At 37.7% G+C, this 72,089-nt stretch overlaps 4 protein-coding genes across 5 annotated transcripts in view; 1 reads left to right on the top strand and 3 right to left on the bottom strand.

Moving 5' to 3' along the window:
* Positions 1–16,120: 16,120 nt before the first annotated feature.
* Positions 16,121–19,856, bottom strand: LOC139738267 (potassium voltage-gated channel subfamily A member 1-like). The gene has a single exon (XM_071648916.1). The coding sequence runs from the start codon at positions 18,802–18,804 to the stop codon at positions 17,125–17,127; it is 1,680 nt and encodes a 559-aa protein (XP_071505017.1). The 5' UTR covers positions 18,805–19,856; the 3' UTR covers positions 16,121–17,124.
* A 10,053-nt stretch (positions 19,857–29,909) lies between these two features.
* Positions 29,910–43,241, top strand: LOC139738256 (uncharacterized). Of its 2 annotated transcripts, none has more exons than XM_071648908.1 (6): positions 29,910–30,039; positions 33,144–33,275; positions 34,184–34,309; positions 35,043–35,180; positions 35,998–36,126; positions 37,616–43,241. In XM_071648908.1, exons 1-6 carry the CDS (start codon positions 29,949–29,951, stop codon positions 38,149–38,151), a joined length of 1,152 nt encoding a protein of 383 aa, XP_071505009.1. In that variant the 5' UTR covers positions 29,910–29,948; the 3' UTR covers positions 38,152–43,241. The 2 variants fall into 2 exon arrangements, with proteins under 2 accessions (XP_071505009.1, XP_071505008.1); XM_071648907.1 differs by having other exon boundaries at positions 34,181–34,309.
* Positions 43,242–51,952: 8,711 nt separating this feature from the next.
* On the bottom strand, positions 51,953–62,278 carry LOC139738255 (NEDD8-conjugating enzyme Ubc12-like). The gene is made up of 6 exons (XM_071648906.1): positions 62,013–62,278; positions 60,003–60,097; positions 59,135–59,173; positions 57,912–58,015; positions 56,450–56,513; positions 51,953–54,300 (listed from the first exon to the last, which is right to left on the bottom strand). Exons 1-6 carry the CDS (start codon positions 62,119–62,121, stop codon positions 54,157–54,159), a joined length of 555 nt encoding a protein of 184 aa, XP_071505007.1. The 5' UTR covers positions 62,122–62,278; the 3' UTR covers positions 51,953–54,156.
* Positions 62,279–69,316: 7,038 nt separating this feature from the next.
* The window catches only part of LOC139738287 (UDP-glucuronosyltransferase 2C1-like), a 9,845-nt gene continuing 7,072 nt past the window's right edge, over positions 69,317–72,089 (bottom strand). Inside the window, 1 exon segment of the mRNA XM_071648931.1 lies at positions 69,317–69,593. Within this exon segment, the coding sequence (XP_071505032.1) occupies positions 69,317–69,593 (277 nt within the window).

Here is a 72,089-nt window from a genome sequence, read left to right as displayed (position 1 = left end):
GATCAAACGAAAAGGGGCGGGGCAAACAAAACGGGACAACGGCAGTGAAGAATCGCTACAAACTCTCTTTCATGATTTCCAGGCCTGTTTTCTCCTCTCGCTGTTGTGCTCGTTCCATACCATCTTCACAGGCTGACAGGTCAAAGGTCATTTCCTCCCAACACTCCACATGTGCCAACAATTGCAACAGAGCTGGAGTGAACTTTCTCATGTCTTTTGTAGATGTGGATATGTTAGATCAAAACAGCAATTACACATGGAGTGTGTAAGACGATGATTATAAAAAGCTGATGCTTTCAATGATTTCAGTCAGTAGCAAAGAAAACAATGCTGGATTTCGATAAGAAAGATGCAATGGTACCACACCTGTGGTCTTTAGAAGCTCATAACATGAGTGGTAACATCCTGTAGTGTTACTTGAACTTTATCTTTATTTCTTTTTGTTGTCTTTATAGAAGCTCATAACATGAGTGGTAATCTCCAGATGCATTACTGGAGCATCATTTCTTTATTTTGTTTTCCTTTGACTTTGATGTTTCAGATAGATGATTAAGAAGTAATCTCAGTGAGGACAATAAAAACTTTTGATATATACCTACAACGTAGGTGATGGGAAATATAGAAGGGCAATGCAGGCCATATTTTAGGAGCATTTGTATTTAAAATGCATTATATCAATCCATGCAAGGTCCCAGAGAATTCATTGACTTTGATAGTTTTCTGTTTGGGTCACAATCTAATACAAAATTTCCCACCCCTAAAATCTGTTTGCTAGCTAACCCCTCAGTCAGTGGATTCATTGCTATCTCGGGTGGATTTCTAATCTGTCACCTCTCTCGCCAGCTCTGATTGAAGGTTTCTATCAGTTCGGAATTCGCCATTTGCGGAGATCGGAAGAGGTAAGCTTCAACATTTACACCAAATGCTACACACTCGTATGAAATACCTAACAGATTGATTTGAATAGTCACGACAGTGCAAGCACATGGAACAGAGGAGATAACGGTCCCATGCCATCGGAAATAAGATAAGACAAAATACATTGGGTGATCTACAAAGTGTTTTATGGTAGCAGACCTTGCTTTTAACAACAATTCATACTACTGTGCACGTTTGTGATTGAAGGAAGGGATGGTACTACATATTGTATGTAAGGTCGATTCTATAAGAGCAGGGTGACTGCACTATTTTGGATAGTTCTCATGGATAATATCAATTGTTTTGAAATCCATGAGTGGAGACCTTGCTATAGTGTTCAATGAAGGGCCATTGACTTTCACTTCATCGTCTGTGAGGATTTCAAAGTGCTCAATGAAATAAAGGAAAAAAAGAAAAAGTAATCACCATCTGCTAAGTGTGGAATGAATATTCCTCCATCATAAATTACATATATTTCTAGAGAAATGAAATTGGACAGAACTTCCACTAATTCTCATTGTCTTACAATATACTCAAATGAAAAGTCTTCATACTGAGCAATGCCTACATTTTCCCCCATAAAGAAGTTAAAATACATTATCCTCATGTGCGTGTTTATGTCATATCAATAAAAGAATGAAATTAATAGTATGATTTATTTGTTTGTTTACATATGAATACCTGAATAAAATCAATAGCCATCTTTAGTTTGTTTGTGTGATATTAAGTAATAGAATGTATGAGTCATTCTTGTGTTCTTGTTTTTGAGTAACAGAATAAAATCAATGGTCATCCGTATTTGTTTGTTTGTTTACATGATATCAACAATAGAGGGCAATAATTTCAGGGGCCCTCTCTCTCTTTCACTCCTCTCTTCATTGTTTACTCTGCATTCTCTGACCTGTTGTAAGATATTCTATTTTTGTTAACTACGAGCAATGTGCTTTTTTTACATCAAACACAGTTTCCCATCACAACAAACCACAGTTAATCAAATAAACAATCTGCCACATTTTCCAGTATTAGTCATGCCATAGTACAGTCTCTAAGTGTAAAAAATTCACTACTTGTCTGTTTTCCCTCTCTTTCAACTAAAATGCACAATGGTATGTGAACTGGGTAATGATACTACATTAGGCAGTGAGTCATTAGTGAAATATACCTGACTATCCTTAAAATCGAATGCTTACAATGTGTGTTTAAAAATTTTTTGTATATGTCTGTGTGTGGGTGTGCATGTATAACCCTATATAATGTGTGCACACTGTATTTAGATATAAACTTCATGTATTTTCTACCAATCACCAAGTAATCCTGTAAAGATTGTCTAATGCTTATTTTTTACTTTCATTGTATAGCATTTCCTAATTCCTCTCACCCTAAGCTTGCAAATGTATTAATGTTTTTATACTTTCTTTCCAAGAACCTTGAAAAGAGGCAGTATAGGAGAGTATCAAACCCCTGAATATTCTAAGCTTGAGTATAATTAAACTTTCAAATCACTAAGTGTCAAATATTTCAATTCAATCAGTTTCACTCTAATGCCACTATTTTGCATTTTTCTTGCTGTAGGATATACAATAATATGCAAGTTTATCATGGTGCTGGGCTATTACATTATGTGTGTCCATATGATTATACATCAGTACATGTGTGTACGATATTCTTTCAAGGGGAAATTTCAAGCAACAATATACACTTTAACCCTCATTTCTATTGCATTTTGGCAGGAGGACAAAATACAAGTATTTACTATGTGCAGAGAGAAAGAGAAGGTGGAGAGAGCAAGAGAAAGTAAAGAGAGAGAAAGAAAAAAAAAAACAAGCATCAAATTACGACAGAAATTTTAGTTTATTTTCTCCGTTAAAAATAGTCAGGGAGTAAGTCACCATATTGGTTTATGATAACCAAAGATAAATATAATTGAAAAGACGTATTTCCCTACAGAATTCCTTCAACAATAGTTCTAGAACAATTAAATGTTATTTTTATCCACGCACATTCTCTAAAATATCCTTTTTCAATGACATGAATTGATGAAACTTACGTTACCAAAACTAGAAACTTACATTACTACATTAATGCAGAGACCTGGTCCACTAGTTTTGAAGTAGAGATCTGTGTAATCTCTAATTTTATTAGCTATTCATTGAATTTTCTTAAACAATGTTAAATTCATTGCTTATACCTGAAATGTGACATCATTAAAGCCAAGTTGAACATCAACGCCCATCAAACGATTTTTTTTTAAAAGATACTATGATTATGTCCCCTTTTACTGCATCCTCCAAACAAACAAGAACATACAGCTGTAAATGAATTTGATATGTTTTGACGTAGAAATTCATCAACATCATAACTGCAACAATTAAATTGTCTCAGATTAAATGGGCTTTTCTTTTGGGGGGGGGGATTTTAGTTTTGACAAGATTGGTCTTAAGGGTTGGACCCAGTTAAGCACACAGAAGATTAGGTGTAAAAATGAAAAGATGATAAAAAATAATAATCAAATATGTACTTCACAAAAATGGAGAGTATCAAACCCCTGAATATTCTAAGCTTGAGTATAATTAAACTTTCAAATCACTAAGTGTCAAATATTTCAATTCAATCAGTTTCACTCTAATGCCACTATTTTGCATTTTTCTTGCTGTAGGATATACAATAATATGCAAGTTTATCATGGTGCTGGGCTATCACATTATGTGTGTCCATATGATTATACATCAGTACATGTGTGTACGATATTCTTTCAAGGGGAAATTTCAAGCAACAATATACACTTTAACCCTCATTTCTATTGCATTTTGGCAGGAGGACGAAATACAAGTATTTTTAGTTAATACTATGTGCAGAGAGAAAGAGAAGGTGGAGAGAGCAAAAGAAGGTAAAGAGTGAGAAAGAAAAAAAAAAACAAGCGTCATATTACTAGAAGGGAATGATGCGCAATACCCTGTAGAGAGGCAAAACATCTAATGCAGGATTAGAGACACCCTTTGGTGGCGATATGACCAAAGCTCACTATTGGATGACGCCTAGTTTGATTATATTGACACTGATACAGCACAGTTCGCATAATCACCTTTTCTGCGGCCTACCACAAGGTTGAGGTTTTCACTCAATACCCACTGTTGATGCTGCTCTAATAGACTATGCATATCAACAAGTGCAAAATATGAATATTTTGGCTATAGTACATACCTGCTAACCATACAATTCAGTAAATAGGAATAACTGGAGGAAAATAATTTAAAAAAAAATAGTTTTCACTATTACCTGATGTTGACAAAACAGGACCACAAGGTTCAATACAGTGTCCTCTTTCCAAAGAGGAATTTCCTATCTAATGGGGACAGTTGGAGAGTATGTATGTATTTGGTACTGAAAAATAATAAAGTGCTTTCATCATCTGAGCTAGAAATCATTTACATGATTATCTCAAGTTTAAGCACTGTATTCAAAATGCATTCTATATCTTGTGCAGTTTAGACCTTTTGATCTAAAATCCTCAGCCATTCTTTCAGGGTTTTTTTTTTTCCTCTTTTTTTTAATTGATGCGAGAAAGTATGCCGTTTTACAATGCAGCGGGAAACATCACGGCCTGATGATAAAGGATGAGGAACCGACATCCCGTTGCCATGGAAACCGTGTCCGAAATAATCACTTTGACAAACATCAGGACCCAAAGAGGAGGATGATAATCCAGTGCTCTGTGAATTAGCTTGCTGGTGGGAAAAGTGAGGGAAAGTGATGTACACTCATAGTCTCCATCATCCAGACCCCCATTTTATTGTTTCTATACAGCACGATATACCTAGAATATTCACAGCCATGACTTGCAATCCTATACATTTAAATACTTTAATCATTATTATTATTATTATTATTATTATTATTATTATTATTATTATTATTATTATTATTATTATTATTATTATTATTATTATTATCATTATTATTATTATTATTATTATTATTATTGTTATTATTATCATTATTATTATTATTATTATCATAATTATTATCATCATCATCATCATTATTATTACTACTACTACATGTACTGCCACTACTGTCGAAAGTGTCAATATTAGCACTACAAATACTACTACTACTACTACTATCATTACTATTATCATTATTATTATCAATATTATTATCACTATTATGTCATTATCATGGGGCGGGGGGAGTGGGGGCGGAGAGATGGGGAGGAGAAACATTCAATTTCCCCTTAAACTAGGCTATAATGCCAATGAGATCACAAATGTACATTTGTGTATCCACTATGGCACTAGAAAATGTGGCAGTCCTTAATCAGGCTCCTTTTGGAAGCAGACAAGATTGGATGCATCTCTACATGTATAATCACTAGCAGATTTAGGAAACCCATGCCATATGGTGAACAAAGCAGAGAAACAGTTCAACCCCTCCCTATCATCCCTCTCCATTTCACAACACATCTTGAGTTGAGTAATATAACACAAAAAAGGTCTGTGAAAACCAGTACAGAATATTTTTCCATATCATCTAGTTTTTTTTATTAACCCCCCCCCCATTCACTCTATCTAGAGAGGCTAGGACTCTCTATTGTTATCTTTTAAATGAAAATAACTAAAAACGATGGAGCAAGAAGAGCCCACAACCCTATCAAAACTGACAGATTGAAAAACAGCAGATCAATTTGTTCATTATAGCAGAAAATACATGTTTTTTTTTACGCATCTCTGAAAGAAACTATAAGCTATGCAGCAAAGATTAGTTACTGACAACAAAACCATATCTCCCTATGCCCCCATCTCTCTCTTCTCCATCTATCTACCTATCTATCTATCTCTCTATCTCTCTATCTATATCTCTAGAGTGCGTAGTATTCAAATGTGTGCGTACATTATCCTTTTCCCAGGTTTCTTCTTTCCAATTTCTTCTTCTACTATGTCTACTTTTAAATCTCTTGTTCGCTCAACTTGTCTGAATTGATTACCTATGGACCTATTCATGCTATGAAAAAGAAAATATTAAAAGGGGGGGGGGGGACACATCACTGCCATTCATGAGTCACCGTTGACGTCAATCGAGTGTCGGTAAAGCTTCCAGGCAAGTCGAGTATTACATAATTTTCTCCCTCCTTTCTTAAAGACATAATGGCATGTCTCCCCTTGGAAAGGTGTATTTAAGCTTGAAAGCCCTGGACATTTAATAGATCTTTAATGCACAGAAAAAAATGCTCTTAACAGTGCAACGTGACTCGAACATGGATCACAGACATATAATGCAAAGGCATCATACGGTACGGCAAATTTAAGCAGTATTTGATTTGTATGACATTATTACATGAGCTCACACCACTAAACCAACACAATGTCACTGGATAGGATTGTTTCAAGCATATACTACTCATATTTTTGCCACTCCTTACAATCATTTTTTACCTTCTTTTATTTTTTTTAAGAATCATATTTCCCATTTGCTAACTCCAGCATCTTGGAGCTACACAGTATTACGACACCATTTTGTTGTCTGCATGCTACAGTGATTGAATAAGCAAACTGACTATGGCCATGTTTTTAGTAATTATATAATATCTTAAAAGGGGCTTCTGTAGTCTTGTTACCCTACATGATTTGATGTGCGAGGGAAAATTATGAACTGTATAATGTAATATCTATTGCAAGAATCTGTGAGACAAAAAAATACATAGAGTTAAACACCAATAATCAAAATTTTATGGAGAATCTTTGTCCAGGGTATGTGATAGCAAAGGAGTGATATGGGAAAAGTCTGAAGCACAGACTAGTCAATTCCCTAATGGCTGCGGTGGACAGGCGTTCATTTAGGCGCACTTAGTGACATGCAAGATTCTTATCACTAGAATGGTACAGCAGCTGACAAAGCGCTGCTGGCCAAAAACACATTATGAATATATGCTCTTTAGAGTGTAACTGGGAAAGAGTGTGCTGGCTTATCCATGCTGTTTGTTCCTTGAGCAAAAATATTATATTAAAATAGAGATGAAAGAAATAAGAACAAAAATACCAAAATGGGCCTTTTTGATCTGTTAATCACTTTACAGTAAATGGCTAAAAATGCAAAAAAAAAGAAGAATTATCTATGTCCTTTTGACAGGGGAAACAGGAGAAAAGACGATATTCAAAAAGTTATTGAAACACATTAAAATTTGAGGCTGTTTGCAAATCTAAAGAGATTAAGTTTAATATGGCCATATATTTCTTAAGTTTAGTAAATAAAGGCCACTATCTACTGAAGATTTATCTGCCCCTTACCATTTATTTTCAATTCAGTATTTTTTGCTCAAGGGTAACCCCATCATTGGTTTATAGACTGTTCTGTTAAATACCTGATAAAATCCCTTCATACCATGTACATTTTTTTTTTGTTTAGTTTGTTTGTTGTTGTTGGGGTTTTTTTTGGAGGGGGGGGGTAATTTTATTTTTATTTTTCCTCTGAGAACTGCAGCAGTGCTAGGACAACATTTCATAGGACTGTCAGATGATTTTTTTTTTTCCAAAATCTGAAATAGGGCAAGGAAAATGTAATGCTGCAATTTAGAGGAGTTAATTGGCACACTTTATCATCAACTCATTGAAGACTAGTCCAGAGTAAAACTTAGGCAGGTGTCTATGGTTGTACTGTAGGAAATGTGTCAAATGTAGATAAAAAATCTGCTCATTCTCAATGGTATGGTATGGTGATATGGAGGGAGATGAAACTACATTCTGATCGTCAGAATAAGACTGATTTGTACAGCCAGCATGTTAAAAATGGTCAAAATAATACTACAGTGCACCCCTATTATAATGAACACGGTTGCAACGAAGTTAAAATTCAGGCCGCAGCATTATCCACTCTTTGTATTTTTATTGTTTATATGTTCGGTTATAACGAAATTTCGATATAACAAAAGCAAACTGTCGCTCCCAAGGACTTCGTTATAATGGGAGTCCACTGTACAAATCTCAATTGGTCTCTTGACTCAGATGTGAACGTATATGAGTGAATCATAAACGAATATTGAAATTATGTAAGAATGAAAGCACACGCAATACCCATCATGGGCTATCCGACAATATACATTGCCCTCTTGAATCCCAGGCTTGTGTCCCTTTAAGGGTGCAGATGGCACTCCAATGCGAATACCCCCTAGTCCCCTTTCAATATCAATATTCTGTGGCTGAATAGGGAACATATTACTTGCATTTATATTGCGACAAGTGCTCTCTCTCTCTCTCTATCTATCTGTATTTTCAGCATATACTTTAAACATACAGAGAGTGACAGAGATATATTTCCTCTCTCTTCCTTTCCCCTCCTATCTCTCCCATCCGTCTCAATTGTGCTCCTGTATGGTATTTCTGGCTGCAGTGTCTCCCTTTAGTCAACAAGGGAAGATGACAAATCATCTGGAAGCCATGGCCCTTAATTTTCACAAGAATTTTGTTATGGTCAAAGTACTCCAGTGCTTAATTATAGAACAATTATATTTCATAGCAGAAACAGACATCCCACGAATGAACAGGAATATTATGACACATAAGTCGAGCAATTACAGGATTCATGAACCAACCCATTTTTCAACACTGCTGTGAGGCACCTGCTAAAGCAAGCATGTACAGTACTTTTGGGCAAACGGCCATTAGTTCTGGCACAGAGTAAACTCAAATTTAAAGAGCAAACAGCGATAAAACCCCAATCAACTCACTCTCCCTATCACCCTAAATGCTAATAACACATGTCTTGTTTTATGCACATTGCAGATTAAACGATTCCCGGTTTCCACGGGAAATCTCTCTTTAATTAACGCCTTCTTCTCTCTACCCCTGCCATTGGACAAGCAGAACTGTTCCCTTGGGGGTGCGTTCTCTCCCCGTCTTAGTCTGATCACTCTCAATCAGATTTAGATCTTATCCTTCTAATTTAGTCATTTAATGCTCTGCATTAATATCAATTAACTGCATACATAAAACTTTCAAATATATTCACTTTAGAGCATACTGTACAATGTGTGCAGATGACACAAATCACTTTACAGTTTTCAACAACCTAGCCTACCATAATGTTTGTTTGTTTATGTTTTGATAGGGATGGAGGGGAGAAGAGAATATCTTATTATATATTTCATCTTTTAATTTTATGATATATTCATTCCCTATTTAAAAAAAGCTTACAAAAAGATATCAACTTTATAGCAAAAGTTGTTTTAAATGCAGGAAAAAACATACAAAAATGTTAGTACATTTTGAAGAAACAAAAACTTGGAGCAAAAAGCTGGCATACACTGTATGATTAGGAAATTGTGACTGTCAATTTGGCTATCTGTGTTAGTTACAGTAGCATGTTGTCTTTTTGACATTTCAAAATACCTATATTGGACACATCTTGTCCTAGGATTGATCTTGTTTCATACTCTGTTTCCTTTGCACATGTGAAATAACGAAATTAATTTTTGAACTGTTTGAGATCAGTTTCCTTTGCATTGGCTAGTTTCCAGACAGTACAATTGTAGGTCTACTTTCTGGATGTGCCTATTTTGGGAGGAGCGAAACTGGGAGTGTTTTCAGCGGAACACTGCATGATTATTGATATCAGCAACATTTACAGGTAAAAGTTGATGCTGACATCTTATACGATATTTTATACTTTATTTATCTCTTCATCATTATGTAATGGGTGTGCTTGTGTACAACACGTTCTATTGTGGTTGTAGTTGAAATTTCATGTTTACAGCAGCATGCAAGTGCGCAATTGACGAGTGTGTGAAGGCATGCATGACCGCATGCATAGCACAAATTTCAAAGTCCTTCTCTTCTCCATCCCCCCTCCCCCCCCCCCCCCCCCCCCCCCGTCCGTATCTGCACGAGACATTAACGTGTACCACTTAACACAGTAACACGTCATTAACTAATGGTCCCATTGAATATCATTAACATACAACGCTCATTAGTCCTGTCCTCCACTGCCGCGCGTTAGAACAGAATCGTTCAACGCTGGAAGCAGAATTTGACCCCTCCCCCCCCCCCCCCCCCCCCCCCGATGGTAATCAGTGCTAATGAGGGTATATCGCGCACTGAAAAATTCAATACTGCAAGCAGAATTAGGCTCTTGCTTGTACCTGATTGTTTCAGCATACCAGCCAGTTGCAGATACACGTTCACGCATTAGCGAACTGGATATTAGAGAAAAACGATTACTCTGCCCTTAAACTTGCCACATATTTCTACAATTAAGCTTACTGAAAGCAGTAGAATAGTTCTGCTAATATGTGGCCAAATAAATTATCTAAATATATGCCATATATTTCATACTAATTTATTTACAATCTTTTTTTTTTCCAGATTAAATTGTACTTGGATACACCCACAGAAAAAAAAACACACTTATAAACCAAGAGTCCACCACTGTTATCATCTGTCAATCATCCCTACAGTGATAATACGATTAACAAAAGACACTGGAATACACGCTTTCCTAGATTGAGCATAGCTTACATGTTTCGATTTCACTAATATGATTTAAAAAAAACACAGACATTGCAGGGGAACATGTGAGTTAAGCTAAGTCTAGGGGAGGCATCCCATTTTCTTTTTGTTAATCATATTAAATGCTTCAGCAATGATTGACAGATTATATCACTGGCAAAACTTTGGCTTGACAGTTGTTGTTTGTTGGTGGGTGCATGCAAGCAATCTGAAGAAAAATGATAGAAAATTATTGTAAAATATATGGCAGATAAGGAGATATTGTTCTGGCCACATACACTGTAAGTGATGATCAGTATATTAAATGGTGTATCAATCAGTGCAAGTCAACATGCATTTGCACTGCTTGTACGTATAGTCCCTCTAATATTTGCTGCAGGAACAATATCATTTTGGGGGATATCATAAGTTTTGCATGCAAGGGATGTGTTGTTGGAATATAATTTCACTGTCTACACCCCACCTCAAAACAGAAATTTCTTCTCCCACTCTCTTGCACACACAAAAAAAAAGATAATCCAATCTAGTTTTATCTTCAGGGTGTTGAAGGTGTTTGTCAGCATTTAAATGGAAGAAATTATCAAAATCAAATGATTTATGGTTTTTTTAAGACACCAAAGCCAGAGCAGACACAAACATGATTTTGAATTTGAATTCCCTCGCTTTGAAAAGTCGTTCTGAGACTTGAGAATTGAATTGCGTCCGTTAGATTGAGAGGACATGTAATTTGAGCATACATCTGGGCCATTATTGCTATGAATTGGCGCGCTGCATCTCTCACGCCACACGCCCCGGGCACAGTGCGTGATCACTACACATTCAAATCCTAGCATGGTTCGTGTAACTCATTCCATTACAATTGCAGGCACACTGCGCAGCACGATCTGGGTCAATTCTCAGCTCTGGAATCGGTTGCCACAGCTGAAATCAACTCCACTTATCGCATTAGATTTGTCAAAATTTGCAGTCCCCTCATTGTGCACTCGTGTGGCTTGGCTCTTGTGCATAAATTATTTATTGGCTTGTCCTGATGCCCCTGCCGCACTTCACTCATTCTATGTTCTGAAATCTAAAATCCCCCTAGACTTATCACTGGTAATATACTGACCACCAGCTGGCCAAAGGGAACAGGTTAGCATATTGATACTCTAACCACTGGTAGCCATCAAGCCACTGTATACAAAAACGCTTTACAAGTAGTGTTCCATGGAAAATACCTGAAAATTTTCAGCAGTTGTGTTCACATTAAACTTATTTCTTCATAAGAATGTGGCTAATATTTGTGGCAGTATGATAGGTAGAAAAGATATCGAATGACCTGGAATTCCTGGCTTGGTATATCTCAGCATGGATGCCAGTTAGAAGGAAATAAAGGACCAGAAAATCATTCACAAGAAGCCAATTTGTACATGACAGGGCCTGAAATCCAGTACAACCAGGGTCTATATTCAGGCATTTGCCTCAAAAGAGTAATCCCCGTATGAAACTTAAAAAAAAAAAATAATGTTGGATGTACATCCAGGTACTTTATTAACATTTATGCTTGACCTATGAATTTGCCATTTGACCTTCACCAGGGTTTTGCTCCAGATATTAGAAGAGTTTCATCTTTCTAGTAAACATGTCATACATAATGAAGAATAGCTTCAGCTAGGTTCTCAGCAACACTGTACCGAGTAGGGAGAGACGCATCCAACTCAACCATAGGCTCATCTAACTCATCTAACCGCAAACACCAATGGAAACCTGAAGAGCCATGTGGTAATTCAGTGGAGATTCTAGAATCTTGCAAAGAACAAATTACCGAGTAAGAGAAACCAAAGCCCACATTACATAAATTTGGAAGGAGTGAAAGCAACAATATAAGTAGAACACATCAGTGTATGTTTGGGGAAGATTGGACAATTGGTCCAAAAGTTGTGAATTTTTCAGTTTTAGTGACTTCATCAATGAATAAGGAGACTACATGTACTACAATTTTTACACAGTCATTATGGACAACAATACAAAGAAAATATAAGAATTCTGCAAAATTTCATTTTCTACAGAAAACTATATAACATTCCATTGATTTGTTACTGACAGATGTTAAGGGTAATAATATTCCCCCTGATTTCTGAAAAAAAAAGAAAATAAAGTGGTCTTTCATTTTGCTAGACCTAGAAAAGTGTAAATTGTATGTTAATTCTATTTCAATATTTTCTTTATATTGACATCCGGTCTGACAGCATGAGTGTAGAAATCTATTTTTCCCACGATGACAGTACTGAAACTTTGAAAATTCAAAACTTTGAAAACTGATTGTCCACTTTTCCTGAAACTGTCACTGATGCATTTTGATAATATTTCTACTTTCACCCAATTTACATTTATATTTGGGCTTTGGTTTCCTTTAAACATATTTTCCCTCTAGTAGTAATCTATGTAGGTTACAACCAACCCTACAAAAAAAATAAAAATGAATATCTTTCTTGTATGAGATGCGTCCAGTTGCCAAAGGATAAATAATATCTCAAGAATTGCTTCATTATGGCGCTTAAGGGCAATCTTGTTTTTACCAATGCACAGAGATGCATTTTACATCTCAGCGATCCAAGGGTGGCTACCATTATCACAAAGTAATTCTAGCACGTCACTTTTCTGGATCAAACCTGTATAATCACAGACTATCCAGCCATCTTCTCTGATGGAAAATAAACAAACAAACAAACAAACAAAAACATAAGCACAAGATAGCTACCCAGAGAGTCTAAGCCTGCCATGTGAGATAACAAGATGGTTCATTCCTACATCTACACTCAAGATAACGATTGAGAAAGTTCCTTGAAATCCACTCATAAAGAAGCCAAGATGGAATTAAAGAAAATGGACATAACGAAGCCGTACCCTTTGGCAAAAGTATCATCTTCTCTAGAAATCCCACCACGCAATAATATCTTTTTCATGCAACATTCTAACACCATCCGCCATCAAACTTTTGCTGCAAAATCCAGAGGGGAATCCTCTATGGAGTAGATTTTCATCGCAAACTCAATTTCCCTGAACTCTGGCAAAAAAAAACAAAAAAAAAACTGATTTTTTTTTTGCATGTGTGTGTCCTTTTGAAAACAACAATACATAATTCAGGAGCTCAGAGCAAAGTGTTATTTGAGTAACAGACTATAGCTGGGATGAAAGACTGCTCAGTACACCAGTTCCTCAAATTGAAAACACTTCAGGACTGCCTAGATATCATTAAATCCATGATTACCTTTGCTACGGTTGATCCTTGGCAAACGTTAGTGAAACAAAGGATTTGTACAGTGTAATCATGTCCACCAGGCTGTCATTATACAAGCCAGATAACGATGTGCTTTTTTTATTTGATAACATAGTTTTCAGTATCATCAGTGTTTGAAAATCCTGCATAATGAGGAACAAGTAATGGATAGGGGCAGATGTATGGCATGAAGGCTGAGCAGGGTAGCTTGTAATAATGATTTGAATGTATTGGGAATGACTTTCATCATCAATATTTAAAGATAATTGAACACTTGAGAAAATGGAAGCACACAATCAGCAAATTAGAAAGGAAAATATTCAAAAGATTAAAGGGGAAGGCTAGTAACTGATGAGTGGGAATCAGTGGAAATGCTGGGAGATGATTGTTCCAATCCTTATGGGATTCATTCAAGAGTTCATTGTATGCCTATTAATTGTTGTGTGAAAATGATTTGCTTCAGAATGGTCTCATATTCAAGTAATGTGCAGTTTAATCCTTCCAGGTTAGCGTCCCTGGTCAGTGACGGAGCATTAATCTGCACATTACTTGAATATGAGACCGTTCTGAAGCAAATCATTTTCATACAACAATAGATATACAATGAACTCTTGAATGAATCCCATAAGGATTGGAACAATCATCTCCCAGCATTTCTACTGATTCCCACTGATCAGTTACTAGCCTTCCCCTTTAAGATGATTATTGAACAGACAGTTTTATTTGCTTAAATTCTAAATTTCTGAATTATTGAATTGCCTTCAAAATCCTAGAAGAATGTAATATAATTGTTGTAAAAGAAGGAACGTAATATAAAGATGTACTCCCCTCTGAATTATGAAAATAATAATCATCTGATGGGACAATTAATAGTCTTGCTCAAAGACAGTGTCAGTATTGAATTACAAATAAAAGCAGTGCTTCAGGGAGTCAATGAAATGTGAAGCTTTTTGGTAATATAGTTTGACTCAACTGTCAAAAGAATATAACCAGCAAAAAGAATCCAGGGGGCTGTTTCACTTACATGTACAGCATTACAGTCAGTCCTACAGTGTACATTAGTTCCATTCAACCAATTTCGGGGACAATTTTTGGATGACTCCTTCCTCAGAAGTTAGGGACTGTTTTATTAAAGCCATTAGGGAGCAGCATCTTTGGTCCACTTTGCCACATTGTATGTAGTTACATTTCAAATGACTAGATGCATCCTTCCCAACAGGATCTTATCTGAATCTTTCCCAAATTTGGGTCCACTGTTGGGGTTGATTTAGTGCTCATATTGGTAAAGCAGAGCCCAGGTTTGTAGTTGTGCCTAGATAAGATAGCACAGTGTGCAGCATATCTTTGCACAATTACAAAACTTTTACATAATTATGAGCTGAAGAATGTAGAAATTAACTTTCTCTCTAATGCAAAGGCAAACTCTCAATGATCATACAAAGATGATAAAAACATGAGAATCATGTTTCATGTGAAGTTCACAATTCCTCACTTTTTTCTCATGGGGGAAAAAAGGTGCAAATCATCCTCAAGTTTCTTCAGATTGTCTTGGTATATTGTCAAGAAAGGCATACAATTCCTGAAGACATCATTTCATAGCGGCATGTTTTGACAAAGCTGTGAAAACATAGCAGGATGCCATAGCAGGACAACTGACATTAATAGAGTGACACTAATACAAGATGGTTAAATCATATTCAAAGAGGTAGAATGAGAGAAGTGTGCTTGCTTTGATGTATCATTGCCTTTCTTTTGAAAAATTAAAAATAAATCACCTTATAACTTTGAGATTTTCTCTACTTTTTTTGAAGTGTTAACAACTACAGGTGATTTGTTGGCATTTGTGCAGCTCCATGTTACTTACATAACAATTGTACAGTCTACTTGAAAATATAAATTGTAAATTAACAGATTTTGTGAGCTTCTGCATAATGAACACAAAGAGAGCATTATCGGATTCTGTTGACAGTTATTTGTAGGAGTAGCCTGATGAAACAGACAGTTCTTTATTAAAATACAATGTATGTTGTATTTTTAGTTCAATACCCATGATGTGAATGATATATATGAGTGTGTATGTGTGTGTGTACAGTATATATGTGAGATTTACACATAATTTCTCATTCTAGTTAAAGGGAAACACATGTTTGCATGATCACTCTTCATACATGTAGTTATTGCGGCTGCTTTTTGGTTAATATCTATTTGAAGAATATTGACAACTTAGCAGAATGGATGAAAGTCTTACAGTGGTTTGGGGGCCTAAAGATACAAATAAGCACACATGAACTGCTTGCAGATACATAATATGTGATACATGACTATGATGAAAACAAAATATCATATCTTACACGTGTACATGAAAACAAAAACACACAAAATGATATATCATAACTTAGTTGACAATTTTACACTATCCTAGTCACAAACATAAGACTGTATTTCATAAGATGCATAGTGCAAACAAGTCATATAATCATTTTTTTTAATTAATGCAGTTTGACTGCATTGTTTGTGATATTTTTGTGTAAAAAGTAATACAAATGTGAATATATCTTTGTATTTACATAGGATAGGGTTGAAATCACCTAGCCTAGCATCTATTCAAAATGTGGAGCAAAGTAAAAACATATTAAATTTGCCCAAAACAAATGTAAGTGAAAGGCTACTGTGCTTGTTCATATATTGCTTGTTGATATTATAATGAATGATGTATATGTTTTGTGTGTATATATATACCAGAGGTGATAGTCATGTAAATACATCATATTTACAAATAAAGAAATCACTAGGGAAGCATTACAGGAATATAATTGTAAAGTTTTAGGTTTACAGTTACAAGGCATGTACTCAGGTCCTAGGATTAATTCTTTCCATTTTTATCAAATTTGTTGTCTGTGTAATCAACTCTAATACACATCAAATTCACTCAATAATCACACATGACCTAAATTGCATGAGGCAAATACTGTGTTGTAATGAGCATGACTTATGATAAATATTTCTTCCTCTAATGTTCCTGTATCTATGCACACGGAATAAGCTATTATTGTGTGAGTACCCTCAACTACCCCCAACTCACAGTGTCACACTACATGGCGATAATTCATGTTTGCGGATGCTGTTGATACAGATATAATGTCAGAATATGTTCGCATCCATACAGTATATGATGCCAATGGTCTATGACATTGGCTGTGTACATGTATATCTCAGTCATGCGCAAAGTCAGATATTGAGCTATAATATGCTAATCTCTCTGTTCATTGAGTCTAAATGGGAAATTTGTGTCAACTTGACTTGCTATATGTTTGGACTGATATGCCCATGTCTAAATATGGAGTATGTGTCGGCACAGGAGTATAGTACAAAGAAGGTCTAACCTTCAGATAAAAACTACAAATATGGCTAACGATTTTGCAGGTGTGTCCAGAAACATAAGCTACGAGGTTAGACGTCTGTTTCTATGCTAAGAGCATTCAGATTGTTATTTCTGACGCAATTACCCTGAACATTATTGGATTTGGAATTGCCATTGTGGTTTGATTTCTTACTCCCTGACTCAAGTAGCCCCTCCTCCATCTCCACAAAGTCATGCGAATCCAACTCACTATTACCTTCACTTTTGTCCTCTATAGAGGGCGTTTGTTGGAACGGACAACTGGGCACATGTGAGTAGTTTGAGGAATCTTCACTGTCTGCCTCCCTGTGGTAGAAATAATTGAAATTGGACACGATTACGGGAACGGGTAGCGCGATTGTTAACACGCCGGTAACGGCGCACAGCGACCCCACAATTTTAGCACCTGTACTTTTTGGCTTCATGTCACCGTAACCCACGGTAGTCATGGTTACCACAGCCCACCAGAATGCGTCTGGGATGCTTCTGAAGACTGGCTTACCCTTATCATCTACGCTGTCTGCATCGGCGAAGTACACGGCACTGGAATACAAGACCACGCCGATACAGAGGAAAAATATGAGCAAGCCAAGCTCTCGCATACTGGCTTTTAGAGTCCGGCCAAGAATTTGTAGGCCCCGCGAGTGTCGAGACAGCTTGAATATTCTGAAGACGCGCACAAGTCGGATAACACGAAGGATGGCTAAAGACATTGTCTGGCTGTTGGTGTCAGTGGAGGACTGTGCGATCATGGTGCCCAACTGTATGAAATAAGGAAGTACTGCTATAATGTCAATGACATTCATTACGTTTTTTGCAAAGTTGAGTTTGCTTGGGCTGGAAAGGAAGCGTACCAAAATCTCAAATGTGAACCAAACAATGCAGCACGTCTCTATGACAAAGAACGGTTGTTGGAAGTATGCTGCCAGGTCGTCCTTTGACACGGCAGCATCTGCTTCCGACATGTTACCCGCCTGAGTAAGAGTGGGCACTGTTGTCGCAACTGACTCCCCACAGCTAATTTCTTGGCCATTCTGACTGATTTTACGAGAATCTTTGAACTCAGGCATTGTTTCCATACAGAAGATAACGATAGATATGAGAATTACAGACACTGATATCACAGCTACAACTCTTGCTATGCGCGAAGACTCGGGATATTCAAATAGAAGCCACATTTTACGTTGAAAGAGATTCTTAGGCAAGACTTTTTCCTCATCCTGAATAAAGCCTTCGTCTTCACGATACTTTGTGAGGGCGTCGTCGCCGAGTTCATAGAATTTGATTTCCTCGGTGAAAACGTCGATTGGGACATTGACAGGCCTTCGTAGCCGACCTCCACTCTGGTAGTAGTACAAAATGGCATCGAAGCTTGGCCGGTTGCGATCAAAGAAGTACTCATTCCGTATGGGATCAAAGTATCTGATTCTACGCTGAGGATCTCCTAGTAAAGTGTTCGGAAACTGGTTGAGGGTTTTCAGGTGTGTCTCATAGTGCAATCCGCTGACATTGATAACTACTCTCTCCCATCCAGGATCCTCACTTGCCATGTCATCACCACTGTCGCTGCTGTCATCACCTTGCTCCAGTAACCGTGGCAATGACCGGCAATTGCTCATGCCCGGTCCGATGCTGGCTCCGCCAGGCGAGTGCGTCAGGGACCGTCGGTAGTGCTGCGGGGTTGCGTAGAGGTTCCCCTGCGGCTCAATCCCAGCCATGGCTGCCTCCATTTTGGACCCTCCCGGTGAGGTAAGGGGCTTCCCCTTCTGGGCCCCGGACCACGGGCGCAACCCTCTGGAGTGCGACCGAGACCAAACGGGGTTTAGACCCCACCGCTCGATCAAATCTATTTTATTAAACAGGGTGGCGGTTGGGGGTTTCCACTTTAGAAAGAAAAAAAGAATCGCGCAGACATAGAACAAAAAATGCAAGTTTCGATAAGACGTGATAGCTGCAAAGTGTAAAACTTGGGGGACTGAAGCTATAAACACTCTTCACAGCTAAGGAAACTTCTTGAATGAAATGCAAAACTTAAATTGTTATTCTGTGCACAAATATCATACTCAAACCAACACTGTTTGCTTGCATTAAGCCAAGCAAGAGTACAACATGGTAATATACTCAGATGAAATATATAACCACACAAAACATACAGATGCAAAGTGGGATTGAATCCCCTCAGGGATAGGTGTATATTTGCTAGTGAATTTGGCAATTGGGTTTGTTTCACTTACCACAATGACATCAATCAAAAATAAAAGGAGGGAAACCTATAGTATCAGTTGACGATTATGAATGATACCACCGGAGAGCAAGCAATAACCTCACTCTCACTTCAAACTCCTTCCTTTCTCCCTATCTGATGAGAGACAATTTGTGTAACGCACACTCACGAAAAATGGCAAAGGTGTGCTTCGTTTACAGGTAGAACGCCCATTACAGCTCCAAATGTTGTAGACATTTCACCACTTACATGGCTAACATTTCCGAGTTCTGTCCACGGAAAGTTTTGTACTAACGAGCCTCACCGATTGTACGTGATGGGTTGTGTTCGCTCTGTTCCGCAGCGAATAATGATCACTGGATGTAAACATGGAAGATGGATGGAGAAACCGAGCACTGTGACTGCGAGTTCTGCCCGTCTCTAAGTTTCTCGTGTCGGGCGCGAAACTATCACGAATCTTCCTCGATTTCGTGGATGAACCACCGCAAAATACTGGTCCTCCTCCCCCTATCTATGACGAGATAAGAGTCGAGCTCCATGCCTCAAGCAGGCCCTAAACTTTCACATCGCTTCATCAGGCATCTAACGTCTGCCCAATCTCCTCCACGCAGCATGTGTGCGTGCCGTACAACTGAAGTATCTTGGTAGAGGTAGATAGATGCGCAGGGCGATGTATTACTATCTACGGTAGCTGGTAACACTGGGGCGCTCTAACACACAGGCCATGGCACGTACTGGCGAAGCGCGTGCATTAATGGCGATAGAGAAAGTAGGTAGTTCGGTCGCCTGTCGCCGTCGTCGCTGCAAGCTTCGTAGAGGCCCCGTTCGTCGCCTCTCCCTCTGCAGCCCCTTTTCAGTCTCTCGTTGACTTCTACCACGGAGAAGTACCAGAGCTAGGGCGGGCGAAATGGCGTAATCCCGGTACGACGAACATAATGATATGCCCGCCAGACTTGCTGAGCAGACCCTATAATGCACGAAACGCGTGTACACATGTATAATTACGAGTGTGTGTCTTGTGCCTTGCGTAGCAGAGATTTGTCACACACACAAAATAATGCATTTCTTGCGCGGTGCTGGGCAGCGCTAACATCCAAACTGGGAAAATGGTAGAAGAAAAGGGATATATTATATTTCAATAACTGTGGAATAAGAACATAAACGCCTTTAATCATTTTCGCATTGTTTTATGATGAAATAGTAGACCAGTGCACGTGCCTCCAACTGATAGAATAATAGTGAAGAGTTTCCCTCTTTCATCTTTTGCTTGCTGTTTCTTATCGAATAATCTAGGCCAATTACGCCATACAGAGGTATAGACCAAGGTGAGTAGCAGGTGTCAAAATGTGGTCCTGCTGGTGGTATATATGGTGGAGATATTCTGATGTTTTGTCATTGCTATGTGGGCTGCTGAGATAACCCGTGCCAGAAAATAACAACAAAAGTAGAACAATCTATATAGTAAGCTGTTAGTAGTTTACTCAATCATTTTTTTTTCTTTAATATGTAAGAGCTATTTTCAGAAGCGGCGTCATCAAACTGACTGGCGCCACAATAGTTGTAGGCTGCATTCCCGGTGTTTGCAGCTGACAAATTGTCCTGCAAATGAGGCGTTTGATCACAAAACATGTTAAGCGCCATTCTCAAACAATTTAAAGTAAGTCTATCATCAGAGCAAAACAGTCCTAAACCATGTAAACCTTTCAGTAATACCTAACTTGTTACATAACAAGCTGTTCAAATTTTCTTAGTAATTAAGCTGGTCGCCTTGATAGGTCTTCCTATAATTATGTTTATTCCAATCAATAGATCACGAGCTTATGATATCCAAAGTTTCATTACTTATCGTTCACTCATATTGTATAATCATCAAGTTCACTTCTTCTTCTTTTTTTTTTTTTTTTTTTTGGGGGGGGGGGTCCATCATCGGTTTTTAATTCGCTTACATGTGGGTGAAAAGAGTGTTTTTCCTGAATTGCACCATGTATATAAATATTACCACCAGGATGAATATCATGCCACTATTTCGTGATGGATTTTGTGTATTAATATTGCTATTTGCCTCACCTCGTAATGTTTGATTAAATCTCATCATGTTATCGCAATGTCATTCTTTTCAGATATGTTCAAATAACTTGGAATTGAAACGAAATGGTTTTTATACTTCCTACGTTAAAGGTAAAAACTAACTGATCTGTATCATCATCTTTTGAAAAAAAAAATATTGACGTTAAGAATGATGCAAGGTTCACGTATTTAGTGTAGGCAGCAAATTGTGACCAGCAAACCTGGTTAGCATATTATGAGACATACCTTCAAAAGACAACTCAGCCTCTTATACGTATTTATTTCTTCTTCTTTTTTTTATGTGAATAATAGAAATATAAAGTGATGTGCAGTTTCGGCTGAGATGGGGCTTGAGGTTTCCAACGTTTCTTGATGATGATTTTTTTTAAGATAATGAGAAACCTCTTACAAAATATGAAAGAGCGTGTGATTTTAAGATGAATTAAAAGTTTATTTGATGAAAGTAGGTTTTGAAATGGCTGAGATATCTAAATCAAGGCAATCATTATAATAAAAAGATGAAAAAAAAAGGATGAAGCGTGAAAGCGCATTGCCACAAGAAAAAAAAAAAAATGCCTGGTATACGAGTGGGTCTAATTCGCATGATGTCACAATTATTTGTGTAATAATCACTGTCATGGCTGTAAGCTACTATGTTTGATCTTCTCTCGTCCTTCAGCTGTTTTATTGCAGGATTTAACTCCTGGGGGAGGGGGTCACTCTCTTTTTTTTTGACAATTGTCATCAAAACATGGTAGTATTTTTAAAGAGTTGTAATGGAAATAATATATCGGTACTTATTCGAATAGGAATATAGCGTATAGTCAAGATACCAAACAGAAAAAAAAAAGCTATCATAACCGAAATTTCGCGTGAAAGAAATTTCAAAGTATTTGTTTTTATTACATATAACATAATCATGGTATAACTTATTTCAAATGCTGTAAATACTTGCGTTAGTTTGGGCCACCATCTTGAAAGAAATCATGCCCGCAAAATGCCCATACAGTGACAATGCTCTGTGATAATAAGTATACGTCACAGGTTGAATTCATTTTACGCGTGCACGCTCAGTGATAAGACAGTACTGAAATACGCTAGAAAATGATAACTGTTAATGAGTTTGTGACTGTATAGTACCAATGCACGTCATAAAAACACGGAATGAAACCTTTCTGGTACCCCTCTTATCATTAACCGATAAGTCCATATTTGTCAAATGGAGATATTTGCCATTAAAGGTCATGATAATGATAAGAAAATGTTTGCTTCTTTTGACCACAACTTCAAAAGTGTACCTTGTAGTGACCAATAAATCATGTAAAAGGTATTATTTTGTACTTTATGACACAGTCCTTACTTCAAAATCTTCAAAAATGGACTTATCGGTTTTTGCAAACAAACTCTTCAAATAGTTAAAGCCTTTACTGTTTGTTGATCTTTTAATTAGACACAGGACAGAAAAACAAAGCATGAATACTTGAAGGGTTTGTTTGCAAAAACCGATAAGTCCATTTTTGAAGATTTTGAAGTATGGTCTCTGTCATAAAGTACAAAATAATACCTTTTAAATGATATATTGGTCACTACATATAAATGTATATTTTTGTAGTTATGGTCAAAAGAAGCAAAAATTTTCGTATTGTTCTCTTTATTTTTCTTGACCTTTAATCGCAAATATCTCCATTTGACAAATATGGACTTATCGGTTTTTGCAAACAAACTCTTCACTTGTTTATTATTATACCGTAATCTCTACTTTTTTCTGCATTGATTGTTAATTACAGACACAGTACATGGCCTGAAATTATGTGCATGTACTGGGAAAAATACTCTTAAAGGTCCTGTTCACCTTTGGGAGCAGTGATTTTAAAAAAAAAAGAATGTTCAAGATGTTACTTTTGATGCATAAGTGCAGGTCAGTTGTATCACGAAACATCCTACCATACAAAATTTTTGCAAGAAAGCCTAAAATATAAGGAGATGTCACTATTTTTCTCATTAAACCATAACTGTATAAGACCGTTTAGCCTGGAAACATTTTTATTATAACTATTGTTCACATTTTGTATATGTAACAATACTTAACATCGTTTATACTTGTTCAAATTTTTACATTGGTTGTTTCTATCCCTAACTCACATTTTAGAACTATTTTAAAGCACTAATGTTGGGCTTTCGTTTCATCTGCAAATGGTTAATTATGCCTTTAAAGTGAAACATTGCAACTTGAGAATTCTCTGCTATTATGCTTTTGGCTCAATGCTAACAAGAAAAATAATGAAAATGACTCTGTACCGGTCCATGTATACCGTTACTTAGAATAGAATGCATGTTCAGCACTGTTACTTTGTTACGGTCCTGCCCGTCCACTCTGTCAAATTTAAAGGGATAGTACAGTATTGGTGGAGATGAGAATTGGGCTTTAAACTTTTTGCGAGATACCAAGAAAACACTATGAAATAGTACAGAGCATACCATTCTAAGAGGAATTCAAAGTTTATTTGATGAAAATCGGGTTTGGAATGACTGAAACATCCAAAAACAAAGTAAAACAAAGCGATCGTAATAAAGTGTGAGTCCCACACTTTATTAGAATCGCTCTGTTTTGGATGTCTCAGCCATTTAAAACCAATTTTCATCAAATAAACGTTGAATTCCTCATAGAATTACATGCTCTCCCATATTTCATAAGAGGTTTCTCATTATCTCACCAAAAAAAAAAAAAAATGTTACAAACCTGAAATTAGGTCTCAACCAAAACTGTATGCGATCCCTTTAACCTATTTCAGATTTCTTATCCACCCATTTTTTATTCTTTCTCGTGAAAATGAAAATCCCACACTCACACTAAAGCTTTAAGCGAGGGAGACAATTGTCTGGTGCAACACAATAAATTGTGTTTATTAATCTATCGATAGAGTACAGTATACACCCCTTCTTCTGTAGGCTGAGTGCGCAGCATTCGCATGGCAGATGGAAATGCTCAACATAACCTTGGGCTCTTTGGGGCGAGTTTTCAAAAAGGTGCACCGATTATGTATGTATGTTATATATATATATATATATATATATATATATATATATATATATATGTGTGTGTGTGTGTGTGTGTGTGTGTTTGTGTGTGTGTGTGTGAGTGCGTGTAGGTATACATTATAAATGTTATGATTATATGTTAATTTTGTATATAACATAAAATTATTATATATCATATATATATGGACTTTATGCATAAATGTATTTATCTGTCTTACAATTATATCGAAGCCATAAAACGTTCAGAGTCATTGCATTATAGTAATGTAAGATTATAATAAGGTAATTGTTGTTGTTGTTGTTTTGTTTTGTTTTGTTTTGTTTTGTTTTTTGCTTTTGTTTTTATGGAGAAGCGGGCATAGGGGAATCTATTCATTCTCTCTTTGACAAACATGAATTTCGTTCAGCTGGTGTTATGCTTTCAAAGAAAAACCTGTTTAATAGCATGTTTGCATTACCGCATTTTTCATCGAGAAAATTTCTTCTGAGAAATTGTTGTAATGTGCAGCCGTACAATAGAAACATACTTATATCTAGATTACTATTGTATGATGATGATACATTTATACAATGTATTATCTTTGCGGTTTGGTTCGCGACCACATCCAGACATCATACCATAATGACATTCTTTTCCACTTATACCCAACCTTCTTCCTTCCTTCCCCCATCTCTCTTCTCCCTCCCCCCCCCCCCCCCATGGTCCCCTCCATAGCATGAATTTCGTTATCACTATGTGGCTGATATAAGCATGATATTCATACATTATTCGTCGCTTGCTAATTGAAGGAAACATCCACCCATAAAGCCTCAACATTTTTTTTTTTTCCAGAGAGGGAGAGAGAGAGAGGGAAAGAGGGAGAGATGGATCTAACAATAATACAGTCGTGTTTTCATTTTTTTTTCTTCACTTGATATGGTGTGATGGATTATATCCATCATTTCATCAAGACAACTGCGACGTACGGGGAATGGCTGTGTCATATTATTGGATGCGATCGAAAATTCGATAGGGAGAAGGTCCCCGTGTTGTGCACAGGAGCAGAAAGAGACACGGAGAAGGAGGGAGGGGGAACATTAACATTATACAGACGAAGAGAGATAACTTGTGTATATAACTGCAACATGTCTTTTGTATACATGCTATCTACGTGATGTATGATATTGTAAATACTTATTACGTGAATGTCCGTTATAATTCAGGAAATTCGTGAGTTGAAGGAGATGACTTTTTTTTTTAGAGAAGTATTATTTAAAAGTGTAAGTAAACTAGTAAAACATGATTGTACTGTGTGTGAGTGTGTGTGTGTGTGTGTATGTGTGTGTATGTGTGTGTGTGTGTGTGTGTGTGCAATGATCTCCTCCATTGTCTATACAAAACATCACTCACTAGTCTTTATATCTTTAACAATATACATGCGGTAGAATAATTCACAGAATGTACACAATGTCCGACAACGTCATTATAATGACTTATGTTTTCATAACGCATCATAATCATCTGGAAAGGCTTAATCGAACGACTCCATGGATTTTCGCTCTGTAACTTAAGAACAACAACAACAACAACAACAATCATTCAGAATTGAATCTCAAGAATCACTGTATTCAAAACAAATTGAAAGGCAAACAGACGTACGAACAAACACCTTCGCAGAGTTACATGAATACTAATAATGTGTTTTGAAATAACTTGCTAAAAATTGCTAAAAGAATGGACAGAAATTTTATAATCTGTAGTTGTAAATTGAAATCTCCGACATTGAGTTTATTAATAATCCAACGCTATAGGCCTATAATTAGTGAGTTCAAGACCAGGTTAAAAACTCATCTTTAGAACAATGCATTCTATGTTTGAATATGATATTGTATGTCGTGGATGATTATTACTTTGCAATGCGCAGTGGAGTATAATTAGGGGTCATCCCACGAGATCGACACCCACGAGTCATACAGCCCACGAGTTCGACACTGAAAACAGGTCCATGAGTCATCCAGCTCACGAGTCATACAGCCTATGAGTTCGACACTAGGCAAATAAAGCCCATGAGTTCGACAGTAATAAGGTAAAAACAGCCCACGTGTTCGACACATATAACACGAGGCTTAATGTGTCGGTCTCGTGGGCCTTGTTAGCTTAGTGTCGAACTCATGGGCTGTATGACTCTTGAGCTGTATAACTCGTGGGTTGTATAACTCATGCTGGGCTGTATGACTCGTGGGCTGTATGACTCGTGGTTGCTGATCTCGTGACGTGCACCCGTCTTGTGTTCTTGTGTTTGTTTGTTTTTTAATCAGGCCAATGAATTCAGAAAAAAGGAAATAAAGAAAAAAATACAGTGACTTTAAGGTCGAGGCATTTTCAAACAGAGAGGTGCAGATGTCGATTAAAGGTATCGCTCGTGGATGTTCAAAGTCAAAGGTAACCTCTCAACCCCCCCCCCCCCCCCCCCCCCCTTCCATTGGACGAGGTGGACCGGTCCCCGGCCAGGCCTCTGAAAGTTATGTATTTTGTTATGGTTTTTTTTTTTTTTTTCAGGATCCCTCCTTTTGGAGCAACCCCTGATTAAAAGAAGGAGGAGGAGAAGAAGAAGCAGAAGATGAAGAAGAAGAACGAGAAGAAGATTAATGAAGATATTATAACATCAACACCTTTTCATTTTATTATATTGAAAGTGACTGCACTCTCTAGTCACAATACACGAAAATAACGAGATCTTGAATATAGAGGGCGCCATACATGTATGATATGAGTAGGCCTACTTTACTGTAAAATGTCAAAGACCGGTCATGATACGAAAATCCCTAGCAAATAGCAACCCTATTGATAAACCGTATTTTAACAGTCGGTGATTCATGTGTGATAGATCGGGGATCACTCATATTATATCCATAGGCTATAATGATACAATTATTACAGATATCATTGTCTGGCACAGCTGTTTCAGTAGTAACTGTGGACATCAATATGTATGTAGGTATTGCAGAAAATCAAACAAACCCTATTATTTGCCAGAAAGAAAATGCTAATGTTGATAATAAGAAAAAAAAAAAAAAGAGGAAAAAAAAAGTAACTTTTATTCCACCGCTTTGTAGAGCCTGATATTCACATGTATTGAGTTCACGGACAAAAGTCGCCAAAGTTTTATATGAGTGTATATATTAAATAAAAAGGGGCGCCGCGCATAAGAAAATTAATATGCGTACCCTCGTCAAACTTCCTTCTCTCAATTAGTTTCAGTCATTTTGGGCAAAAGAAGAAACAAAACAAAAATCTGTAATACTTCAAGATGTCAGCCTAATATAATAGCAGGCCCTAAATGACGTAAAAGTTTGCTAAACCTTGCAGAACTTTTGTACATCTATAGCTGTATCATTAATTTTGAACAATAACTTTGTGGTTGTTTTTGAAGGATTGGAACTTTCATTGTACCGTCGACCTACCAAAATCATCAAAAGGCAAGAAACATTGGGCAAAATCCGTCTGTTTCAGAGAAAAAATAAATAATTGAACTAGGACAAGACCAGACAGAAGCATCAGAAAAAGTTGCACAGACATTTTATAAAAATAAGGTAATACATGTTACATTCAGTACATTGAATAATATAAGGAGGAATGGTCTTATCTCTCAGAGAGGTAGAGGGGGCCAAGAAGAAAATAAATGCCAGAGCAGAAAAGTTTATTAGTTAAGTTTTGTTAAGAAAATAAAGTGCTAGATTGTTATGGAAAATCGGGGAAGGGGGAGATAAGAATGAATCATGAATTCTGTATCCTTTGTTCTTTGTAGTAGAAACGAATTTCCTGAAAAAAATAACAATATGGAAGTTTAGAATACTTTTGTCTGGTTAATGCCACGAGGCATGTATTTATCAAAGTGCGTCACCCTATATAAGATGTTGAATAATGAAAAGCATTTAACAAAATGATAGGGTCATTAAACTTTCAAAGATCATTTCAAAGATCACTAAAATACATTATCTTGTGGCATTCCTGAATGTTTGCAATATTTCTTATAATGACGCATAAAGCATCATCAACATAAATAGTTTTAGGGCATACTCACTCTCGAGTCAGCAAACCCTGCCTGCTAATGCTGTTATGATGATTAAAAAAAGAATAAGTTTGATTTTTTTTTCCTACTCTCTCTCTGCCCAGTATTTATACATGTACCAACCTCGAAGAGCCTAATATTGGTCTATGGCTTGCCTAACCTCAGATTAATATGGGTGAAAGCTACTTACCTAGGGCCTTATGGGTAAGAACAACAACAAAAACAGCAACAACAACAACAACGACGACGACATAGACGACGACAACAACAACAACAACAACAACAATAACAAAGCGTCAAGAACTTGATCTGCATGTCGACAGACTCACGATTCGCACAAAAAGAATATGCCTCGGATGCAATTCCAGGCACATTTGAAGATCAAAATAATAGCTTTTGATGAGCATAAATTGAATTAGACCCACCCTCCCCCCCCCCAAAAAAAAAAAAACAACCCCAGAAAGAGAAATACATTATCGAAAGTCTCTTCCAGATCAGACCTAAAGAAGAAGGTAGTGAAATTGAAAAGTTTCAGGTATTAAGTTTTGACAAAATATCTATATGAATAATTGTGATGCTCTACAATCAGTATGCGAAAGGGTTTGAGATAATTATTGCGTCATGAACACAGGAATCTTCACGAAACCATCTCTTTATGACATTTAAAATGAATGAGAACAGGATGTGTACTGCCAACATCATGCAACTATCTATAGTGCATTTCGCTGTGAAGGATTTTTGTTTTGTTTTTGAGAAAGGAATCTTAATGGTGATTTTGATGAGTGTCAATATTAATGATTTGTGAATGGTTACAGACATCGTTGGCACTTTACAGTGCTTGGAAAACAAACGATAAATTCTTTCTGTAAGATAGGGCCTAATTATCATCATTAATTAATGCTTAATGTAAATGTCATGTGTGTTTTTGGCTTCGTTTATAATCCAATTATTTAATTTCGAATCATCTAGAACCTGTATAGGCCTAAGGTAATGTTCTTGGTTCACTCTTAAGATATAGGCCTACTCCATCACGTTGTCCGTGCGGATGAATTTCCTGTCTAACTTTTGTGTAGGCCCCCTATATTTGAATTGAAACAAGATAATGAAATCTCATAATTATGAACATAATGTAAATTCAAGTTCATTTGAGAAATTTTAATTATGGTGACGTCGATCTATGAATTACGGATTGCATTTAGCCATTGTAATACCCCGCTCTAGAGTGAAAGTGGGTAACACACGGTGTGTGTGTCGGGGGGGGGGGGGGGGCGTGGTATTTGAGCCCCGCCCCCTTTCCAGTGTTTGTAAACATACCCACCTCGCCCCTCTCAGAATGATCTCCTCAAATATCCCTGCCTACTCAACACGCTCAAAATACGTGTGCGTTTGTATATCACTGGCGTGGACACGGGTACGTACAGTACTGTGATACGGTGGGTAGGTATCGCAAATGCTTCCGGAAAAAGTGCAAAGGTTACGCGATGCAGCTAAAATGGCAAGCGCCTGGCCTATGATATGGCGAACAAATCTGCTATTTTCCTGTCTATGCTGGTTCGCACAAGAAATTCAAGTCCATGTAGCGGGTGAGTAGAATATTTGCGACGAGCATGTCACATTTTGTGAACGTATTAAGCCTTGACATTGAACATCAGAGGGTATTGTGCATGTGCAATGAATGAAAACACAATCCGAGGATCTTTGTATAATCTGGCAAGCAGCTCAGTGCAAATTGCACGCAAACACGCACCAGTCGTCATATGCCATGTACTATTACTGTAGAGTCTATACCAAACATGTTGTTTACAGTCTTGATACACGGTCTCTGTAAATCATAGACAGCCTGTAGAAGCCATAAAGATACTAGGCCCTAGTACGTAGATATTACGCGACCAGAATCGAGCGCAAAAATAGCCAAAATATCCTTGTTTGTTCTATGGGTGAACGGTACCAGTAACCATGTGTATTTAGGGACCTAATGGTTTGATTCAACAGTGCAGTGATGATCACATTCACTGTTTTTTTAGTTAGTGCTTACAGAATCTAGCATTAGCCATTTGTAGCAAAATTCATCTTATGCCTTTTCTGGCTATATCTATATTCACCTAGGTCCGGATTAGCATTCTTACTCGACAGAGCGCGATAAATTAATTGTGTGAAAATATCCCCTAGCAATTACCATCCCTAAGCCTAATCCTAACCCTAACCGTTAGAGTAGTAAAATTTACATACATGTAGGCCCAGGCAGTAAACTAGCATTTTAGTGGCTTTATCAGGTATACTGACTATACTAGAAGCCACGATCTTGTTAACGTCATCGGAGCTTCCAGCTACTACGAGCGTGTACATGCAAACCTCAAAAATGCATGGTGTGAACTTATTTTTAAAGTTCATTGATCCTGTCTGCAAAAAGATAAAAATCCATGCAATTTCTGAGATCACTACCAAAAAAAAAGTTTTAACTCTTCCTGCAAGTTTCATTCAAATTCGTGCACAACTTTTTGAGTTAACAAAATTGTGTAATTAGACAGACAAACCAACACTGATGAAAACATAATCTCCTTTGTTGGCAGAGGTGTTATAGATTTGTAATAATAAGTATTTAGCACAGACAAGTGAAGTTAACCCGTTGAGGACGAGTGCCGAGTATACTCGGGCAAGCTTCTATGGGAAATGCTTGTTGTAGCAAAATCAAACCGTCCTCAACGGGTTAACAACACACACAACACACACAACACACACACACACACGCACACACACACACACACACACACACACAAAACACACAAACAAAACTAATGACTTTGATTTGAGCTTTGCTGGGAGGGGGGGGGGGTATGAAAGGGAGGCAGTCCAGCAATGATTGTTGTGAGTGTTAAAGGGATCGTACAGTTCTGGTTGAGACCTAATTTCAGGTTTCTAACATTTTTAGGTGAGATAATGAGAAATCTCATATGAAATATGAAAGAGCATGCAATTTTATGAGGAATTCAACATTTATTTGATAAAAATTGGTTTTGAAATGGCTGAGATATCCAAAAAAGAACGATTCTAATAAAGTGTGGGACCCACACTTTATAACGATCGCTTTGTTTTACTTTGTTTTTGGATATTTCAGTTCTTCCAAACCCGATTTTCATCAAATAAACTTTGAATTTCTCTTAAAACGGTATGCTCTGTGCTATATCATAAGTGTTTTCTTGGTATCTTGCAAAAATTCGAAAGCCTATTTCTCATCTCAACCAAAACTGTACTATCCCTTTAAAGCAGGAGTATGCACAAGAAAATGTACATAGCTAGGTCTACAACCAATTATATTTGTGAGAATTCAACATATTCTTATATTTCTAGCAAAATAAAAGAGCACTTAAATTTACATGTAGACCCCCCTACTTCTTTCAAAAGGCAGGGGGAACAGCATTTACTTGTATACTTTTCATTTAAAAAAAAAGATGAAATTTTGTACAATTCTCTTTTTTATTTTCTTTCTTAATTCTACTAATAGTCTATCATTGTCCTGCAGTGATGTCAGAAACTGTTATAGTGTTTTCATCCAGTGATGGTTACACTGAAACGTCAATAGCATAGTACTATGTCGAATATTCCTGCATTCACTCACCCACCCCATATTTGGGTGAACTTGTCCTTTGTAATTAATTCAGTACCACACGGCTTGCAGGGATAAAGCTCTTAAACCATTTTTGTGCTGTGGTCCCTGCTCTCAGCTTACCCTGCCATTTTGTTTTTGTTTTTAGTGAGCATTCAGTAATCCGTCCAATCTTGACCTAGAGTTGTAAATTTAGGAAGTCCACTCAGTTACAAGCGAAAATGAAGGGACAAGATTGATGTGTACAAATATTTGCATGGTCATTGTCACACAAAGTTTGACATGTTGAGTCATAACGGTGGTGGGGGAACTCGTGGTCACTCACTCAAGATTGGAAAAACGGTATGCTAAATCGGATGTGAGCAAGTACAATTGTACTTTTTTGCCAACAGAGTAGTGGATATGTGGAATTCTCTTCCAGCAGATGTGGTCTCGGCATGCTCTGAATGCTTTTAAGAACAAGCTGGACAAGCATGGGAAGAACTGTGTATTTGATTATGAGTAAGCTACTATATGTAGGTCTTTGGTCTCAAGCAATTTTCACCCCTCCCTGCCATGTCTTATGTCCCATAGATTTTTAGAATTTTAGATACATGTTTGAATGTGATTAGCCGAGGATACAGTCCTAATCGATGAACAGGCTCTGACCTACAGCATCGTTTCGGAATTAGTTAATAGGTAATTAAAGTAAATAGCAATCTGCCTCAATCCAACTGGAGGGCCATGATGTCACAATATCACAATAGCAGGGCTGCCAACCTTGCGTGGGAATTTGGAGTAAGACACCGTGAGGGAGTGAGCGACCAGACTCGAGAGATCGAAGTGAAGGTGTTGGTGGGGATGGGGGGTGGGGGTTGGGGATGTTTTGGATGGCGATTGTCTCCCAAGATTTTGCAGCCTTGCAGTACAGGTATTGGGGTGGGGGATTAGGTTATCTCTATTCATTAACAATTACTTTTCTGACATCTGTGGCAATTCTACTACAAAGAAAGCACTCAAGGCATGCATGCCAATTGGTGAACGAAGCACAGGAAGGATTAAAGACACTTTTCCCATATTTGTACTTTTCTATGATTGTATCAGCCACGCCCACAAGCTTCAACTGTACGCACGACATTGACTGCCATCATGGAGGAATGTGTGTGAAAACGGCCGACCTGGACACATCATGCAGATGCCAGCCAGGATGGACAGGACAACGGTGCGAAGAAAAAGGTAAAACCTGGCATTTCTATGTCTTGGTGCAGTGGCGGATCCAGAGGGGGGCGCACCGGGCACGTGCCCCCTCTTTAATTTTTGTTAAAACAAGAGAAATTACAAGAAAAAAATGGGGTGGGGGTGCGTGCACCCCTCCTTTAATTTTTCAAAGGCGCCTCCCCTTTACGGAATTCCTGGATCCGTCCCTGTTGGTGTTATTTATTCATGACTTCATATCCACCCCTGTTCCATCTGTGGTGTTTTTATTCTTCACAAACTTTGGATAGTATTGTCTCGACCATGATACAACTTTATAAAAAGCATTTGTAAGATACCTGGTACATGTGCTACCCTTGCAGATGACACTTTGTAGGAGATTACCAAGGAATTGATACTACTAAGCTACTACAACAAGGGTACTACTACTACTACTACTACTACTACTACTACTGCTACTACTACTGCTGCTACTACTACTGCTGCTGCTGCTGCTGCTACTACTACTACTACTACTACTACTACTACTACTACAGCTACTACTACTACTACTACTACTACAGCTACTACTGCTACTACTACTACTACTACTACTGCTAAGTACTACTTGTACAACTACTACTACTACTACTCTACTTCTACTACTATGACTACTACTACAACTACTACGTAGCTGTATACTAGTGCTACTGCTGCTGCTGCTACTACTGCTACTGCTGCTGCTGCTACTACTGCCATAAAAACTACTGATAGGCCTACTGCTGCTCCTGCTGCTGCTGCTTATGATGGTGATGATAAAAATGTTAATCATAAAGAAGAAGAAGAGTAAGAAACATTTATAACAAAAACAACAACTACAGCAACATTACAAGTAATTCATTCTGTGTTCTTCGTGTTCTTCTTTATTCTTGTTTATCCTTGCAAAGTAGTTTTAGCCTCGATGTCCTGCTTAAGCCAGCCATGTAAGCATGGGGGAACTTGCCAGGTTATTGGTGACCATTTTGTGTGTCACTGCGACGTGTACTGGACAGGAGCATACTGTGAAGAATTTAAAGGTAAGCGAAATTTGTCTGGAGTCTTGCGAACAGATGTGCATATGATATAATGGGAAATTTTAAGTTTAGTGCTAACGCTGGTGTTAGTGCTATCTCACAAACAACTGCCTTAAAAAGTCTTAACACCAATGGTTACATAAACCCAAGTGATACTAGTTATAGATCCCAACACCTAACAAGTGTTATCTTCATGCCACTGCGAAGTCCACGCTTGCTTCAAGTCAAATATTCAAAGGTGTAGTCACGACCGCTAATAGTTTCAGACACATAATGAGGAAGATGGATTCAACGGCCGCAAATTTCATCCCATCTCCAAAATACAATTTGGTTTTGATTTTGCTCCCAGGCTCACATTTATGTAGCCATTGCATTATGTATAGCATTTGTAGTCTGTGCATTTACAATGTGCATTCATTGACATGAAACGTGACAACATCGGCACTATCATAAGCAGTTGCTTGGAGTGATGTTTATATCAATCAATATCGTGTATCATTTATATCAATTGCAATTGGTATTCATAATTGCTGATATCAATTACATAACTGATATCAGGTAGTATTGATTTAAATTTTTCTTGATATTGAGTATTGCTGATATCAATTATACCCAATAGATATATCTGAAAAATGATGAAGAAAGTACTTACAGTACTGTTGTAATTGTAGTCACAGAAATCTGTCCACCTATAAATCAAGCTATGGCTACTCGGCTTTTCTCTTTATGCTACTAGGCCTACCGGATTCCCCACCCATCTCCACGTTGTGTAGCTCCAGTGACTTCCAATGCTACGACGGTACCTGCGTCGTGGCACAGTCCCTTTGTGACGGTATCAGCGACTGTCCGGACGGAAGTGATGAGGCAACATGCTGTGAGTAATGTCTTGTCTTTTTTTTTTTTGGCACAATTTTGATTGTAATGCCCAAACACCCCCTTAGCATTCGATGGTTTATTGCAAAGTTAATACCTAATCTTTGAATCCATACCTGATTGGTCCTCTGTGTATATGACACCAAACCCACCCCTTTTATTTCCATTATTCTGTGTTTCCAGACCCCCTTTTAATTTACTTGATGAGGTACAAACGGCAAATTTGATTGTATTTTCTTCATAAACAGGGGAAAACAAAACAGGAGAATTCCTTGAAAATACCCTCAAATTTGCTTAATTAGTTTAATAAAGTTAAGAATAACAGTGGATTAATAAATATGACTATGTATTCTTTTTAAATACAAGAGTAAACACTGGCATGCCAAGTTTGGTCACAATCAGTTGATAAATGGCAGAGATGGGGGGGGGGGGTGGGGGAGGAAGGGAGGGGCAAATAACCCCCCACCCCCTTCGGCTATGTAGTGAGTGTGACTGGGCTATAACGGTTAAGGCCGTCATTATATAAGTACACATGAATGCATACCCATACATGTACAAGTAGAGCCTTTTAAAGTAGTTGTCCATGTATACAACAGTGCAAATGCACATATATGTGTGTGCACAGAAATGTCTTAGATCCTGTCTGTAGTGGTTACTTACCTGTCTAAAAAAGGCCACTCTTTTTTTTCTCCCTCGGGTGGCTGGTAAAGACAGGTTTGACTGTATTGCATGTGCTGTATATGTAATGTATGAAGTATGTATAGTCCTACAAATCTGCTCCTTTCAATATCTCTCTTCTCCCCTCCTCCATTGTTCAGCCTCAGAGAAGCCTCATTCGCAGTGTGCACAGTGGGAGAATCAGTGCGAAGATGGTCTCTGCATCCCCAGGTACAAGTGGTGCGACCTCTTCAAGGACTGTCGGAAAGGGGAGGATGAACTCAACTGCAGTAAGAGAGCAATACTGTAAAACGAGGAATGTTCGTGTGCATTATAATTTCGCGAATATCGAGAGAGAGCCAAGATTCGCGAAATTAAAATGCACGCAAAAGTTCTTGTCTTCACCATATGCTTTGGATGTTGGAGGCAACTTGCAAAAAATTCATGCTGCAAGAAAGGCCGTGGGCTCCAATTGGTGAAAATTTCATGCTGTGAAAATAATCATGTTTTACAGTATTTGAACCTTCCGTATCTTGCTGTATGGTGAGAGCCAAGACAGAGTATGTGATATCACTTCGCCGATCATACCACATCTATTTGAAGCCTTGACACATTTGTGTGACATTGTCAGTAACGGTGTCAAACTGAAACCAAAGATTATTTCTTGGCTTGTTAGGCAACTAGATGCTGAGACACCATTGATTGTGTAATCTACACTTTTGCCAACTATTGTCATAAAGATGTTTTCTTCATTACAGTGGACTCCCGTTACAACGAACACGGTTATAACGAAATTTCGTTATAACGAAGTAAAACGTCTGATCCCAAAATTAACACCATTAAAGTCTATGGTACAAAATTCGCTTATGACAAACACGGTTATAGCGAAATTTTCGTTATAACGAAGTCTTTTCTGAGCGCCACTGACAAAGAAAACAAGAGAAATGTGCTCCGTTATAGCAAAATGCGAATTGCTTTTGAAAATATGTAGCGGAACAAGCATTTATAGCGTCTCTGCACGGGCGAACGCTTCACATCACTGTGTGTTCGCTCCTTGTGTCACGCACAGTTTCTGAGGCGAACTTACATTTGATATTGTATACAATAATCCCATCCCATTTCACATAGCTTTCCAGTATATGACCTGTATTCAGCAAACAGAATATGATACATATTTGTGGTTTCCTTGTTTTCATTATATATTGTATTTGTTCGGTTATAACAAAATTTCATCATAACGAAAGAAAACTGCCGGTCCCAAGCATTTTGTTATAACGGGAGTGCACTGTATGAAAAAGAATACAGGGATCTGCATTTGTCCTGTAGGAATTGTGTGCATTAGGTAAAATATGGAATAGTTTAACCCACAAGGTACAGCTGAGTGGGTTTAGATCAGTTACTGCTGTATACCACATGCACACAATTCCTAGCGACACACTCTGCGAAAATGTCACATGTTCATCATCTGTTTTATAAAATGATGGAAAATGCCTGCCATTTCTTTTTTAAATCATCCATCCTGCAATTAATGATGCCTGGCTAATTTCCAAGGACTGAGCCACCGAGCCTCTCTCACTTCGATTCAATGAAAAGGGCCTTCAAACATACAAATATTCCCAGTAATTTTAGTTATGCTGCAAGTGTCAGTATTGCGTTTGTCACAAGTGTGAAGTTTAAAACACCATAGTGAATGTATTGAATGGACATCATAGTGTAACTTAAAGTAATAAATGTTTTAGGCTTTCAGCCTTCCTGTGTTTTCTTGCACTGACCCGGCAGGGCCCGAAATCCCAGAAGTTCCGCAGCACCCACCCCAGACAATCTCGCCCCACTCTGGTGGTCTCAACTTCAGCAACCTCCTCATCATCTCCTGCACCATGGTGATCGCCGTCCTGGTCATCTCCATCCTCGTCTATGTGCGGCGGGTGCGCAGCTCGCAGCGTCGCCTCTACTCACCCGTCAGCTGGACACTGAATCAGCATGGCGACGGGATCAGCATGCCCTACCATGTGTCGCAGCACGCTAACTTTTGCCACCACCTGCCTCCACACCGTTGCCCCAGGACTAACGGCCTGGTGGGGTTCCCCCTGGGGGACGGGATCACCCAGGGGACGAGCTCCGACGAGCCCGATGTGCTCCTCGCCACGTTGGAGATCACGCAGGGACAGGGGAATGCGTCGGGGCGGGGCGGTCACCACAAAGATGGCGGCAACCAAGAGAACGATGTCCCCCCAACCTACCTGGAGGTCATCAAGTCCGACGCCCGGCAACGGAGCGGGGACGAGACCCCACCCCCGTCCTATGAAGATCTCTGATTCCATCCAGAGCTTGGAATTCTTTTCCAAAAGATTCTTGTCTGTCCACTTCCGCAGGAAGGAAGTGAGTCCCGTATTCTCTTTGTTTTCTTCTTCTTCCCCAAGGAGAAGCCATTGCATGGTTCTGGTCTAATGGGAGACTGAGAACAGGGCTGACCAAAGAATACTCTTTGATACTCTGTGTTCCCTCGTGTGGAGACTTGAATGACAGTGGTATGACAATATCATTTATGATCTCAACTCCTAGCTTAAGGGAATCTCACCTTGAGTTGCTGTAATATTTCCCCCTTGCCACGAACTGGGTCCAATTATCAAAGTGCGCCTCACTTCCACCTTGTTCATATCAACCTGTCTTTGGACCACTATTTTAGTTATGAGCCCATTTACTGTCTAATGGCTTGATAACTCTGTCATCCAACCTTAGTGCTCATTGGAACAACATTACATAATGCAGACTGTGTAATATCATGGCATCAATTCATTTGACTTTTTTAATGAGTGTGTGTTTCCCTGTGGAAAAAAAAAATGTTAATGATATTTTCTGTCAACCAGTAATCCATTGTTAATTACTCGAGTAGGTGATCTTTCGGTGGTCTTGCATTCATAGGTTAATTACATATGTAGGTATGCTGTATGTACATATCTACAGTATATTTTAAAATATACCATCAAATATTGTCATAGACTTTTCCAAAGGCGGTCTCGCAATAGTCAAGCAACAAGCAGTGATCACGTACAAGGCAGAGTCAAGCCAACTGTGAGAAGCAAGCCCCCGGCCAGGGCTTACATTTATGGGGACTAGGCCAAATTTGTGAACTTGACGCATTACCCAATTTTGCTACCAACATATGGTAGCAAGAAAAAAATCAAAAAATGCCAATCAGATGAGCTCTACTTCAAGAGTTCATGCACAAACTGTTTAGCGCAACAGCCAATGGATGATCAAGCAATTACATTTTTCAAAGTGATCAACTAATTGGAAATTTGGCTTTTCCATTATTCAAAGTGACTAACTAATGGGAAATTTGGCTATTCCATTGTTCAAAGTGACTAACTAATGGGAAATTTGGCTATTCCATTGTTCAAAGTGACTATTAACTTATGGGAAATTTGGCTATTCCATTGTTCAAAGTGACTAACTAATGGGAAATTTGGCTATTCCATTGTTCAAAGTATAATAAAGTAACTAATGGGTAATCTGACTATTCCATTGTTCAAAGTGAGTAACTAATGAAGTTACGTAATTATAGCTATGTATTCCATGGTTCAAAGTGAGTAAATAATGGGATGATCTAGATTATTCAGTTGGTCGAAGTGACTAACTTAATTATCCAGTGGAAAATGTGAGCCAGGTAGTCACATAAACATTTTGCAGATCTCAAAAGACCTGTACGCCGATGCTCTTGGCATCTACACGCTTTGCTTCAATGCGATCATCTGCTGCCTTCGAAAAAGTTTGATACAGTTACCTAATATTAAGATGTGGAATGCGTTGGCCAGCCATGGAACATTGATATATTTTCATGTTCAAAAGAGACAATTTGATTTGAAAACTTTTTTCAATGTTTGAGCTTTGACGCATCACTCGGAATCATCAGCTGTCACCAGTTTGGTGCACTTATTAACCACAGTTGCGAAGTGAGGTCAAAAGTTGTGAAACGGCTTCTTTTCGGTCATTTTTATTGTTACCACTCTTTTTCTACGTATTTTACATGCTACTGTTTCAGATTTTGGTATGTATTCTTACTTTTTATCTATTGCAGCGTGTGAAAGCAGAAGTTATTCATGTTTATGATAATTGGAAGCTTGATGTGGTTACAGCTGTTTGATATCTGTTGAAACGTAAAAGCTAGTAACCAGAACTATATAAAGTGTAATTTGAATAAAGCGTCAGTGATATTTAAGGTGTTAAATGCACTTGTTTCATGCTTGAGTTGTTGCATAACTGTGAGATATCTGCTTTAAAAGAATACTATTGTTATATATTTGTATATGATTTTTATACTGTTCAATTGAGGAGATGTAAATGTTAAAATTATCAATTCTAATGTGATTCTTATTTTAAAAGATTGCAAGACCTGTGCTGTATATGAACATTTTTTTTTTTCATATTTTGTTTGATTGCATTCATGGAGATATATTTAATATATTCAAATTCCCCGGCTGCAGCTTGTGTGCATTGAAGCGAGTGTTGTTTTTTTTTCCTTTGATTCAGCTGATACCAAAAAGCAAAAAGACATCAGCAAAATATTGTTTTTTCCTTTATTTGTAATTTTTGTGAAAGCCAAATGAAATGAAAAAGTGTGCTTGGTATTGAAATTGTGTTTTAAAGTGTGTCCATATGGTATGTTTTCATAATATTTTTTCTTTAAATTATTTGTATTTTGCACTGTTTTAATCATAAACCTTCTTGGGATATTGATGTGAGCATATGATGGATCAACACTGGATTATTTGTCACCTTGCCCTTTTTTGCCTCCACCGCGGAGGTGATGTTTTTGTCACCGTCGGTTTATACAATGTATCTGTTTGTGAATAAACTCTAAAAGTTGTGAACATATTTGGATAAAACTTGCAGGAAAAGTTGATAATGACACAAGGAACAGAGGATCAAATTTTGGTAGTGATGTGGAAATTTATATGAATTTTTGAAGGATTTACAAAAAGAAGATATTTTTGCAACCTGGTCAATGAACTTGGTAGTTCAGTGTGCGTATATTTGAGGTTTGCATGCATGCACTAAAAAGTGTGTGCTGTGCTCGATGAGGTACTGTAAAACATGAGGCTTCTTATTGTTTTATCATTGGGAAATTGGGCAATTTTCAGCATGCATGTATGGGTGAACATGAGCTCTCCTTGGCAAAGGTTTGTGCTCTCCAAGTGCTTTTCTAGTTTATCATGTGACATAATATTATTGTTTTTTCTGTAATGTACACTTCATGCATAACAAACAATACATGTCAGAGAGTGAAAACAGCTGAGTCTATTTTATGATATCTCATGCAATTCACTCTAATTACTGTGAATTAAAGAATAAATTGTGAACATCCATGTTTTGCAAATCGCAAGGTGCGCACAACTTTGTGGGTGGATAAAATTTGGGATCAAAGCATAGAGCTTCAAATATGAGAAGTAAGCATTTTCCATGTCAACAAGGAAAGTACATTGTAAGTAGTTTAATTGGAGGTAATATCTTTGTGTGGTCGTAATACACTGATCAAATTTCAGTGGACTCTCAAAATTTGTGAAACTGAAACCACTGCAAACTATATTGTAACAGTTCAGGGGTAGTCAAACTTGACTTTTGAAGATCTTCATATCACGTTATTGTGACCATGTCGAGTGGTAAAAACAAGGAGATGTGTGAATATTTCTGATTCAAGTCTATTTTTGTATTGCATTGGGAAAAAAAAGCAGCTTGAGAAATTCTAGATTATCGTCTACATTTCATTCAATTGGCACAGTGTACATGATATTAAATGTCTTAATGATGGTAGATTTGAAATGAGAATTTTTACGGCAAAGTTTGTCTGAGCAGCTTGGGCCAAATACACTGTACTCTTTAATACCAGATATTGTCAGTTGCTTGTTCAATTTTAACATATTCATATTGAAGTCTGACTAAACTGTAGAGTCATTTTGAAGAGATAAAAAAAGAGAAGGAAAAAAAAGGAGGAGCTAGGCAGGTGTGCTCTTCAATTGATTGCTCAGAATGATGGTGCCATCAAATCCTGATTTCAAAGGCACAAAATACACCTGTCAACTTCTTTTGTGCATCCCTATATTAGCAAACTGACAGCTGTTTGAATATTTATAGCAGGTTGGAACCCCAGCTCTTGAACTTCCTTGGTGAAACTAGATTTAAGACTTGGTGCTATGTTACTCTGTGTATGTATTCCTCGCGTTTATTTTTCCATGTTGTTTAGCCTGCCACACAAAACCCCCTAGTGGCAGTATATTTTCGCTTTAAGGCTACTGGGTTCAAAAGAGTACCTTCTACCACAATTCAGTAGTTGCAAATTGAAAATATAGAATATGTTCACTTTTGTAGTTTCACGCACTTCGCTTGCTTTGAGACAAAGTGATATGCAATATGTAGTTTTACCCTTCGTAGAGTTGTTATAATTTCAACATGAAACACTGAAGGAGTTACATTTTAAAGAATGACATGCTGTGTATGAGCAGAATATTTCGCGAGATTCATATTTTTGTGAATTTGCAACTTATGTGCTGTTCGTGACTTAAAAAACACATGAAAATATCAACTTTGATCGTGACGTAAATGCAACTTGCACTCATACATTTCTATGTTCAGTACTGTACTCCACAATCGCATATAAAAATCTTGTCGGGAAGCTCTAATTTATGAAAAATTAGACTCGCTAGATATACGGCATGGAATACCGTATTCCTTGAGGCACTGTGCTCAACTTAGATTTTATGATTTTGTTTTGTTTTGCTTTTTAATCTATATATTTGTATTCATATCAATTTATTAAACTTTAATTTATTTATTTGTTCTTCCTGGTCATCTCAAAGAAGGAGAAAGAGAACTCAACAACAAAAGTGCAATATGGGTCAAAGACGATAAAAAGGCTGATTAAAGTACCCTGCGTACATCTTTGTGTAATCATTTTAGAGGGGCAAAAGGAAAAAAAAATGCAACAATGTAGTATCCTTGAGGTGAAGACAAATTGAATTTCCATGCTTAGTTAGGCATTGTATGATGCAGAGTTGAATAGCAGGAACAAACACTGAGCAATGTTGGCCAGGCGCTCTAAGAATGAGTGTAGTTTCAAATCTGTGTATAATTCGACCAATAGATGTCCTACTGTGTACATAACAAGACCAAAGACAGTTCATAGTATATTGATTTGAGTTAAAATTCTTTTTCACCAAGAAAAATTGTGCTGATTTGCTCAGCTGTGACTGTAAATTTATGTACAGTTGGTTTAGACGTAATAGTTTGTGACTGATCAGCCAATTTACTGACTTTATCCCTTAACATGTAACGGTCATGCTGGTCATGTTTACCAGCACATAACATAACAGTGCCACTGTTGTGTTCTTGCAGTGTAAAGACAAGTCATTATATTTTGATGTGGATCTTTACAGATTGTAGTGTGTGCATGGCTGATTATGCTGTGTACATAATCCCTCACTATCCAAGTTTTATCTGTTTACCAGTTTTAAAATTATTTGTGAGAGTCAATTATACAACGCGTAAAAAGATTCTAACTATCTGATTAGTCAATAGCTCATTGTCATGGGACATGCAGTAAAAAGTATTATCATCTATGTAGGATGTTTTAGCAGCGCATTAAATACACTTATTGTTGTCCGCTCAATTAATTCATCGAATACAAGGGAATATTGCACTCGTTAGGGCCATTATTGCACTCATCTTCGATTCGTGCAATATTGGCCCTAACTCGTGCAATATTCCCTGGTATCCCATTCATAGCCATCCAATATAATATAAATATTGCATGCTGTCACTGTTAAGCATGCAAATTTTGCAGAGCAATTTTACATATTGCAATAGTTGACATCCCCATTTGCTTTGGCTCCTGTGTGAGGCTCATAATCAACTTGTAGCTTTTATGTAGTTGATCAACTCGTAGTTTTAGTTGATTAACTTCATGGTCCTATCTCAAAGATGAGTGAAAAAATGCTCCAAACATCCAGCGAAAGAGAAGTAAACTGAAAGTTGAGGGAAGCAACATCGCAACTCAAATCCACCAAACAGATATATTTGACTGATTTAACCAAATATGTAGTATGTTTGAATTTAAAATTTGTAAATTATGCTCGATCTCTGTAAAACTGGAAACATTTGTAACATGAACATTTTGCAGATTGCTGACCATGATTGTGTACAGCATTGGACTAGCATGCAACGCTTTGCGTAAACAAAATCTTTTGTGTGAATTTTACTTTCACTCATCTTGACTTCTCGCAAAATTCATGAAAGTTTCAATCCATGCAAAAATTTGTAGCTTTAAAGTGTACAGTCTAAGAACCCATTTGCAGACTCTATTTCGGCGACTCTATTGGCGAACAAAGCACAGTATTAAATTATAAAGGGTCAAAAGAAGAAAACCAAAACAAAGAAGGTGGCCAATTCGTTGAATGCACCTTTCTCTCATTTTTGCAGATAGTCCAGTAATCTTGTGGTGGTTGTGGGGCATTTTCCTTTATAGCTTTTGCATAAAAGTAAAGTATTTCCTCACCAAAACATGATTACTATTTTGTGGCCTGTGTAAGGTTATGGTTCATTATACCTTGATTGTCTCATTGTATGTGTAATTGAATGTTTTAAGGAAGAGGTGAACGAGTGACTGATATTTTTTTTTAAATAAAATCTTGTGTCATAGCATGATTGCATTTGTATTCATCGCTCAAATCAATTTACTCAACTTATCAACTCATGCATCACCTTTATTCATCTGTTACACATCATGTGTTGTTTGAAGGTTCATTCGAAAAATGTTCCCTTTACCTTTAACTCGTAATGTGCCATGTTCGCACGTCCAACTCAGTCAACGGCGTGCCAACTTCGCATATTTTGCACAAACGTACAACCCACCCAATCCGATCGATGAATCGCCAAATGCAGCAGTACAATGAAAGCGTTTCTTGCGCTTCCGTTCCTCTCACATACAGCTTGCATGTAATGTGGTGATTGACTATCAAGCTATGTTCCCTACTGGATTTGCATGTAAATTGTAAGTTTCTGTCACCGTTTTGTGTGCAAAAGTCATGCCTTTACAGTAATGTAGCTTACTGGTCAATTGAAAGAAAAACAATCGTAGATTTGTCATGCAATTCACATCAAAGCAAAGCTTGGCATTTTCTCTACAACTTTACTCACTATTTGTCCAGCTTAACAGAAATCTATAGAAGTAACATAGACTTAGACAACAGAATGTTTTCTCAAAGCATGACTATGTTAGTGTCTCAGAATAATGTGGCACATGGGGGTTTCCACCATCATATGGCACATGAAGAGTTTAAGAATTGTTACAGGCAATGCCCGTCTTCATTGATTTATAATTTGTTTTGTCTTGTAATATTTTGTGGAGTTTAGCAAAGTCATTGTGTTTGGAAGTGCTTCTCTCTTTATATTATATTTCTATTTATCTTCCTACTGAGGCTGTTTCTAATGTATTGAATCATGTTGGTAATTCTTTGTACTGGCATTTTGCTTTAATTTGTGCATTTTTTTCAGTGACTTTGTGCTGAGTGGGAACTTTGTTATAAAAAAAAAGATAAAAATTAAATATTGAAGCATTTATGTGTATATGAAACACATTATTGGTCATGGACTGTGTATTGCAAGTTCATAATATATGAAAATAAAATTGAATGGGATATATTGTACATATCTGCACGTGTGAATATTGTTTGGATTGTCAGTCATACAATTGAAGGGGTCGGTGCAATATAGTGCTAACCCACAAAATTGAGTTACATGCATTTTCATAATCCTTATCCTTCACTCTAACCTCCGTGAAAATATCATATTTGAATTCAACCAATAAATTGGTAAAAAATGCATGCATTCATGTTTTATTAATGTACAATGTATGGACTTTCCAAAGATTCAACAGCGATTATCTCAAAATGACGATTGTGTGGGTTAGCACTATATTGCACCGACCCCTTCAATTGTGTTTAAAAGGCCTCTTGCACCCCATTCTTCCTTGGGTGGCTTTGTATGTTTGAGTTTGCATAGTTAGAGAAGCTGCCTAATCTTTAAGGGAAATGAAACCAAAGAAAATACAATTGCACTAGTCCTGTACATGGGGATTGAGTAAATGCAGCAATATCAGTAGAACACGTCAGAGAAAAGTTGAGGAAAATCTTATACCATCTGTTGAAAATTTACCAATTTTTTAAGTTAAGCTACCATAGTGGATGAGTTTAGACTACAACATTTTGTGATATCATGTATTGAGAACGAGTATAAAGAAATTATTATAAGATAAGTTAACAATATATTTTCACTTTTCTAGCATACATGTAGTATAAAAAGAGCACTTGACTTGCCTCTTTCAGAAAGTAGGGGAATGTTATTACCTTTAACAGAATAATCGGTAACAAGTCGGGGGGGGGGGGGGGGGGTGTACTTTTTGTTTAAAATTTCATGGAATTCTCTTAATATTTTCTACATTTATATTTCTCAGAATCTGTTCATCTGTGAAGCTGATTACTAGCATCCAGTAATAACAGAACCAAGCATCTTGACAATATTCTTTTAGTGAAATTCTTCAAGTGAATTTGTGCGTGGCCACATTTTGCATATTAATTGCTTTCAGCACTCTTTACTTTGGACTGGATGTGACCTTATTGGACACATGATGGGAGAATGGCAGAATAATCATGGCAACAATCACCTCAGCTGGTTACTATTATCATGATCAATGATTTAATCATGATAATCATGGTCATGATTATTCTCCCAAGTCTTCTAGAGGAGCTGGGTCAAGAGGTCTTCACAATTTAACCCATTGAGGACGAGTCTTCTTCTTCTTCTTCTTCTTCTTCTTCTTCTTCGGGATACTTCTCAACGAACCAAGACGGAATGGAATGGGAACAGATTGTTGCCAAGAGTCCCTAGTATGCTCGGGCAAGTGTCTATGGGAAATGCATGTTGTAGCAAAATCAGCCAGCACTCAACGGGCTTAATGTCTTAAAAGTATTTCTCTTTGGCAAAAAGCTTTTGAAATGTTAATCACATGGCTCACATGACATCGAAATGTTAGTTGTAGAGTTTCTGTCTAAAGAGGGCAGCATATAAATTTCAATAGATTTCAAGCTTTGTGCTTCATAACTTTCAAATAAGCCGGGTGACAGTTTACATTGCTTTGTAATAGACCTCTGAACCACAGACTTTTCAAAACATGGATTACTCTTTTCAACTAGAAGAGCAGTTGCAAACAGCCAAGCAGAAAGTGGTAATTAACATGTGTATATTATGTGACCCTGCACCACAAAACCAACAAAAAGTCGCCAGACATGGATTTTCAGTCAAGGGCAGATTCTGAAAGAGCAGACTCTAAGCTTTAAAATGATGTATAACTCAATTCAAATAGACTCCCCTAACCTACCTAAATACTGGAAAGAAAGCACACACTCTGGAAAAGGGTGAACTGATAAAAGAGGCTCTGAAGTACACGGTCTATTCAAGCGCTTAATCTTTAATGAGCCGTGCGCTAGCTGTGCCATGAAAGGGACAAAACACGAGATGTACACCACTGGAGCAACAACAATGATGGGATTATCAGATTAAGCTGAAATAAGCATGTTTTATTACCACATTCTGCCCATGATTAATGCTAACTTTCAAAGCAGTAGTGTCATCCTTTCAAAAGTTATTAGACTTGGAAGTGAAGAGTGTGCGAAGGATTTCAGGACATGAAAAGTGGCCTCTACCTGATCAAGGACTTCTCTTCCCCCCAAAAGGGTTGTAGAAAAACTGCTAAAAATACACTTTCACATACATGTTAAGATACCAAACTGAAGAATAATGTGGAAGAAGGATAGCTCTTTCAGAAAATATGAAAAACTCAAAATTGACTTGGTTGAACCATTTCACCTTTTGGTGCACGTTCACATATAGGCCTATTAAAGTGCGCTGTACAAATGGCTATTGTTTATTTGGTTTGAGTACACATTCACTCGTACACTCAGATATGCACCTATTGTAGTTCGAAATTGATATATCTACATGTATTGTACACTTGTAATACAGTTTTCATGAAGACCTATCCAGCTTTTCAAATGCCACAATTACAAGTCAGTCAATTTCAAGGTGTGCAATTATTATTATTATTATTTGCACATGCTCAGATTGTGACTTGTGAAGCTGGTTTATTGGGCTCACATTTTCACTCAGTGTTTCACTAATATTTCTGCATTCATTGAATCACATCATTACGTGTGGTGATCCTCTGAAAGGTCTCGTGGCACACACCACAAAAAAAAATCTCCAAAAACAGTGAAACCTTCAATGAAGCACAGAAGTGATGCCAAGCAGTTGAATACTGTACATCTTTATTAACTTAGGTTACATTTGTTTTCTCTCTGTTGGGCTGACATTACCCCCATTCAAATGATGCACATTCCCCCTCGACACCGAACTCAAAATGAAGCAAACAAAATCAAAGGAAAAAAGCACATTATACGGACAAAGTTGTATACAAATCTGCGCTGCATGCACAATGACAAGCTCAAAGTGTAACGATAAAATGCCCCTGCTGTAATTGCAAGCATTTTGAATTTTGTTTAATTACGATTACTTCCTTCAGAGAGTTAACTCATTTATACAAAAAATCTTGATTCTTTATGATAATGAACACATGCTGTCTATAGACCTCCATTTTAGAATATTACCCACTATTCCAGAATATTCCCACTATTCCAGAATATTCCACACTATTCCAGAATATTCCCCACCATTCCAGAATGGATTTACAATGGATTTGCAACGTGTACAGGGGGGCGTTTCATGAAGGAACTTGTCGGATAAAATATCTGACAAGTCAATTATATCTGACAAGTTTTGAGAAATCCTTTAGTCTGATTGGCTGATTTCTCTGAACTTGTCGGATATAATTGACTTGTCGGACATTTTATCCGACAAGTTCCTTCATGAAATGCCCCCCTGGTCTTCCATTGTCGGTGACTGTCCCTCTGGGCACACACACAATACTTAAATTGTACCTATTGAGCACAGATGAAAATTTTCATAATGGACATTTTTTCTAAAATACATTTATGACATACCAAAGAGAGGATGAAGAACATTTAAGAAAAAGAAACCAAAGTAGTAGAAGAAGTAGTAGTAGTAGTAATAGTAGTAGAAGATGAAGAAGAAGAAAAAAGAAGCGTACCATCCACACTGATTGATGGTTTTAATTCATTCATGGATCTGCGGCATGAATTATACAGTATAATGCTTCAGTCGAGTTCATCTTCATGCACTGACCTATTATAAAAACATGCATCAGCAATTACACACATTAACCTCACAATAATGATAGTTGTAGTAGCTATAACAGTAGTAACAATAGTAGCAGCAGTAGTGGTAAAAGTAGCCAGTAAAAGAAATGCTTAAAATTGTAATAACAAAACAAAAGAACTACATGAGAGTAACAGATAAAATAAAAACAATGTTTTCATTGAAAAAATTGATATACAATGTAATTCTTTACATTAGCAACCCCCTTTTTCCAACTAAGACATTTTTAATAGGCATATTAATAGTCCATTCACTTCAATCCTGATTTTATACTTTGCAAGTGTAGCACCGCCCTTGTGGTTCGAACACATATCTTCTGCATTTGTAGAACACGGAAACAAGTTTCTGGACCCATGTCCCTGCAAATACCTGGTGACTCACGTTTACATTGACTGTGCAATTCCTCACAAAATGATATCATTGAACTTCAGATAAACCTTGTCAGCTTTTCTTTACTTTGAAAAGAAAAGGAAACAATTATACTGTAGATAGCACATACAGACTACGCTTTCTTTCTTACACTTTGCATTTCCACATCATGTATAAACATGCAGCAGGAAAATTGAGGTTTGGCATGGGGGAAAGATGAGGATATCATGGTTTCCTCCTCAAAACTAAAATTAAAAAATCAAAACTAACACAATATCCAGTAAAGATACAAACTTGATATGTTTTACACAACATCATCACATTTTCACTTTCCTCATAGTGCAATGAAAGTTGTTAGCATTAACAGCAATGATCTTTTAATATCTGAATGATTTAATGCCAGGGCTGGCAGCAATGCATAGGCCTATTGTAAAACCAGACACATTCCTAGCATAAAACTTTCGCAAATTCGAGCCGACTCCCTTTGTCACTGCATGTAACTTTCATGAATTGCAGACCATAAAAAAATTACCAGCATGCTACATACATGTACAATGTATATTTTACTAGCATTCAATGCATTGTGAAGACAAAAACTTTAGTGTGTTACATGTAGATTTGCAAAATTTGCTAAAGTTTTATGCATACAAAAATTTCTGGTTTTACAGTACAGGACACTGACACACACACACACACACGCACACACACACACACACATACATGCACATGACAAAATTTGGACTGAAATGAGCAAGCTACTCTAGTCATAAATCTCTTCAGGTGGAGTTCATCAAAGTCGTTTTGTTTGAGCCATCTTTTGTGAATAGGAATTGTAATCACAAGATTAAGAAAGGCCTAAACACTGGAGTATGAAGAGCTAGGGTATCCGATAATCTCTGATGCTGCATGGTCAGCTTTAAGCCACAAACTCCCAGCTCCATAAATTCAATACACGATTCACCCTGTTCCTATATGCAGTGGGTTTCATTGAAGTAAATCTGAATATAATTGCAGCTATAAAACACACACACACACACACAACATACAGGCAGACATGCACACAAACACACTGGGAGGTTTACATGGTCGCCTTTAAGTGTGTCTTGGCGTATCACGCGCCCCTCAGAGTGATCTGCACGCACGTCATCAAACGCTGAGCCTCGGTACCTACATTGTATCTCAACACTCCGGCATGGGGGTGTAGCAGCAGTTTGAAGATTAGGAAAGTTCAGTATGACCCCAACAATACATATTCACTGAAGACATTGCGTGCCAATTGTACAGAAGCAAGAGAGATGATTACATATCATATACAATATAATCTTTACATACATTCCTTTAATCACAAAGATATAGAATTTGCTGCTGAACAATCGGAACACTACAAGCAGTGCTCCTGTTCAGCTCTTGAATAGCTGATAAGCCGTGCCGAGAAGGAAAAAAAAAATGCGCTGATCACGACTTTGAAACAAAACTGCATTTAATACAACCTAGAAACACAATTTATTCAGGGTCAAAGTTCATACACACATGTATTGCGACCCAGGTCAATTGGTGTCGAGAATGCATATGTTACCAGTGGTCACAATGACAAAAGAGATTTTATAGAAACGACAAACTAAATTCGCAAAGTGGGATTCTGGCATGACATGCTTTCAGAAGTGATACAGCGCTTCTAGCTACAAAGTAGGTTTGAACACATCTTCTGAATAATTACATGAAACAATGGCTCCTGAAGAGTAGCGTACACAGTCATCCTCACTACAGCCAAGCCAGATATATGACTTGACAGCAGGCTTTGATTAGCACATTATGATGCACAATGTACATACTACGTAAAGGTTGTTTGAAAAGCACAGTCAGGAGTTTTAACACATCACAAGAAAAGCTGACTTTTGTGTCAGCAGACATGTGTTTGGATTTTCAATATCACACTTGTACTACACATATCTTCTTTTTTTTTACACTACACGGTATTCATGTCACAATGACTATGTGAATGTGTCAGTATGTGTGTACGCAAGTGTGTGTGTGTGTGTGTGTGTTGCAGCATGTGGCTATGTCTGACAATATATTTTAAATTCTTTCCTAGAACCGAGGAGGTATCACACATACTTCTTTGGTTGATCTTTTCTGACACTGCTTTTCTTTTAAATCATAATTACATATCCTTGTGGCAGTCTCCATAATGTGATCTCATGAAAAGCCTAATAAGGAGGTCTGCAATTACAACCGTACATGAGGGCTGAATAAAATATGCTTTTACCATGCCAGTACAAAATGTGGGAAAGCGTTTGAAATTAAAAAGTGAGCAGGTAGGGGGAGAAACAATTACAATTCTAACACAATCAGTATTGACTCATACACATAAATTTGTGACAAATGTTATTCCTGATGACCTGAATGCGCTGCAAACTCCGTGCAATGAAAATCTTCAAAAGAAAAAAGTTCCATACAATCTAGAGACCATTACTGTCCATAGGCAAACAAACCCAAAACAAAACAGTGAATTTTCAAAAAGGGCTCATGCTGCATTTGTGTAATTTCTTTGAAACATGCAACAGTAATAACTCCTGGTACAGTTCAGATCTTTGAGATGAATTTTACTACACAACACCAAGCTCACATCCAAATCAGACTCTAATGAAGGTTGAAGAACTTGACAAGTAAATCTAATGTACTATAGTGAGTAGCCCACATTAAATTTTAGTCCTACTGTACAAGCTACAAGGACATATGTATATTCTTACTTGGGGAAATAAAACTGAGTTGCTAGGAGACTTTTTGTAGCACTGGGATGCAGATTAAATACATGCATTCAGGTTCACAGTTCTGGCAGATTCATAGCAACTTGGTTCCAATAATGTTGCAAACTGAAAAAAATAATCAAATAAACTTTTCTTTTCTTCCTCACTCCATATACAAAGTGAAACATAAACAGAAATAAAGAAAAAAGAGAGAAAAATGCTCATGGAAGAAGTCATGTGACCATTCAAACTAAAATACCTGACCATTACACATGAAATACAACATTCAGTATTTTCTAAACGTTCCAAATGTGTCAACAAGACACACAGGGATATATGTACAATAAGAAGAGAATAACTGTTAACTTACAAACCATATTTAGTGTCCATATTTATTTTCTCTGTTTATCATTCGCACAATGATGACAAAAAGAAATTAAGAAATTTAACAATGTCGCTCACGACAAAAGAATATACATATAAAGTAGAATGTACATGACATTTACAACAACATATTGTTTATATCAACGCACTATTTTACTTGTACATTGCATCGATGGTAAAGGTGACTTGTTTTACCATTAGTATAGGATTAAATACAGTATGAACTTCAGGCTTTCTATCTATGCCTCTCTCTGATATTCTAAACAATACTATATCATTGATTAACTACTCACCCTTGAAAATAGTCCTCGATATACAGTGTACTTAACTTAGATTTCAAATTGCATCATTCTTTTTTTTTAATGTCAACAAGCAGCAGACAGGGGAATTGGAACCAATGGCTATGACGGCATATGTTCACGAAATTCATTTCAATACACCCAAAGACATCCATATTAAGGTACGCATAATGAAAGGTGGGGGAGGGGGGGAAACAAAACAATGGAGAGACAATATCAGCAGATGTGAACTTTCCACAGTAAGAGAACACATCCCCTCTCTCTGCTTACAACAGTATGTACCTACAAGCTTGTGATCAAGAGATGATGTGTGAATTAGATGGTGCATCGTTACATTGCTCACAAAGTACAATATCAAAGCAACTCAAAACCAAACAACCAAGGACCAGCTGTTGTAATATGCCCTGATAATACTGTACATGTATACGCCATATATTCTGCGAGGCTTAAATTTTTCAGCGAAATCCGCAAGTCCGGTTCTAGTCATGAAATTTACTATAACATGCAAATACACTAACGCTGAACCTGACATGAATATGATGTGCATGGATACATTTCTTTATCCACTGGTAAGCTCCCCAATTGCAAATCTAATCTCTCGCTATAAAAATGTTGGGAAGTCCCGACTCGCGAAAAAATAAGATCTCCTATATATTACGGCTTGTACAGTAGTAGAAAGCAGAGTTTGATCGGCCTCCGAGATGGAGATTACCCAATCATGCGTCGAGATTACCCAACCACGCATCGAGCAGTGCATGGATATACCGTAAATCGAGGAAATCTCCCCTGGACTTCAAATCAAAACAAAAGAATGACGGCATCACGACATTGAATCTGAAGCCACGTCTGTCATGAAGTAATTTTCGTCAAAATTTCGATAAAATGCCATCCCATAAAACATGCACCAGGCAGTTTGACAAGAGATAGAGAGAGAGGAAAGGAAAATATATAAATGAATTTGCTATTTTGTTTCATCTACAGACAATGCATTGTGCATGTGTTCACACCTTTGCAGCAAAGCATATGTTATACTGCTTGCTGTGTGTCATCTCATTGTCAATTTTACCGACCACACTGACATATAGAATAATAAACCTGTACGAGACCAAGAGATGATGAGATATGTTACAAGTGTACTTAAATTTCATTTTCGAGTGAAGCACGCTAGAAGCTGATCCTATCATACGGAGAGGCAGCGTTCAAAGTATGTGTTGCCTACGTAGCCACCCCGCATCGACTTCATCACGTTCTGCTCGAAGAGCCGTCGGTTGTGTTGGAGCACCTCGGCCGCCTCTTTGTTCAGGGGGTCCTCTGGGTTGGGTTCCTGCGGGATGCAGAGAAAAATTTGCCTGTAATCAGCCCAATTATTCTACTGTCGATATTCTCTGCACTGAAATAGCATTCAATGGGCGGATGAATTCCAAATACGTGTGTGGACTGAGTGAATGCAGCAATAATAGAAGAACACATCAGTGAAAGTTTGAGGAAAATTTGACAACCTATTCGAAAGGTATGAATCTTTGTAACTTGGTGCAGCTATCACCGTTAAATCTATTTTTCACAGCAATTCCTAGAATGGCAAGTTGTTGAATAAAATATTTGTAAGACCATGGACATTTACAATGCACATTATTGGAAGATCTCTTAATGATCTGGATGTAGATAACAGAAAAGGTAATTTATTAACCCCCCCCCCCAAAAAAAAAAAACAAGGCAATCGCCAAATTGTGTCTCGCCCATTCGCGTACAAGGAATTAATATTTTTTAAAACTCCCAGAAGTTAATTGACCTGCTTATGACCTTTGACCGTGTGGTGACCTTCAACACCCTAAGGGACATTTACCATCCAAGTCTGGTCACAAACGGACAAAGGGATCGAAAGTAATGAGCCATAATCGAAACGCGCCATAAAAACTTAACATTGGGCCCTAAAAATTTGTTGACCTCTTTCTGTGACCTTTGACCTTGTGATGACCTGTAACTCCCCAAGGGACATCTACCGTCCAAGTTTGGTCACAAACGGACATAGGGATCAAAAGTTATGAGCCACAATCAAAACGCGCCCTAAAAACATAACATTGGGCCCTAAAAGTTTGTTGACCCCTGTCTGTGACCTTTGATCTTGTGACGACCTTCATCTCCCCAAGGGACATCTTCCATCCAAGTTTGGTCACAAACGGACAAAGGGATCAAAAGTTATGAGCCATAAACGAAATGCGCCCTAAAAACTTAACATTGGGCCCTAAAAGTTTGTTGACCCCTGTCTGTAACCTTTGACCTTGTGGTTAACTTCAACTTCCCAAGAGACATCTACCATCACCCAAGTTTGATTGCCATTGTAGCAACATGTGCTGAGTTACGTGTGATAAGAGAGTCTTGCAAGTAAACTTTAACGTATGACCTCAAATGACCTTTGACCTTATCATGTGACCTCTTACGGCACCATAACATGAAGGTACCCCCAGTGCATCCATCACCCAAGTTTGATTGCCATTGTAGCAACATGTGTCGAGTTACATGTGATATTGAGAGTCTTGCAAGTAAACTTTAACGTATGACTTCAAATGACCTTTGACCTTATCCTGTGACCTCCAATGGCACCATAACAAGAAGGTACCCCCAGTGCATCTATGACCCAAGTTAGGTTGTAATCCAAGCAACTTATGTGAAGTTATTTGTCAAAAGAGAGTCTTGCAGGTAAACTTTAACATAGAAAAGAGAGTCTTGCACATACTCTTTAATATATGACCTCAAATGACCTTTGACATCATCACATGACCTCTGACAACACCATAACATGAAGATACCCCTAGTGCTTCTATCACCCAAGTGTGGCTGCCATTGCTGTAACAGTTGCCAAGTTATGCATCATAAGAGAGTCTTGCAGGTAAACTTTAACATTTGTGATGGACGACGGACGGACGACGGACGACGGACGGACGACGGACGGACGACGGACGGACGCCATTTGGATCCCTTAGTCTCGCCTTCACCTCCGGTGGGCGAGACAAAAAGCACTGTCTTCAAGCTTTATGATTTACAGTAAACAGCCAGAAGATAGTCTGCTATGTCACACTCCAGTTCAGTAACAATTTACTTGTAAATCTAATCATTACATGTACACTGTATAACGTAGGAGTGAGTCTTCATATAAAGTAGGAGTGAGTCTTCATATAAAGTAGGAGTATGTGTAAGTCTCCATGATGCAAAACAAAGAATTTTTCTTGCAAGAAATAATAGCAGCATTAACATCTGATCTTAGATAATATACTGTGTGTACAGTGCACTCCCCTTATAACCAACACAGATGTAATGAAATTCTGGTTACAACGAAGTAAAAATTCAGACTGCAACATTATCCGCTCTATGTTTTTTTTTTTATTATTTATTTGTACGGTTATAAACGAAAGCAAACTGCCGGTCCCAAGGACTTCATTATAAACGGGAGTCCACTGTAATGAGGTCATACTCACCAAGAAAAGATACTGTAAACCATAGATTATTGAGTTTATCGTTAAAACTGGCTTCCAGTCTTCCCTGTGATGGTGAGAAAGAAAAGAAGGAAATCAAATACAATAATTAAATCTGTATAGCACTCTTTATATAAACTATGATTTTTATAGAACTTTCCTCACATCATCATCTCTAAGTGCAGAGCTGCTAATTCATACATGTACTCTACCACGCTGCAATAAAAAACTTGTCTGCTGACACTTTTAATCAAAACAATTCACAGAATTTTCAATCTTTGCTCTTCAAAAAAAAATCTAGAATCTAAAAAAAAAAAAGTTTGCATGCTCCACAGTGAGTGAAGATACTGTGACTGCAAGGAATACCCAGTTTATGTTTTGGAATATTAACAAAAACATTGACAGCTATATTGATATAATCAATGCTCACTCCTAAAATTTCATGTGCAGTAAAGCTTTTCTTTTAAGTGCGCAAAGAAGAAACAACATTTTCTTTTCAAAGATCTTTTTTTTTTAAAGGGTATTTCTGAGATTAAATTCAAGAGGGATGTTAAATAAAGTATGACTTTGTGTGAGTGGAATCCCGTCAGAAAGCGACTTCTAGGTATCTGTCAGACTAAGTTCAGGTGCTGTGCTGCAAAGGCAGAGGAATGACCAATATATCTTTTGTGGGTTTAATACAGATTGCACATTTGAAATGTGCCTCCATCGTTTCATTAAATAAAGCCTCTTTGCCATTGTAACTTCACTGATACATGGACACTCCCATTGAACGTGGCATCTGACCGGGTCAATGGAACATTGAATCTCCTCCTTCAAGTGTATTGAGACAGATACTGTACATAGTATTGCCTTCCATCATCATTCTCATGATTTTAGTAACCGCTGTAAATTGCCTGAAATATTTTGTGTACTAACTCTGTGGTAACCTCACTGAGGCTTGGACAGGCTGATTAGACACAGCATCTGACCCCTTTGATGAAACATTGGGTACGTTTGAGCAGTCTCCTGAAATGTACTGAACCATACCATACATGTACCTGTGCTGGAGGAGGGCTGGAACGCCCTCAATTATAGTGTAGCGTACCGTACCATACCATACTGGGCTAAAAGAGGATCACTTCCCAATATGCTCCAAAGGCATACCAGAATGAGAAGAATGCACCTAACGCACACTACTTCAAAATAATGCAAAGAGTTGATTATCTTTGCCAGGGACACGTGCATGTACAGGTTGTAGCTTTATGCCTATTTAAAGCGCTCCAGATGCATGGCCCTGTTGCTACAGAATGTGCTACCCTTCTGACTCGAGTCCCAAAATAACTCATTATGTATTCTTTCTGATTCCTTTCTCCACAGAGCGTTTTGACGCTCCCAATCTGGCGTGGTGTGGTACGGTACACCTTGGTTTGGTCTCGTTCAGTTCACTTTTTAGCACTCCTGTGCGACCACTGAATCTCCTCACCTAAGTATATTGAGACAGACATTGCCTTCCAGGTCTATGTTGGGGTGGTACACCATGGTTTCACATTTGACCTTTGGTGCATCATGTGGATATCCTGCTCCAACCTGGAATGAAACAAATCCCATGCAAAATGAACACTTGATACAGGGAAACGCCATTATATGAAGCTTGCTCATAACATGTACACAACATGAGGTAATGCTCTTAAGAAGGTGAATTTCCCTTAAGTACAATGTACATGTACACCGTATTGTGTGTACACCCCTCCTTGTATGGTACTATGGGAGCTGTTGATACCACGAGCTGACCACTCCTTTTCACTTTGGAAGAATGGTGAGGGTTTTGTGTGTGTGTGTGTGTGTCTGAAAGTTTATGAAAATCTGTCAGTTTCTTGATCAAATAGCATGGAAAACGTTGATATCTGCTGGAAAGGCTTCTTGTATGGTACTATGGGAACTGTTGATACCACGAGCTGACTACTGCTTTTCACTTTGGGAGAATGGTGAGGGTTGTGTGTGTGTGTGTGTGTGTGTGCGTCTGTAAGTTTACGAAAATCTGTCAGTTTCTTGATCAAATAGCATGGAAAACGTTGATATCTGCTGGAAAGGCTTCTTGTATGGTACTATGGGAGCTGTTGATACCACGAGCTGACTACTGCTTTTCACTTTGGGAGAAATATTGTTATTTGTTATTACATTGTGTGTGTGTGTGTGTGTGTGTGTGTGTGTGTGTGTGTGTGTGTCAGTGTCTGTAAGTATGATGAAAATCTGGGTCAGTTTCTTGATCAAATAGCATGGAAAACATTGATATCTGCTGGAAAGGTGATGTTGGATCCTGGAATTTACTTCTTTTGTTACTACACAGTAGTCACACTATAGTGATACTCTTTCATCATATTTTATTGAATAAACACTCCAAAAGTTACTACATGTGTAGACATGTAAATGTATTATGTCATATGGTTCACAATACTTTAAGAAGTTAAAAGCTGTAGAAACTATAAATCAACTATTATAATTGTTCTATACACAATCATATTTCAGAAGCATAATATTTCATTAATCTGAATCTGTAGGACAATTTTGTAAAGTGGTTAACTTTATACACAGACAGTGAATGAACAAAAACCTATTGTAGGTAATTTCATTTTCAAGAAGGAAAGTCTGGCAATTTACAAAACCCTCATAGGAACAGTTAGTGGTATTCCAACACCAAAGACTCACCTTGAAGCTGAAAACAAATCTGCCATTTTTGTAGAAGCCCTGCAGGATGTTAAGAATTGAATATGAATTTAGAATTAAACAAAGGATGCCAATGTCAAAGCAATAACTGTAAATCAGCTGTATCAAAAGTCTAAGGAAGTCTTTTTGTCTTAAAGGAAATGCAAAACTATACACACTGCAATTTCTGTACACACTTTCTCATACTGTAGCATGCCTGGTTTAAAAAAAAAATGGTTATCATCAAACAAAGGTTTGTGGACTTAATCATATGGGACACTGACAAAAAAGTCTTTGCTTTATAGTATAAGACTGGATGTGTACATTGAGGTCACATGACCATCTACAGCTTTTTGTATTAAAAAATACACAGAAGAGAAAGGTCAACAAGATACAAAACCTTTGTGTAACTCTTCAAAATTGTCCTTCTCCCCCCCCCCCCCCAGTTAACAACAAATACAAGGACTAGAGGGTCTTTTTTATTAAAAAAAAAAGAACTCCATACTACCTTCTAGCACTAGATTATAAATAGAGTCTTCAGTGGTACAAAAACACAAACAGAGCCCTCTTTTTATTCAAGATATCACATAATTTCTCCCATTCGGGTATATTTCATCCTTCCTGTATTTTTTTTTTTCTTATCAAAAGGGGGGGGGGGGGGGGGGGGTAAAAGAGAGGGGAAGAGCTATTGTAGAAGATGAAAGGAAAAAAAAAAGGCTACAAAGTAACATGACTTTCTCGTGCAAATGCCTGCATTGTACGACAATAAAGAGCTCAGACGGAAGTTTCAGTCCTTAGGGAAGCAGATGCCAACTCTACGGTCAAGAGTCGGAGGCTGGTTTCCTGGGTGATGGACAAGGAGGATCCTTACCTCGTCCGGTGAGATGATGAGCTTGAAATTCAGGAAATCATCCTGGTCTGGGAAGTTCATCTGACATGTTTTTGGTAGATTCAAGTCATTGAGATCTAGGATCATGAGAGAAGTTGTACAGACGAGAAGAAAAACATGTATCATGTTTCAAATTTCATAGCAGTATTAATTCACAGAAACAGCAAGAATGCACACTACAAGTAGGAAGATTTACTGACATGGCAAATTAGGATGGATGAAGCAAAGTTACAGAAATTTAGCTCATACAATAAGGAAAGTCCGATAATGAAACTAAGGATGCCATACAGTATGTACAACAATTAATACTTTCAACATGAACACCAGCTAGACTATTGTAAAAATGTTGATTGAATTTGGAGGAAGCTTTACTTCTTCCATTAAGTGCAGCTTCATACTTGAATATTATGCACTGTACTTCAACTTGCATAATATCATTGATTAGGATGTTAATTTTTCATGGTAATACACAAGTTGTACTTTAACATTTTCATAATGTACAAGGTTAACACGTACATGTATAGTATCTGATCTCTATACAATGCAAGTATTGGTGTAGACTTTTTAAAGGCTGTTGTCAGGCTATCACTTAGATTAATTCTTTCACTTTTTGCTCAAGTTGGTTATGCATTTGAGATAATTTGTTGATTTCAGTTTATTATCTTATGCCCTCCTTAATAATCTGTTCCTTGTTTGTTCCATAATGAAAAGACCAAAGACGAAAGGTTAGCCATGTGGCACACTTCTGTCAAGGGCTGTGTAGATCTAGAGTATCTACAGTGTATAGTTAGTCCCTAATTTACTGCTAAACACAGCCCGAATGCTGAACACGAAGCTCCCACGTTCCACTGTGTGTGTACTACAAGGAGCGCCCCGCGGTTAGTCCCTGATATGAATCATTCATTGATGTACGTGTATGGTACACATGAATAATGTACACTCATACAGCTGTACACACAAACTCGTAATCATGTTCTAGTATTGGAATTTTTACCCCAGCGGCTGGAATCTACTTTTTCTAAAGCGAAAACAAATTCAAATCTAGGCATACAACAGAGCTACCAAGTCTAACGCATTCTGTGTGAGACTCAAGCATGGTCTGTCTCACGATCTCACGCACGACACCCATTTTTCTCACGCATTGGGAGCATAGCTTGAAGGATTAAAGTGAGAGTTGCAATTGAGGGTAAAATTCCCTTTTGTCTTTCAAAATACATGCAAGTAAAAAATAGTCACTTACATTTTGTAAGTATGCACCTGATCGCACCATTAAGAGCTAAAAATTGAAAAAGCTCCCTACCGTGGGAGGGGAGAACGGAAAAACCCCTCCCATACCCTCGCTCGCGTGCACATTTGCGCGCCGAGATGCCGAGTCATAAAAATCTCACTCATAAATTTTTTTAAAACTTGGCATCCCTGATACAATTATCAAGCAAACCCAGTATTTTTAACGGTTTATACTTTAGATTTTATAAACGTTAGGCCTATGGGCTATAGCCAAAAATGCAAACTTACAACCCTTGCATCTTTCACCATTGTTCACCAAGACACCATCTATCATAACACAACACAACAGATCCCGAATGTCTAGCAATGTAACTTTTATTCTGAAAACTGGCCGCCCGTAACCCACCATAAAAGATTTGTTAGACGGTCTAGAACTCTACCGTTAACTGTCTTTTTACTGACTTTTCAACTTATAACGTTGATAGAGACAGTGACGAGTGAGTCACACAGTGCAATTAATGGACTGAGCTGATTGTTAGTGTTACCATTCATTCATTGTTAATGTGTGTCCAATTCGTTGACGCGACGACATGACCAATTCAAAGAAAAGATATACACTTGTATCTAAAATCACTACATCTTCTAAGCCCTGCCTCAAAGCAGGACTTTGTCTACGAAATATATGCATGCTGTCACTGGGAAACCCCTGCCCTGCATCCTGCCCAGCTCAGCGCACTTTGAATCATCCAAAAACTATATCGTCACCTTTCTGTATTCGGAGATACGCAGCTGACGGTCTTTTCTGTGATCCCGTCGATTTGCCCGACGCCTCGCCATCCTTTTTCTGCTGTTTCAATGAAAATAATCTAATCATCGTGCATTCCAATGACGTGTCCTATCCCTCCTTTATAACTTAAAGTCCAGTTTCTGAAAAAATCCGGTGGGATTTTCGATTTTGCAGCCTCCCGATCCAAATGTCGTTCACAACATACTGCCATCCATTGCGTTGCCAGCAGTTCCGCCTATTGTTATTATGCTGTGTACTTTACAGTGCAGAAAGTACCATAGACATCCCCCGTCATGCATATGCCGTGTACAGTACAGATCGCGCGTGTGCTGTCAAAACAGTATGAGTGCTGCACGGTCTGTCGTACGAACCGTGCCATATCAGGACATTCCACACAGTGATGCAATGTGTGAACATTACTTCCCCTTCGTGTGCTGTGTCAAAGTTCACACGGGCGGGATGACGCACGCGTAATGCACGTGTGCACATCATTGCAGGCGCTAGGCGGCCACAACGCCAGGCTAGGCAAGGCAGTGTGATCAAGTTTGACGGCTGTACATGACCGTACAGACACTGGACAGTCAGCTGACAAGTAAAATTATGCGAAATACTAACGTTAGTTATCAACACAAAGATATGAATAAAGAAGACAAAAATACAGTGGCGGATCCAGAGGGGGCGCACCAGGCACGCGCCATATGCCCTCTTCATCCGTCCCTGAAGTAATGAGTATAGGCCTAGTACAATCTACTAAAAGTTACTCATCTAAGCATGTAGGCCTATTACTTTGTTTCTTCTTCTTCTTCTTCTTCTTCTTCTTCTTATTATTATTATTATTATTATTATTATTTTTTTTTTTTAGCGGGGGTTAAACTTCTCCATGTTAAAGGGACTGTACAGTACTGGTTGAGGTGAAGATTCAGGTTTATCACCTTTTTTTGGTGAGATAATGAGAAACATCTTATGAAATATAATGAGCATGTAATTTCAAGAATTAAGGATTCAACATTTCATTTGATGAAAATTGGCCGTGAAATGGCTGAGATATCCAAAAAAAGCGATCCTAATAAAATTGACAGGCCACGACTTTTATTAGGACTTCTTTGTTTTACCTTGCTTTTGGATACCTCGATTATTTCAAAACCGATTTTCATCGTAATAAACTTTCGATTCCCCTTAAGAATTGTATTCTCTTTAATATTTCATAGAGTGCAGTTTCTAAATATCTTGCAAAACGTTAAAAGCTGAATCCTCACCTCAACCAGTATACTGTACAGTCCCTTTAAGACTGACTTCATGATAAATGAGTATAAAAACGAAATGAAGCAGTTGGCCGAACTTTCATTAAAGGAAACCAAAACCCAAAGAGAAGTGTGGATTGAGTGAAAGCAGTAACATTTAAATAGTAGAACACTCAGTGAAAGTTTGAGGAAAATTGGACAATTCGTTCAAAAGTTATGAATACAAAGTTTTGGTGTTGGAACCGCTGGATGAGGAGACTTCTAGAGGTTATGACGTCATGTGTGGACAACTGTATAAAGAAAATATAAAGGAAAACTCAACATAATATTATATGCTTTCACTTTTCTATAGCTGTAACGATAGAGCACTTTAAAACCGCTTTCATAAAGCAGGGGGGATAATCAGGGCCATATACCCTTAACATTATGTCAGTATCAAGTTGATGGAATGTGTAATTTTCATGAATAATGAATTTTTGTTGAATTCCCTTCTTTATAATTTGTCCACACATGACATCATAACCTCTAGTAGCCATTTTCCTCATCTAGCAGTTCCAGCACCAAAACTTTAAAAATATAACTTTTGCATCGATTGTCCGATTTTAATCAAACTTTCACTAATTTTGTATTCTACTAATGTTGCTGCTTTCGCTCAATCCACATTTCTCTTGGGGGTTTTGATTTTAAAATTTTGCCTTTAAACTTGGATGCGATGTAGGAAATAATAGATAGGGCCTGTCTTCTTCAGTAGGCCTATCACATGTATTTTTTCTATGTAGATCTCGAAACAGTGACAGCTGACAAAGACATTCATGCTCATGTGGTGATGACGTCATAATCGATCTGACGTCACGATGTCTTCCATCAAATTACCCATCAAATAATTTCTTATCACTTCAAAAAAAAAAAAAAAAGAACTGCGATCTCTGTATCATTTTTTTTTTCTACGTCATGATGCAATTTCTATGAAGCTATAGCAGGACTTTTAGGAGGTAAAAGGCAATGGTCGTTTTATTCTGTCTAAAAACCTACACTACCTGCCTGGGACCTATACTCAACAAGCTTTGCTTTGAAGTAGGTTCCATCGTATTTATCTTTGCATTCTTTACTTTGATTGAAAATAACACTTCGACCGCTATGTACTATGTTTGTATTCCTATTCCTTTTGGATATTTAATCCAAGCTGGACATTTCATTTCATTTCATTTCATTTTTATTTCATTTCCGGCCAAAGCATATAGTATGACAATTTCATATAAACAAATTAAGTACAATGTAACTTTTACATTTCCAAATGAAATTTAGATACACGTCATTTGTTTGCATGAATCAATAAACATACTAAAGAAATATACAACATGGACAAAATGTGACTGAATCATAACAAAGAAAAGGACGGAAATGGAGGGGACTGCTAAAAAGCCAAGCTTGTAGAATGCAGTCCCCTCGTGAGTCGTGAAAATTATAGTAATGATGCATTGAGACAATTTGACATATTCCTCGGAAAACAGAACATAAAACGAGTACGTATACACAAACGCACACACAGACAGAAACAAAGCTGCTCTTACATACGCGTGGAAAGAATAAACAGGAGGTCAAAGGCCAGAAGGGGACAGGCAGACAGAGGAAAACAGAGGAAAGGGCAAAGGAGGAAGAGTTCAAGGGTCAATGCCAGGGCACAGGACATTCTGTATCATTATATTTTGTTATATTTTACGTATTTTCCATCGAGAAATATGAAAATAAAATCGAAATTGAAATTGAAATTGAAAACTGTGGGGACTGGAATGACCTGCGATTTGATTATGTTAACTAACTATTTTGCTTCATTTAATGTGGTTGCAACATTGTACCAATATTTCTTTTCACTGGAAATATGTAAAATTTGGGTTCATAGAGACCTATAGTTGTTTTTTCATTGGCAGAACTCGAACATGCTGTGAAAGTGCCTTACGTGCAAACGTACATCAATCCGCTTAAAATCATGTAGTTTCAAGAATAATTATTATGTAACAAAGTGAGGTATCACTGGAAAAGGTTTTAGTTTAGGCTACTCCATCTGATGACGGACTTACTTTATCCTGTTTACATGAATTAAACTTAATTCATGTTGTAGTTAAACTGTACAATTTATGGTCTAATGAAATTGATAATTTAACAAATCGTCACTCTTAGTTTATGAAATTGCAAATTCCTTTAATCTCTTGGTTGATAATCATGTTAGAATAATTTTTCTCTCTGCCTTCTGATGGAGTTAGATTAATTAATCCTTCAAAGTCGCAGCGGGATGTTCGTTAATTCCGATGGTTCTTTATTCCGCGGTTGTTAATTCGAAAATGAAGTATGGTCCGCATAGTCTGAAAATGAAAGTGCGTGCTATTAAAAACGAACACTCAGAATTGCGAACTTCGCTTCGTTTTCAGATTAACAAACTTTCGAAATAACGAGCCTTGATATTATATGAAAGGAAATTAAAAAGATTTTATGCTCCAAGTCAATACTTTGTAAAGCGATGGCCTCAATGTTTTTGTGTGTATTTTTTAAAGATCATGTCACAGGTTTGTGAAAAGTTGTGCAATTTACTAATTTTCAATTTTCTTGTACAATTCTGTTAGTATTCCTTTTTTTAACCTATTATATTTTCTAAAGTAAATTTTAACATGAAGCAGAATGTTTTCACCTTCTCTCTCTCTCTCTCTCTCTCTCTCTCATACTCACCCTCTCTTCCTCTGATCCTCTCTCTCTCTCTCTTCTCTCTGTTCTTAATGTAAAAAAGAGTATTACAAAAATAACGATAATTAGTATAATAAAAACACGTAAGCAGGTATATTGACATGCACCAGGACTCGAAATTGCATTACCTTAATAGTGTTCTGGTTGTTCTTGTTAGACATTACGTCCATCACATACAAAGTTCAAATAAATGTGGGCCTATTCCAAGCATAAGAAAAATCTGCAGTGCGTCTCATGGAGTAATTAGTCCATTATTTTCCCCTTGAATTTCTTTACCGAACCATTGTGTAGATGTAGCGGAAATAAAAATCGAAAAGTTTTATTGCAAAATGAGATAAGCGCCATCTTTAAACATTTCAAAATAAGCCCATCATCAGATAGAACAAAATTGAACCTTTCCATTAATACCTCACTTGTAACAATGCACAAGGACTATATTTCAACAGTTTATACGATTAAAAATATCTTGTTTTCTTATCATTTTCAGTGTTTTTTAGTAGCCTAAATCACAAATATCCTAACTTAATAAGAATGGATTTAGTTCGTCTTGCGATAAAACTCTTCAATTGAAAAATAAAGCTACAGAGAATGTATTAAGAGTGGACAGGTTGTGGAGTTTTAGAGCGCCACCATCTGGGGATTGTTTGACAAAATCAATTATTATACAATGTACATTAATTTTGTGTAACTTTAAAGGAAGTGTCCAAAGAAAGACAGTGAAAATATAAAGGTGAAGTAGATTAATTACTTCTGCATATGCATTAAGGTTTATCAAAATTGCATATATCGGGTTTGTTAGTGCATTTTCATAAGATGCTGCCAGATTACAATAAACATCCACGCAGCGCGAACTTTACCCACTGCAGGAACTAGCAGGATTGCAGCAGCCAGCAAAGGGGTACTAGTATACAGCTGTCTGTCAGCGCGACTTCGTTGCAAGGGCGCCCCCTTTCGACTCATGACAGAATCCGTCTAACTGAGCTGCAAAGCCGCGACCGTCCGTGGGCAGTAACAACTTTTGCAGCTGGATTATTACAGCAGCTGCTGCCCTAGAATAGGAAATTCTATGCAGATATTTTGTTGCTTTGTATGGAAGCAGATATTCGGGGAAAACAGACAGACAAAATAGAACTGTTAAACTTAAGAGAGTAAAATAAATTGGCTATTCTATGTGATTTAGGTGCTGCGCAGCTTTCCATATACGGTAACTTTGTACAAAATTTCACTAATTCTCCTTTTTTCAAAAATGTCCTAAGGAAGGGAAAAGAGAGAAAAATGAGACCATAAACAAATAATTTGCTCCAGACAATACTAACATGAAATCAGACTATAATGGATGTTATGGAAATCAAACATTATTATTACATGTCCGATAAAAAGTCTCCACGAAGGGAGGTCATAATAATGTCTCTCAAAGGGAACTCATAGTGCAGTGTCGGCAAGCTTGAGAGCTCATCATGAATAGATCCACAAAAGAGCTTACACAAACTCTAATCATTACGGTAATACACATGGCCGGCGCAGCCGTGGTGGGGGCCGTGGGGGCTCGGGCCCCCACACTTTTTGTGCACCATACAAAGAAATAAGTCATAAGGTGTCATCACTTTGGGCCCCACACTTTTTTTTTTCTTTTCTTTTTTTTTTTTTTTGCTTGTCAGCTGAAGAAATCCGGAAGTGGACGGGGAGAAGAGATGAGCCTTTTTTTTTTTTTTTTTTTTTTTTTTTTTTTTTTTTTTTTTTGCTTGTTAGCTCATGAAACCCGGAAGTGGGCCCCCACACTTTTGAAAACACTGCGCCGGCCCTGATACATGACTTGTATTTCTCATTGTTTGGGTGAAGACGGCCCTTATCCAGTGAGGAGGACATGCAATACGTATTAATCTTATCACATACCAAGAACTACACAGAAGAAGTAGGTCTAATTTTCTTCCAGGGAGAAAATGAAACTTGGTGTATTTTTTATGAACAAACGGAATTATTCAAGATCAAGTTCAAGTTCACTTTTATTTATCTCCATCTCAACACAATCAATAACATTATGCGCATAATGTACATGAAAGTAAAGGAATATCAAAAATAGTAGAGGTACATTATACTTTTTATGGGAATTGTATGAGTAGCCCTTATTGCTTATTGTGATAAATAAAATCGAAGGTTGGGCAAATAATTGTGAGTCCTACCAGTTGCAATAATGCAATGTACACACACACACACACACACACACCACACACACACACCCCCCCCCCACACACACACAGGAATTAATCGATCACCAAACCCAGTTCATTTGTCAACCAAAACAACATAGATAATTAACATTTGATTTGATTTGATTTATTGGTTTCTGTATCATCATTGTACATACACATTCATGTACAAACATAAATATAAGTTGTTCGCAGAGTATTTTATTGTTCATTGCCTATGTACAATGTACAGCAAAAGTACAACAAAACATACAACAATGAATAATACATTGTATTGTTTTAATGGGCTGATACGACTATAATAAAGTATATACGGAAATCTAGCTGAAACTCACAAACAAAACAAGATACATGGCAAGTTGTACTACGCCCTACATCACGTACATGGGAAAGAAACACCGAAGTACGAACAAGAACACTACAAACGCAACAATGCAACGAAAAAAAAAAAAACACACCGGGTGTTGAGAAAAGAGAAAAAGAAGAAGGAAAGGAGAGAGGAAAGATTATGCGGTAGAGTCATTCAGCAGAGAACATGCAATGGCTTAATTATGATAAAAGAAGATGGATAGATAAAATGCTGATTATACTAATCCATACCATTGCTCACATTCCTTTCATTTATGTACTTACGTATATTGGAGAGCTCAACATCTAAATCACGCGGTTACCAATTTGTCACAATTTCTAAACTGTTACAATGATATAACTACATCTATAAACTGATATCTTAGTGTCCGATTTTCTTCAAGTTTTCTCTGATTTATACTTATCTGACTTATCGGCTTCCTAGTATAGAGACTTAATTTTTTGTTAGACCCTGTAGATCTTATACTTTCTGATATTACAACGCGGAAGGCTCTTATACATCTCAAATTACTGCGACGTACCGGCATTGCACAAAATAGTTCGTGAAAAAGAAAATGATCACAAGGAATACATCCTTATACAAGCAACGTGCAGCATTCACAGCAATTTTATGGTCATCACGGGGCAATGTGTTCGTGGAATTTTGGTTGCAGTCATGAAAATCTTTCCGTGCTATTGTCAGTAGAAACGATTTTAAAGATGTCCACAAAAGCTATTTTGCGTAATCACTCAATCAGACTTTGGCTTAGTCGTTTTCTTCGAGCGGGAGCAGCAGCACCGGCAGACTATCCATTTGATGATGTATATCTCTAGTAATAAAATGACTAGAAGAAAGGCTAATACATCAAGGGAGTTATGTTGGATAAAGTTCAGGTCAGCTGCTCGAAGGCGGAGGTGATCCCCGCCAAACTTGAGGACGTGCTCCACCCAGAAGACCACGGCATCCCGGGGCGGAACCGGCTGGTCCTTCATGATAGCCGCCGCTCGGGCCATGTTGGTCTTGTATCTGCGAATAAACGCATTGTTTATTCAAGTTGGTTTGATGTTTAATTTCACTTCTGGATAACGCTAAGAAGAAAGAATTATGCAGTTATTCCTTCATCTTGCCCTACACACACGACACACTTTACGGGTGGTAAACGTGTATCTCATCTGTCAACAATAAGACAAAATAGACTAATAATGTTGGATTCACATTATCATTGTTCAGTCACAAAGAATTTCAATAATTAAACGTGTTTTTTTATTGTTAACATAATAACGATATTTATATCAGACGAAATGAGAGGAGAGATGAATCTATCAAATAATACATGTATTTATATAACTCAATATATATAATAGTGAGACTCAACGATCATCACGTTTCAGGCAGTGTCAAGTACTATGCCCTTTCCTCAAGTTCTCACGATGTATGGTATTCATATATTTATTACAATATTCCAATCACATCATAGCTTTGTTCAGCTGTCGGTATCCTAAAAGTTGGTCATAATGTCTTAATGAATTATACGCTGTAAAGTAGGATTGTTCATTCATTTTTAAAGGTACTTTCCCTACCTTTTTTGTTTAAAAAAACCACCCAAAACATTTCAAACAAGAAAACAATTACTCAGATAATCAACATACGCTATACTCAGTTACATGTCCTTCCTGATAGAAGCATGTTGCAAAATGAAGAAATAAATAATACAACACTGGCGTAGCCAGGGGGGGGGGGGGGGCGATGGGGGCGGTCGCCCCCCCCCCCCCCCCTAAGATTTGGACCGGGGATTTGGGAGGCGGAAAAAAAAATGCGTGTATACTGTATGCATTCACATGAAGCGGGTATCCTTTGCAACCTTTCATCAAATAAAATATTTTTTGAATATTTCACTCAAAGTGTGCACCAGATCGTTGAATTTCAATTCAAAATATGCAAAATCTCTCGTGCTTGGGAGGGGGTATCCCCCTCCCAAACCCTCCCCCTCTGTGCCTCTTTCCCTAGCTTAGTACACTTTTTAGATTTACAACAAAAAAAAAATGAATAATTCTGAGTGCACAACACTTATTACTTATATTTCGAAAACTCAAGGTTCCCTCATGTATAAGGGGAATTTCCCCTTTTAATCGACTCTTTCCTCCCTCAGTCCCCCCCCCCCCCCCATCAGTTTTTTTTTTTTTGTGATTTCCCAAATGTTGATTCCATCAAATATGCGTATACGAGATATCTCAATTTCAACCTTAAAAAGGCAAAAGCTCCATCGGAAGGGAAGGGTAGAGATAACACTCGCCCACGCCTTCTCCCTGCTCGCCCGCCCCTCCCCCCCCCCCCTTCCGCCATGCATAGAAGTAGACTGTGGCTATACCCAGATCGCTTTATTTCAATTCTAAAAACGCAAAAGCTCCGCGAGCGGGAGGGGGAAATCCCCCTTCCCCTATAAGCTCTACCTCACTAGACGTTATACATACACACAGATGTGCACATTCGGAATAAGAGCTAAATTCCGTGATTTTAACACTTCGATGAAAAAGTATTGCACCAAAAATTTGCACCAGATCGCTGAATTTCAGGTCTGAAAACACAAAATCACTTTCGTGTGGGAGGGGATATGCCCCTATCTACACCCTCGTGTGCATGCTTTTTCTGTTTGATTGCTGAACTGCAGACAGCGTTCATGATATTCAGTGTAAGAATTAATACAAGAAGATTATTTAAATGATACCATTTTAAAGGCAAATTGTTCAATAATAATCTACACTAAAATATACTGCAACCTTAAACAAGTGGGACTGTTTCAACTCGTTAAAACGCGCAAAAACATGCATCAAATTGCACCATTTGCAACATCAAAATGCAAAAAGTTCTCACGTGGGAGGGGGGACACCCCCTCCCACACCCTCCCCTCCCCCTTCGCTTACTCCGCTCGCTCGGGTTCAGTCGCGTTCATGATATTCAGTGAAAGGAATTGATACAAGAAGATTATTTAAATGATACCATTTTATAGGTAAATTGTTCAATAATAATCTACATCAAAATATACTGCTACCTTAAACAAGTGGGACTGTTTCACGTCGATAAAACGCGCAAAAACATGCATCAAATTGCACCATTTACAACATCAAAATGCAAAAAGTTCTTATCGTGGAAGGGGGGACACCCCCCTCCCACACCCTCCCTTCCCCCCTCGCTCGCTCCGCTCGCTCGGGTTCAGTCGCGTTCATGATGTTCAGTGAAAACAATGAATACAAGAAGTGTATTTAAATGATACCATTTTATAGGCAAATTGTTCAATAATAATCTACATCAAAATATGCTGCTACTCTAAACAAGTGGGACTGTTTCACGTCGATAAAACGCGCAAAAACATGCATCAAATTGCACCATTTGCAACATCAAAATGCAAAAAGTTCTCACCGTGGGAGGGGGGACACCCCCCTCCCACACCCTCCCCTCCCCCCTCGCTCGCTCCGCTCGCTCGGGTTCAGTCGCGTTCATGATATTCAGTGAAAAGAATTAAGA

The sequence above is a fragment of the Diadema antillarum genome, unplaced genomic scaffold (assembly GCF_040938485.1).
Source record: "Diadema antillarum isolate AM-2024a unplaced genomic scaffold, OU_Dant_1.0 seq00000732_RagTag, whole genome shotgun sequence".
Lineage (NCBI taxonomy): Eukaryota > Metazoa > Echinodermata > Echinoidea > Diadematoida > Diadematidae > Diadema > Diadema antillarum.
This window is presented reverse-complemented; position numbering and strand designations above follow the sequence as displayed.

What these genes read in the sequence shown, in the direction of transcription:
- LOC139738267 (XM_071648916.1), bottom strand. Translation starts at nt 18,804, where the DNA reads ATGGAGGCAGCCATGGCTGGGATTGAGCCGCAGGGGAACCTCTACGCA.
- LOC139738256 (XM_071648907.1), top strand. Translation starts at nt 29,949, where the DNA reads ATGGCAAGCGCCTGGCCTATGATATGGCGAACAAATCTGCTATTTTCC. An exon ending in ATACTGTGAAGAATTTAAAG is followed by an intron (nt 34,310 to 35,042) that starts GTAAGCGAAATT and finishes TTATGCTACTAG; the next exon opens with GCCTACCGGATTCCCCACCC. An exon ending in AAGTGATGAGGCAACATGCT is followed by an intron (nt 35,181 to 35,997) that starts GTGAGTAATGTC and finishes TCCATTGTTCAG; the next exon opens with CCTCAGAGAAGCCTCATTCG.
- LOC139738255 (XM_071648906.1), bottom strand. Translation starts at nt 62,121, where the DNA reads ATGATTAGATTATTTTCATTGAAACAGCAGAAAAAGGATGGCGAGGCG. An exon ending in TCATCATCTCACCGGACGAG is followed by an intron (nt 59,174 to 60,002) that starts GTAAGGATCCTC and finishes AACATCCTGCAG; the next exon opens with GGCTTCTACAAAAATGGCAG. An exon ending in GTCTGTCTCAATATACTTAG is followed by an intron (nt 56,514 to 57,911) that starts GTGAGGAGATTC and finishes TCACCATCACAG; the next exon opens with GGAAGACTGGAAGCCAGTTT.